Source organism: Poromitra crassiceps (genome assembly GCF_964638095.1).
Source record: "Poromitra crassiceps genome assembly, contig: HAP1_SCAFFOLD_293, whole genome shotgun sequence".
Lineage (NCBI taxonomy): Eukaryota > Metazoa > Chordata > Actinopteri > Beryciformes > Melamphaidae > Poromitra > Poromitra crassiceps.
Window position 1 is genome coordinate 92,501 of NW_028152107.1, and position 65,000 is coordinate 157,500.

At 41.9% G+C, this 65,000-nt stretch overlaps 1 protein-coding gene and 1 pseudogene across 2 annotated transcripts in view; one reads left to right on the top strand and one right to left on the bottom strand.

Annotated features, from left to right (window-relative positions):
- Positions 1–6,433, top strand: part of LOC310770996 (serine/threonine-protein kinase SBK1 pseudogene) — an 8,149-nt pseudogene extending 1,716 nt beyond the window's left edge. Inside the window, exons 2-4 of the transcript in view lie at positions 271–433; positions 4,881–5,083; positions 5,738–6,433. The product of the transcript in view is annotated as a serine/threonine-protein kinase SBK1 pseudogene (transcript). The remainder of the gene's footprint in view (positions 1–270; positions 434–4,880; positions 5,084–5,737) is intronic.
- Positions 6,434–13,024: 6,591 nt separating this feature from the next.
- On the bottom strand, positions 13,025–44,494 carry LOC310770997 (scavenger receptor cysteine-rich type 1 protein M130-like; the record flags this gene model as incomplete). The annotated part of the gene is made up of 20 exons (XM_083663685.1): positions 13,025–13,684; positions 14,962–15,130; positions 16,101–16,262; positions 16,744–16,839; positions 17,628–17,771; positions 18,010–18,172; positions 18,298–18,497; positions 19,368–19,637; positions 21,295–21,624; positions 22,204–22,512; positions 23,014–23,325; positions 23,930–24,241; positions 26,089–26,400; positions 26,675–26,837; positions 28,007–28,182; positions 28,528–28,737; positions 29,052–29,267; positions 29,565–29,672; positions 30,112–30,432; positions 44,437–44,494. The coding sequence occupies 20 exons, from the start codon at positions 44,492–44,494 to the stop codon at positions 13,666–13,668; spliced, it is 4,050 nt and encodes a 1,349-aa protein (XP_083519811.1). The 3' UTR covers positions 13,025–13,665.
- Between the last annotated feature and the right edge of the window lie 20,506 nt (positions 44,495–65,000).

Genomic DNA, 65,000 nt, shown 5'->3' on the forward strand with positions numbered 1-65,000 from the left:
CTCCAGTTAGACTAAATTTTGGCGAGGGAAAAATCTGAAATTTGTGTCGTGAATTAACATGTGGGTTGTGAGTATGACGTAAGGCTAGACCAGTTCAGAACCACTGGACTTGTAGATGACTGATCTATAGACAAATTTGTGATTTTTTTTTTATCACACCCAAATTTAACAAAATATTTCTAGTTTGTCCTATTAGAAATGATCAGGCAATGTCATTTTATTAACAGAATCTCTCTCTCTCTCTCCCTCCCTCTCTCTCTCCTGTTACAGATGATTGATTTAGACCTTGCCGACGGCAGCCTGATCGATGAGCTGATGGAGCTGACGGCTCAGAGCCTCAGTCACCTGGAGATCCAGGAGCACTTCAACGTCATCAAGGAGATCGGCCGGGGGAAGTATGGCAAGGTGCTGCTGGTCACACACCGCTGCAGGGGTATGACCGCACTTTCACTTGTTCTTCCATGGATTATATTTTCATTTTTCAAGTTATAATCTGCAGCATTTTCATATAAATAAATATCTGTTCGCCAGTTGATTGATGATACAGTACTACACAATAGTGAGTCAACTGATGTCCATCTATATGTCTTTTTTTTATGTCTCCTTTAATTAATGATTCAATATAGCATGTAGCCAGATACAGTATATTTGGTGCAGGAGCACTATAGGAACACTCATACTGTAGGTCCACTGTGTTTAATTTTCCATTTGGTCATAAGTCAAAATAAATGGTTAAGCACACCAATCTCCAAAACAAATGTGTGTCCAAAAAACAGTCCACAACTATACAATCAACAATGAAGCACTGTTGCTTTAAGAGACTGGAGGCACCTCTCTTGAGCGCTAAATCTGTGAGTTGTAAGTCTTAATTGACACCCAGAGCCTTGGCAGTCTGCTCAGCAGTTACACAATTTAATTATTTTATATAATTGTTACTGTATACAGCAACAATCAAGGCATTTTTATATGTAAAAAAATTGGTGGGGTGCGCAGTCTGCGCACACACACAGATAGCCTACATACCTGGAAAACTACAGCGGCCTACTCTACTATCATGTGTGTGTTTTTTTCATTAACACATCAACAAACAGCACTGGCCATTGTTCTGAAACAGCTAAGCAAAATAGTCACATAGGAAGAGAGAGAGATATTGTGTGTGTGTGTGTGTGTGTGTGTGTGTGTGTGTGTGTGTGTGTGTGTGTGTGTGTGTGTGTGTGTGTGTGTGTGTGGATGTGGATGTGTGTGTGAGAGAGAGAGAGAGAGAGAGAACAGAATGCAATATTTAAGCCGATGACACAACCAAGCTAGAACAAATGAGCGTACAGTAGTGATGCGCGGGTCAGCCAGAACCCGCTGGGTCCCGCGGGCTGGCCCGCCCCGCAGGCGGTCTGGGTTGGCAAATTATGAAAATATCGTGGGTGCGGGCGGGACAGAGTTATTAGCTACTTTGCACACCTTGGAAGCTCTGCTGTGCTCCTCCTGAGTCCGGAGACATATTACATTAAATTGGCCGTTGCGGGCTGCTGGGTTGGGCTGGGTTCGGAATTTTGGCTGGCTCCAATGACGGGTTGGGTTGGGGCGGGCCTTAAAAAACCCTGACCCGCGCATCACTAGCGTACAGGGCCGTACGCAAACAGCAAATATCTCAACACCACTGAAAGCCACAACCAGAGCACATAAAAACAACTTTTTAGGGATAGCCTGCAGATCCATCCATTCTATGACAACAGCAACATGATGTTTGTGTGTGTGTCAGAGAGAGAGAGAGACAGAGAGAGAGGGAGAGGGAGAGAGAGAGTGTGTGTGTGTGTGTGTGTGTGTGTGTGTGTGTGTGTGTGTGTGTGTGTGTGTGTGTGTGTGTGTGTGTGTGTGTGTGTGTGTGTGTGTGTGTGTGTGTCAGAGAGAGAGACAGAGAGGGAGAGAGGGAGAGAGAACAGAATGCAATATTGAAGCCGATGACAGAACCAAGCTAGAACAAATGAGCGTACAGGGCCGTACGCTAACAGCAAATAGCTCAACACCACTGAAAGCCACAAGTTACCAAAGAGCACAAACAACTTTTTAGGGATAGCCTGCAGATCCATCCATTCTATGATGACAACAACAACATGATGACAACGACCTTAATAGATAAAGCCTGGACACACTGACACTCGCCATCTACCATCAATCAATCCAGAACAACAATATGGCCAAAGCACAGAGCAGCAGCACCACAAAGGCAGAATGATTCAAATATGTTTTTTCACTCACCAAAGCTGAGGGGTCACTTGAAGAGGAAGGCGACACGGCGGTTCTTCCTCTGGGCAAACTTCTCCATGACTTTGGGGATGAAGTCCTGTAGCTGCTGGATCTGCTGGCTTTCCACGGCCAGCAATTTGAATGGCGGCTGTCAGTTGTTATCTTCTTCAAGGTGGAAAAGTTCCTCTCTGACTCAGATGTAACCAATCTGGATAGAATCATTAATAGGTCATTAAAGTTCACAAATCAGATTTGGCCTCCTAGTCTGAACATGGCCTTATAAGTGTTGTTCTCATGAATGGATGTTAACCGAGACAGGGCCGTCTTACCAGTATGAAGCTCAGTGGAGTGGTCAGCTCAGACTTCAACTTTTCTTCATTTCCTACAGGCCATGGTTTCCCAGCACAGGCAAGCTCAGCTGTAGGGAATGACAGGAGAAATTGTGGTAAGCGTGAGCTGTCAACCAGCTTTGCAGCGATCAGGTGGTCACTCTGGGAAAACCTCTGTTCCACCTGGCTGGGAGATCATGACTGTGTCACATGCCTCCTTCATCACCAGTGCTGTGTTGCTTACTCGTCGGCCTGGCGGCCAATCCATCAGTTTACTGCCGCATAGTCTGGACATAGTCTGGACATAGTCTGGATATAGTCTGGATATAGTCTGGACATAGTCTGGATATAGTCTGGACATTCTCCTTAACGAGTGAGTGCACTGCTAATCCCAGGTGCAGCGATGCTCCGTTTTTGCAGAGTGTTGTATTAAATATGAGCTTATGACATAAGCAAGGAAAAGAATTGCAGCAGCTGCATAAAGGCTCTGTCCCGGAGTTTCTTTGACAGGCCGTATGCCTCACTTATAGCTTTTAAAACCCCGGCAGATTTAATCAATGAAGAGTTCTGCTTTGGCAGGTAGCTTTGGAATGTCTCTGCGACACTTGACTTTTCTCAGCGCCTCACTTAACGTTTTGGGAAGGGACTGTGCAGGGAGAGTCTAGCAAGCGAGACTAACACCACACACACAAGTCCCGAAACGGGCTAGATGTATATCGCATTCGCAGCACAACCACCATTTGTGATTTACAAGAGACATCGGTTGTCTCGTCTGCCCGTACGGCGACAGATTTGGTCTCCACTTGCTTCGCCATCTCCTTCCTGTACACTTCGCACATACAGTCTTAACAGCTAATTTTTTACAGTGCTGGGTGTCCCTTTGAATACAGGTTGGGGGCGTCATAGTGCCTCTGAAGCCTTGAATCACCCTCACACATCGTCTTGAAAACACATCTGAATATTCCTGGATTCAGAGTCTGCCGACTCGTCATGGCCCCACAGTGCTGTCTCACATTTCCCACACAGTTTAATACAGGTTATGATCCAGCTGAGCACGTACCTGTTCTCCTCCACCTCTTTATTGTGTTGCTCCAGGGTGTAAGATCTACTCACCCTACGGGGTGTCATGTGATGAAGTTAAACTCTCACAACATTTATTTTCAAAAAGTAAAGCTCGTGTTTATGAGAAATGGACCTGTACACTTGAATTCTGATCATTGAATGTTTGTATGATTCATAATTTGTATGTATTGACATTCCCAAGTAAATGTCTGATAACATCAGTAGCTTAGCATGTTAGCTAATGTAAAGCTGTCGGACATTTTAGGCATGCTAATCCGAAGTACAGCCCATCACAATGCGTGCGCGAGCCGATCTTGTAGACGAGCAGATGTTACCGCCACACCGGGTATGCGCTCGCGCTGTCAATTTGAGCAGCTATGTTCACCCTGGTTAGTTCACCCTTCAAACTTCAAAGTAGTAATAAGCCCAATTTCACAGCATTATCCAGATGGCTCCCGCTGCTGTCATGCTTTGTAATGCTTCCAGAAAGATGTTTCAAATCCTTATAACCCTCCTCGACAAGTACCATCTCTCCACCACCAAACAGCAGGCATGGGAAACAATGCAGGCTACGCTAACTGTTAGCCATTTCTTCTTGAAAACCACTCCACATTAAACCCGCGGTTAGTTTTACCAGACCAAGGCGTTTCACTTACAACTTCTTCTCCAAAGTCAGGGTATCAAACCTGTGCTCCAGTAAATCCACTTCGTCCATCATTTTCTCCATCTTCCACTCTGAAGTTCGCTGGTGTAGGTAAACAGTAAACACAAACTCTCGCCGCCTTCTTCATGTCAATGTTGGTGCCGCGAGACAGTGACAGCCAATCAAATCTGATTAAATGAGATTTGACGTGAAATGACGGGGGGGGGGGGGCATGTACCCACGCACTATCAAAGCAAGAGTCGCCAGGCCCGCGATATTTCACCCGGCCACCGTAGGACTTCGGCAGCAGCTAAACTAAAGCTAAACTCCTAAAAACCAATGATATGCAATTTAGGAAGATGCTATATTCGTAGATAATAATAACTTATGGCCGATATTAATCTTTGAGAATTAATAATAACCTCATTTTGCACATTTATTTCTGGTGTGTCTGCAATTCCCTCTGCTGACAGCAGGTGGGGGCTAATGACCAGACGCCTATAATGTGTCATTATTCTTCATTCTTTCTTTCTTTCTTTCTGTGGATATGCATGCAAAAACTAGTGTGATAATAATAGGCTAAATTAAATATGACTGATACACAGGAACTCCCATGGCCTTGAAAGTGATGCCCAAAGCCTCAACTAAGCTGCAGGGCTTCTTGAGGGAATACTGCATCTCCTTACACCTGTCCTGCCACCCCTGCATCGTGGGCCTCTTTGGCATCGCCTTCCAGTCGAATGAGCACTATGGCTTTGCCCAGGAGCTCGTCATTGGGAGGGACCTGTTTGCTGTCATCCAGCCCAAGGTGAGTCTGTGTGAGTACTAATCATAATGACACACTTGTCTTTTACAGTAGTAGTTTATTTTTGTTGTTTGTAGTAGTGCAAATGCAAAATGAATAGGGCCGGGTATATATAGGAACTCAATACTCAATATAATAATTAATACAGCATCGACCGAAATAACCCAGTACCAACTAGTAGGCTATTGAAATTTCTCAAACGATACCGGCATTTGATCCTTTTTGTACACCGATGTAGGAAAAATGACTATTTGTATGGTTTTGCTCGCAGCCAATCACTGCAAGCATTCTTCGATTTAATGTGACGTGTGATTGGCCCACTACTACACCAGCTACAACCCATACAGTCTCTATCTTTTGGTGAAGTCGAGCACGGTGTACAGTATGTGACAGAGTTGACCGTTCAGATGCCACTAAAACATTCTTGAATTAGTAGTCTATTCTATTGGTATCGGTATCACTATAAGGGTACTGGTACTGGTACTGGTTCTGATATCGTCATTTTTTAAACGGTACCCAACCCTAATAACAAATCAAACTAGTTGATGATATGAAACCTTGTGATATAAGTGACCTATGACCTCAAGAGGGATGCACGTCGATATTCAAGCACCTTTAGTGTAATGAACCTATCCCTCCCTTGGCCTTTTCTTCCAGGTGGGAATCCCGGAGTCGTCGGTAAAACGTTGTGTCGTCCAGATTGCCAGCGCTTTGGAATTCATCCACAGCCGTGGCCTGGTCCACCGCGACATCAAGCCTGAGAACATCCTCCTGCTCGACAGCCACTGTTGCCGAGTCAAGCTGGCTGACTTCGGCCTGGCCCAGAAGAGAGGCACCCTGATCAGTTTCATCACGGGAACCCTGCCCTACATGGCCCCAGAACTTTGTGCTGTGGCCCTACTGGAGGGCCAGAAAGAAGTGACTGCCCCTCCCCTTAGCGTGGAGCCTAGCCTGGACACGTGGGCCTTCGGGGTGGTCATCTTCTGCATCCTCACGGGCTACTTCCCCTGGGAGCGCTGCATGGCCTCCGACGACTTCTACCAGGAGTTTGCCGACTGGTGCAAAATAGAGGAGCAGCCTAAGGCCGAGGAGGACGTTCCTCCCTTGTGGAGGAGGTTCACCCCAGACGCCATGGAGATGTTTCGGAAGCTCCTGCTTCTGGATGCAGGGACCAGGTACACGGTGGGGGAGGTGAGGGCGTACGTGGAGAAGGACTGGCTAAAGAAGGCCTATGCGAATGGACCGCAGCAGCCAGCGGAGAAAGGAAAAGTCAGCAGCGGCAACACCGCCAGCCCTGCTGCTGCCAGGATGCACCTTGGGCATGAGGAGGTGGAGAAACAGCCCAATATTTAATAACAGAGCTACATGCTGCAGTGTTCTATAATCTATTGTGTCGTAATGCCTTACAGTACTAGCATGCAAACATATACCTGTGTTGTTTACATCATGCAGAAGGGAGCCTGGATGGGGGTAACTCATTACAAAAGTAACATATTACATGTAATATATTACTTTTAGCAGTAACTCAGTAATATAACTTATTACTTATAGGATTCCAGTAATATTATACCAGTTACTTTGTCAAGTAGCCTAACTCAAGTTACAAATTGAGTTAAAAAATTTTTTTAATCAAAGCACTTATTTAAAAAACACAATCATTTCCTAATCAAACTGTGTGTTTTTATGCAAATAACCACTATAGATGACAATAACAAAGGAAAAGAATAACATTTAGAATTTTGGATTGTTCACACTGACTTCAAGGCGGTTGAAATTATTTTTCGGGATGGTTCCCGGGGCGGCCATGTCATTCTGCAGCTGCTGTTCTTTTGGTAAAAGTAATCAAAAAAAGTAGTGTAATAAGTAATGAGTTACTCTACACAGAGAGTAATATTGTAAAGTAACTTATTACTTTCAAATGAAAGTAATATGTAGTATATTACATTTTGAAAGTAACTTGCCCAACACTGCACCTCGCATGCTTGATTTCATAAATGTGTAGGTCTGACATGACTGAAGAGAAGATGATGCTGATGGACCCGACGTTTTCATCTATGCTTTGGTCTCATTTGAGTCCAAACGCAAGGTGTGTTTTCTCGTCGGGTTCTCCAGGGTAAACAGTGCTGCTCAAATATACACTGAGAGTTACATGCCACTGAATGTCAGTTTCAGCCCCTCTGAGGCTGTTCTGCCTACATACAAAAAATATGTGCTGTATTGAGCCTATACAACACAGTTCTTAAAGCTAATATAATATATTACAATAGCTAGCCTATTGGTGGGAGGATGAGGAGTGTTGCATTTTGCATTGTGAGATATTTGAAAGGGCTCTAATTCTTTTGAGGCTTTCCATTACATTGAGATATAGAATTGAAACTGTTCAGAATATAAGCTGCTGATTGTTTATTAATGTAATTATATATTACCTTTCATTAACTATTGAATATTATACTCAATGCCACTTCCAGGATATTATGATGGTAGATTACTATTATTATTATTGGGGGATGAAGCAGTCATGTTGTTTATTAATTTACTGTATTAAAAAAAAATGCTTAATACCATCTTGGCATTGGAATGCACGGCATGTTGTCAGTCAGTGTGAAATGGTGAGTCTATTCTTTATGAGTTTAGATGCTGTCAAGCTGGTGCATTTGAACTGCCTGTTGTTTAATTTAAATCAAACTGATATTCACAACAAGTTGTATTATTAATGTATGATAGTAATAATCCCAAAAAATGACACTTTTATTACTGCAAAAGTAAAATCTCAATGCATTTTATGATAATTTAAAGCGGTCATTTAATGTTACTAAGAGTGGAATACATTGAGGTTTAGTGATTGACTCAGTGCCACCACAGTCTTTGTAAAGCTTAGCAGCGAGAAGATGACCACAATGTTAACACAGACCTGTCCACTTCACTGAGTTAACACAGCAAATCAACACAGTCCTACTGTATGGCGGCTGTATATTGGTCATCTTTGCTTGCTCAGTGCTTCAAAACTCAGCTGGTCAGTGCTCTGAAGCAAAAACCTGGCCTCAACTGCAAAGCATCTGACATCTGATGGAGAAGCAGAATGACGTGAGATGTAAAGCTGGAGTTGTACACTTTTTTCTTTACTTGTAAAAGGAATAAATACAGTATTCATTAAAAGTTCCATAATAATTATTTTAATTAATTAAAAATCCAAATGCGGCAGCAGAATCAACATACTTTCCCTTGTCACCGAGGCAAACTCACTCCAGTCAGCATACCAATTTATCACCGATAAAACATTTGCATTCAATTCACAAAGTTGAAAATCATTGAAATCGAATTAAATACCATTGCTGCACACAGTCCGTGTGACGATTGGCTCGTCTCTGTAAACACTTGTGCTTACTCTATAGGCCACACAAAGTTGTGGTTGTATTTTAAATGTCGTCGTTCATCAAATTGTAAGTATGGTCAAGATGTTGGAGTGGAATAAACATCATGCGATGTTGGTTTTGGTTCATCCACTCTCTTGGACCGATGTCATCATGTCACATGACCCTCTTTGAAGCCACAGTCACAACCTAAGTTCTCCCTGTCTCTGCCTCACTCTCTGTTTATCCATCTTCTCCCCTACTTCATTGACCTCCTTCAACCTCTTTACATTGAATAATCTCTCGGCATCTGTTGCAGCTGGTCCACACTGACCGACGTCCAGCTTTTTTTGGGCTGGTCCAAACTGACTGATGTCCAGCTTTTGTTCTGCTAAGGGGTGGCTCTCAGAATGCTACATGCGGGCCTGTGCAGGGCACATCCACACTTGGCCCAGGGCCTGAGCTGGCCTGCCCCCTCATGCTTTGCAGCATATTTAGAGTATTACACTAACCAGGGTCATCTTTCACCTGACCCCCGGGGTCCAGCTAGGCCGGTCCAGGCCGGTCACACCTCCAAACACCCAGGCTAAACCCCACAGCAAGCCCCTTGTTTGCATTTGGCTCTCCAACTATCATGCTGAAGTTTTCACTCATAAATAATATGGAAACAGTTTGAGTGGTCGAATGGATTCATAGTTTGGATTAACGTGTCACCACACTATAGGCATGACACAACGTGTGCATCAATCTCAACAGAACCGAGGGTCAAATAAAACCATGTCGCATGTGAATACTTAACAAGTGAACATTTCAAGTTTTCCACCACATGATTATTTTTCACTTTACTGATATCTCTATGCTGTACTTTCTCGCTAAACTGTAAATAGCCCTTTGTGGTAAACAGTTATTTATGTCATTTCCAGGAAAGTTCATCTGAATCATACATCTTATCATCACAAGATCCAGTGATAAGATGCTCTGCGTGCTATAGATGCAACTGCCGTGAGAGACCGCACCACCGCCATGGACTTTCCCCTATCTGCATGGTTATATCATGTTTCTACCTGCAGTAACATAAACCACAGCGTTCATAAATCAACGTGCACAGTGATATAACGATACACTGCTTCTTGTTTGGCACTAACTGAGTTACAAGATCTCTCCAATGCTCAGTTCACATGTAGCTTTGCCATTCACATTTAGGTACAATATTGCCTCTTTTGTGTACAAGCTCTGTGCAATTAGACTGCAAGCACAAGGGGGGCTTTTTCACAGCAGCCGTTTTGCGTCCAAAAGGCAGGGTAAACACTTAGGTGCAACCCAAACATGAATGCACTCAGTGGAGTCGGAAACCCTCATTAATGTTTGGGTTGCACCTGTGTTTACCCTGCCTTTTAGACACAAAATGGCTGGTGTGGGGGAAAAGGTCAACGTGCATTCTACTTGCTTTGCAACATCTTTACTTATCTGCTTATCATTAATTTTATATATATATATATATATATATATATATATATATATATATATATATATATATATATATATATATATATATATACCGGTATATATATATATATATATATATATATATATATATATATATATATATAGGCTATATATATATATCTCCTTTCATGTTTGAAGGTAATGGGAGAGGTCCATCATATGATTTGTCACGGCCAAGTGTGCAGGCAGCATGTTATAAAAAACTAACCATACATTAGATGCCATATGTTTCCCATTGGAATTACATGACCCTGCCTGTGACCATCCCCCCCCCCCACACACACACACACACAAACACACTCTCTCACACACACACACACACACACACACACACCCACCCACACCCACACAAACACACACACACACACACACACACACACACACAGCCTTAGACAAGATAGCAGGGCTTTCTGGATGGCACCATTATACACATGGGAGCACTATTAATAAGACCGCTTGTCTGTTATGGAAAATCACCACAACTGGGCCTTTCTCACAGCCGGGGGCGTGTCTGCCTGTTACCTCCATAAAAAGCCAGCATGGGGCGACGAAATAAACCTTATCATTTTCAGACTTTCAGATCCACTAACTCACATGTTTTTTTTTGTTTTGTTTTTATATTTTATTTTCAATTTTTTTAATAGAACAATTAACGAACAAGACAAACAGGCTCAGACACAGGAAAATACAAAAAATAAAATACATACATCAATGACATTTGGCATCATTAACGTGGTGCTACCAGCTACAAAAGATGCCACTAACTCACGTGTTTGAAATTCTTTTGCCGATGAGCCACAGCAAATTGGTGTTCGCAGTGGAGTGAAGTCAGAGAGTGTTTAGAATGAATCTTTGAAACATGAGGTTATGAACATTTGGCCAAAGGGGTCGGAGTTTGGGCCCAATGCAAGACAAGCTGTTCCTCGTACTTCCCTCGAAAGTTCCATCATCCAAAAGATGTAACAGTGATGCTAAAACCAGGGAGCCTGTGGCCAGGAATGATGTAATGACTCAAAGTGAAATCCACATTAACATTATGTTATACGTATGTTTATTGTATTTCTCTTACAGTATCTTACTGTACTTTGCTTTTAACTGTTCGATTAACCAATTTTAGGAGTCTATTACTGTACATCGTTATGTTTATTGGATTTATTTTATTGTATCTTATTGGACTTTGCTTTAAACAGGTGCTTATAATAACATCTAGGGACGGGCATTACAAATTAGCCTTGGGCTGTAAATGCTGTGGTACAGGAGATGTTTTGGTAAACGTTATATGTACGTGTATTTGTCCCTACACAAACACGTCTCCTAGTACCGACTGTGTCTAGATTACGCACGTCACTTCCTCTCGTAACATAGCATCCTTTAAAAACTGACAGTAAATGCTTTGTCTTGCTTGTGCTCCATCCAGGAGTACACAATCTATATTTGACCGTATATCATCCGAGTTGCCTGTCACCTATTTAATCTGCTTAAGCTTCCTGGTTATGTATTCTCCCAAGTTTATTTATGTTTCCCTAGTTGCTATAGTGAATTGGAGACGCATTTACATTTGTTGTTAAAAGCGGTCAAATCCATCTCTGTCTGAGTGACCACCTCCGGATATCAAGATATATTCACTGCATCTTGGGTGATGTATGTACACAAGATTTTATGCATTTTTGCTCAATCCGATCACCCAGGATGCACACAAAATGCCAGGTGGAAAGAGAGTCACGGGTGCCACTGTGAAGATGAAGAGAGAAAGAGTGCTGCATTAGCCTCCGTTGCTAGGTCCCCATTAGCTACGTGTTGAAAAAGTGCTAATCAGTGTACTTATTAGTCTTGACACTTTCCCTCAAAACAAATAAAAACATTGGCTCCTCCCCCGCAATGCTGTCAACAACACAGATCACTTTAGATTATAATTCCAAATACATGATCTCGCTTTACAATTTGTGTTTCGAGGACTTTGATGTCCCTGTGGCCGTGCTGCTGCTGGCTGAGCCCCACTTGGTCTTGCTGTGGAGAAGTGGCCACTAAGATTAAAAGCCCCGAATGAAAATGTGACCACTTTGCCTCATGGCTGGCTCTGTCTACCCTGTGTCTATTTCAGCTTCACCCCCGCAGTGGACGTAATCCTACATCCTGATCCCTGAGCAAGGCCCCTGACAGCGAGGCTGGGTGTGATACATATCGCACAAGGAGCACAACCTACAAATTAGTCCCTTTGGGTATATCCATGGTTCTGCCATCGCACTGGCCTTTGGCAAAACATGTCCGTCTCGAGCATGTCTGTCAGTGCCTTACGGATGGCCTTACTCATGTTAACATTTGTAGAGCAGCTGCTCTCGCATGTCTTGACCATTGGGGTGGGGGAGAATGGTACAGTGATTATAAAGAACGTTGAAATGCATGAACATTTTGGACATGGGCAGATTTTGTGTTGCTTTTTCTTAGGCTGGGGTACTACTTGCCGTTGTGTGGCACAACAAAATCCCAATAGTCTAATCATAACCTAAGAGAGGAGACATTAAATTGCATGGTAGAATTTACAGGACGTAAGCTATACTGGTAGCAGACAGCTTCACTATGAATCAGATGAACGTTCAGTAACCTGATGTTGTGTATTCCTCTACAGACCGTCTTGTGTTGGAAATGGCTCATTGTGCTGTGTATCAAACTATAAATGGCAAAAAACATACAGTTTGATACTCAACATCAGAGCAACTTCCAAAGTCCAGGAGTCTCTGAGGAAGATGGGCTACCCAGCTTGGCCTTAGGCTACTATAGTATGGGAATGTTAACATACAGTAGACACAAATTCTGTGTGAAAGATCTTGTGTCCAAACACACTGCTATTAACAAATACATGGTTTGCACATCTTGAGAGTACTATGCGCTCATTTAAATGGTTGTTTTTCAAGAGGACAATATCGCTCACTCCCTAACACACTGACCGCTGCACAGTTTGATGTATATACAGTACAATTGTTTTTATAATTACCTACTATTACCTACTAATGGTGTGTACACCAACTGTATATATGAAGGGTAAAATGTGGAGGAAAACGTTGACAAATAAAACAAGCAGACATCTAAAGACTACTTTAATAATTTTCAATGTGTTACTGTACATAAAATATAAAAATGTCAACCCTATGGAGCCATTTTGTTATCAGTGTCTTCTAAAACACCACGAAAGGCTATTAAAGGTGACGTCATAATAAACATAATATTTCAAATAATGGCAAATTGGCAATAGAGATTAATAGCTAAGCTTATTCAACTCAAGTAAAACATAGAACATAAAATCAAAGCATGTGGTATTATGATATTGTTAGGTTATCCGCTGCTGTTCTAAACACCACAGACAGCAACTATGGAGGAAATAATACATCTTAATAAAATACTAACATAATACAATCTCAAATATATACATCCAATTTCTTATCAAGTTCTTGTAAAATGTAAAAATAATAATAATACTGAAATACAAAAATACTGCTGAATATAACAAAACTCATATCAATGTAATTGTACATGCGATTGCAGAATATAAGTGCTCATTTCCATAAGTCTCTGCACTAATCCCAATGAACATAAGCACATTTGAACATCTTATAAAAGCCATCAAATGAATATTGTATCAGGCAATAATAGCCATTGTAAATAAAAGAAGCATCCTCCTGTGTAAGAAACAAGGAAGTAGAACTTTGCGTGTTGATTGAAGTCCCACAGTTCTCACTCCCATTTTACACGCCTAAAGAGAAAGAACATGCATTTGATCAAGTGAACTGATGACAGGCCGACAACACTATAACACACATACAACACAGAATATGTCAAATAAGAGATAAAGCCAAATCAGCTTTAGTGGAAATGATACAAAGCAATAATCACTATGTTGTGCACAATCAGTTGCAACAAATACTATGATGTCCTTTTTCTCATTGATGAACTATAAAGAATTATCAATGTTTTTTTATTATGAATTGTTTTTATTACACATTTTATTATTATTAGTATTAGTATTAGTATTATTAGTATTAATAATTATTTTATCTATGGCTGTGTTCTGAAAATCATATCCTTTGCTGTTTGTCTCTTGATAACTGGGGCAGTACCTGCCCAATTAGAATTGAAACCAGAGTGGAAAATGAGTTGTGGTTTTGCCTTTGGAGTCATCCAATTGGTTCCACTGTGATAGATCAATTAATCCTAAACATGTGATTGGCCCTCATTTGGAACAGGTATTCAACCCAGGGGTGTGTTCAATCTGCGAAATGGTGTGCACCGTGTGCTACGTTTTCCGGGTTGAATGTCATGTTACCTCGAAACGGTTTGCAATGGTTAGTTGCACAACAGGCTTTGAGGTATGTTCGCCTTTTCTCAATGTTAAGGATCCTTCCTTGGCAGGATGGGTCTTCCTACAGAGGGCAGGCAAGAGTCCTTCCTCGCTGGCTTGGAAAAACCATGGAAGGACCCATCCTGCCGAGGAAGGAGCCTTAACATTGAGAAACGCTGCTTGTCTCCTGTTTCGTGGGTGTGTCAGATGTGTTACCCAATCAGCAGCCAGGTGTATATAAACCCCTCCATTTAAAGAGGTGGTGTGTGCACAGCTGTTTTTTCACATGTCTAAACAAATGATTGGCTCTCATTTCAAATACTGTAGGTATTCAGCCAGGTTTGTGATTGGCTCTAATTTCAAACAGGTGTTCAGCCCAGGGGTGTATTCAATGTTCTAAACGGTGTGCACCGTGTGATACGTTTTCCAGGTTGAACGTGATGTTTCCTTGAAACAGTGTGCAACAGGCTTTCAGGTATGTTGTCCCTTGTTTAGTGGGCATGTCAGAGGTGTTACCCAATCAGCAGCGATGTATATATAAATCCCGCCATTTAAAGAGGCAGTGTGCACAGTGGATCAAACAAATAGGTGCAACGCTTTCATCACACAGTGTTCAAAGCAACGCCGTTTCCATCTAAATAAACGGTTTGCTACGTGTTGTCAGGGCTGAACTCAACCCGGGTTTGACTCACATGTTTTGGTCAGGCTCCGGGTGGTCAGGCTCCAGGTAGTCATCCTCTGCGTCGTTTCCTGGTTGGGCTTCGGGGCTGCGGTGGACCTCAACTTCAGCCTCCAAGATCTCAGGGCTGGCATCAATGTCATCATAACCCTCCTGAGGGTCTTCCACCTCGTAGGTCACCTCTGTTCAGTAAAGACAAACAGAGACTATGGCTACATGTGATGACATATATGTAGATATTACATGGTGCTTTTGTAATCTTTCACATCATCATTTAAAGTGGTGATGATAGAGAGTGGCAAAATGGCTGAATATGAATTTAAAATATTGGTTGTATTAGTGTGGATGAAATAATGTGTGATACTGTAGTTAGTAATTCATAGCCAGTTTCTATTGTGTTATTACTGTCATCTTTTTTCACATTTCATATATTTAATTTGACTATTACTTGCAATTAAAGTTACTGTGAGAGTGAGAATTTAGGGAATTCTCAGTAGCTGTATATGAGTTATTTTTTTACTTGTGAGGAGTGCGACTCAGTGAGGAGTTTCTACTATGGCAATTGATGCTGTCACTCTGCGATGACTGCTTTTACGAAGGTTTTAACATGCTGCTGTGCATGTTAACCAGGGTAGGAAATTAGAACTGCCCTTGGAATTGGGGTGACAAGGTTTTTCAATTGCCCCCATAAAATAAAGAGTTTAACACTTTCTGTATTCTAACATTATTCTGTATTTGCAAAGCGTGACTCTAAAATGGCCAGCTAGGCATCCGTACAACCCCCGCCCCCCTCCCCCTACTAGCATTATTTACCTCAGTGATGGGCAGCACAAGCTAGCTGGTCAGCTAGTTCACTCATGTTTTTACCAAGTACATTAAAAACATGCCAGACAATCAACAGTGTTGTTGAGATAGGAAATGGGAATCTTTAACTGTGATTGTTTATCAACTTTTCGAAATAAAATACGGTTGGATAAGAGTCACTGATTGGTCTCTCATGCTACATAGGTCGAGCTACGGTGTTTCCCAACATTTGGTCAAATTGCCCTGGAAATGATCCAAAATGCCCCTGAAATATATTACACAGGGGCAAAAATAGCCCTTGTTAAAAAAAAGTTAATTTAACAGTTATTAAAGTAGTTCAAAACTTCCCTGTACTGTTGATGCCCTCGGCTCCTGAGTGATTGGTGCTGGCAGCCTGTCGACCGCTGGCCAGCAGCCCAGGTGCAGCCTTGTCCGCTACTTCAATATCATCATAAGAGGAAGTGCTCCTCGCATCGCTCTGTGTGAACACTGCACTCTCTGATCTGGACCCTGTGTGCCAAACAGCAACAGATCAGTGCAGTAGATACAATAGCATAGACTACCACAGCCAATTCTCACCAGTGTTGAGTTTGGCAAATACTTTCACATTGTCCTACATGTCATCATAGGGTCATTTTCAAGATTATATGAAAACAATAAATAAATAAATATAAAATATATAAAATATAGAATCAATCCTGTTACTAAAGACAGGTGTACACTTTATGATATATAGGAAACCAGTGCTTATGTTTTTTTTTTGTTTACATCAAGTTTGATATATCACAACTTGCATTGGATTTTCCTATGTACATTTGTGAATGAGAGTTAAGAATTGTAATTGATTTTAATTGGACGAGCATCAAAAACACTGCACCAGCACAATATATCATGTAGGGGTAGAGCATTACACACACCACTTGATTGTTTAAAATGTGTCGCTGCATAAAAAAGGCTTTCGTTACACAGTTAAGTTTATTTGGACACTTACCCCTGTCACTGAAGACTCTCATTTCATTTGCAGTGCTCGCAACATCTTCATAGTCGCCACTTTCAAACGCCACCTCTTTCCTGATTGAAAATCTCGCTAGATAGAGAATAGCATTAGAAATGTACTGATATACATCAGTAGAGCAAGCAACTGACCTATTGCAACTTGAGCAACGAGCACAACGAATACATGCAAAAAATCTATGTGCTCATAGTATCTGAAGTCAATTCACACACACACACACACACACACACACACACACACACACACACACAGACACACACACACTGGACACACACACACACACACTGGACTGACACTGGACTGTAACATCTTTGCAACTATTCAGCATCAGGTTCAGAGAAACATTGTCGCTTTAGTTTTTGTTGCCGATGAAAAGTTGAACAAATATAAATCCTGAAAACTTCATATGGACATGAACGTGACACCATCTCTGAAATGTTTACAGTGGTCAAGGTTTTGTCAGTGTGCAGAAAGACTGGCCTCTTGTGGCTAAATGGTGCCATTAACTCCCTTTACATCAGACTGTCAACATTAAGATGGCTTGTCTTCTAATTCACTTAATTGAAATGTTGAACTTGAGTTTAAAGAGTTAATGCGTTAGAAGTGATAAAATTGTCAGTTGACAACTTGACATAAAAACTACAAAGTAAAACTGAAACTGACATTCAATCACTTAAATCAGAGGCTTCACATTCAAACACGACAGAATGCTGCAATACACCAAGACAATTATTGGTAAATTATTGAGAACCCAACTGGGCCACTGAGCCAAACAGAATTTTCTATGTTGTTTTGCATCTTTGATTTGACACTGGTGAATCTCATATGATTACGAGACTGTAACAGATGAAGATACTCACATTTGGCGATCTTGAGGATGCGTCCTCGCAAAAAGAGGAAGAGCAAAATCACCAAAATCAGAGAGCCGCCTCCGAGGGAAAGACCCAATATCAATCTGTTGTCGGATTTCTTTGGGGGCTCAACATACTCAGGGATAACATAACCTGAAATCACACACGGTCACATTACTTTTGACATACTTTCAATCACTCAGGGTAGCGTGCCATTAAACCAATCAGAAATAGATTTTATGTTAGAAACAAGTTCAGTTTTATGTCATTTAATTATCAGCCAGATAAGATCACAAACTGATCTGTAAGCAAAACAATCATTGATTTGAATGGAATGAATAACTTGAGAATGATTCTGACAGATTTAGAAAATATGAGTCCTTTGCGTTACCGTCACAGTAGATCTCAGCTGGTATAATGTTATCACAAGGCTTTGGGCGATCTGTGCGTTTGTAGCCAACACAATGTTTTATGTCGTTGTGATCTGCAGTGCACTGCAATGTTGTTTCCAACTTTCTCTGCTTCACCGGCGTCCAATTTAAACTTTTCTTGTTCTTTTTAACACAGTCATACAACAGAATAGAAAGTTTTGTTTCACAAAAAAAGACAAATTAATTTATCCATTTAAAAATATATATAATATACAAATACATTGGTCAGGGATTCACCAAGAGTTTACCTCTTTTGCCGTGGTGATATTCACACCATCAAAATCCAAAACCTTTCCACAATTTCCTGGAATCTTTTCACACAGGCGCTCCTTATTATTGGCTGTGAGTGAGGTCGCAGTGGGGACACACACAGGTTCATACTTATCGTCTCCAACTCTGACTTGAATCTGTCCTCCACATGTTTCATTGGTTTTGAATTGGACACTGCCTGTAAAAAAAATGAAGACATCACAACTTCATGGTAAATGGACTGCATTTATATAGCGCTTTTATCCAAAGTGCTTTACAATGTGCCTACATTCACCCATTCACACACTGAAGGCGGCCAGCTGCCACGCAGGATGCTGGCACAGCCATCGGGAGCAATTTGGGGTTCAGTGTCTTGCCCAAGGACACTTCGACATGCGGACTGGAGGAGCCGGGGATCGAACCACCGACCTTCTAGTGGACAATGTGCTTTACCTCCTGAGCCACAGCCGCCCCATTTCTTGCAGCTTGGTAAACAGTGTCTACTTCAGATTAATTAATTTCATTTCGGACAGTATCCTACTACTGTAGAACAGTAATAACAATGTTACTTTGAAACATTTAACTGAAATTTGACTGAATGAGTAAATGAGTAATTTCTGTTGTCTTTTTTTAAAGAGCAACATTGAAAAGTACATTTTTACATCAAAAATGAAATTAGTATTTTGTATTCCCAAATAAATCAACCAATTACCCTTTTTGAAATGCTCCCTGCAAATGATACATTCATGGGTCATTTTAAGTCATAGGTCTTCAGAAGGCTTCCATTTTATGATAAATAAATAAATAAATAAATCAATCAATCAATCAATCTTACTAACATACAACCAGGAGTAATAAATACTTAAATACTATGTTAATACATTCTGTAGAAAGCAGCAGCAGGGGAACAATTAACACAAAGGTGTTGCGACACTAAAAAGTGTTTGCAGCTAAAATGTGTCTTCTTGAGTGCAATCATTTATTTTGCTTGATGACCCACCTTGCCTGTTTGATGCTTTAAAGGTGGATCTTATACCAAATAGCTTAGCTAATGGCTCTTCTCACTCACCTGTACAGGAAACAGACACCAATCCTCCTCTACACGTTCCTGTGGTTCTCATGCACTGCCCAAGTTTGCCCTCGTCGCCCTCACAGCTGACATAGACAGAGTCACGGCCCGTAGTGGTAGATTTCTTAAAACTGATGGCGTTGCTACACGTTGGCGTTTGCTCTTGACAAACTATTTTCGAATGTTTGTCATCCCAGTTACTACCGCACACCCCGACACCGTCAATCTGCACCTCACCATGACACGTGCCTGAAAGGCTGACCTTGGGTTCTAGGAAGGAAAACAATGAGAAAACAAGAAATTAAAATTCATCTACAATAAAGGAGCAAAGAATATGCTGTTTAATCCTTTGTGAGCCCAATCTGCTAAATGTGGGATAACTCTTATCTGGGTCACAAACTGTAGAACTGTGTTTATTCTCATCCAAATGAAGCTGAGGTGGTTTCTGATGTTTTACTGAGGCCACTAGATATGATCAAGTCTGCGTAGATGACACCACATTGAAGGAATGGTATATGGCTTTCAATTTGCACCACACTATCGAGAAGGGACAGGCAACCATGTGTCACGGTGCCATGGAGGGCTGAGTGTATGCAGGTTTTTATTCAACCAACACCATGAGCACACCTTCAACCAGGAGAACTAATCAATGAAATCAATAGTTTCTGATGAACACACCTTCAACGAGGAGAACGAATCAGTGAAATCAATAGTTTCTGATGAACACACCTTCAACCAGGAGAACGAATCAGTGAAATCAATAGTTTCTGGTTGGAAGCGACTGCGTTTCTAAATGTGTAATTTATTCATCATCTCAACAACAATCTGGGCAGCCAGAGTCCATCAGTCTGACGACGACTAATATGACAGACGGCTGGTATTTCAGGGTTTCCTGTGTAGGGCGGACGTCTGCACCAAGACTTCACATTCCAACACTGTTTACAACAAAGTCTCATGCAGTTCTCTGTTCATAGAGATGAACCATAATGTCATCATCTGGATCTGAAACACCTACAAAAAGTCTGTTCATAGAGATGAACCGTAATGTCATCATCTGGATCTAAAACACCTACAAAAAGTCTGTTCATAGAGATGAACCGTAATGTCATCTGGATCTAAAACACCTACAAAAAGTCTGTTCATAGAGATGAACTGTAATGTCATCATCTGGATCTAAAACACCTACAAAAAGTCTCCATTGATCAAATCCAACTCCATTCTGACGTCACTCAGACTGTAAACAATGACCGCGGTGCACGGAAGCGGAAGTCTTGGGGCAGATTTCCTCAGCCCGCTGTCTGTCCCAGAGTCTTAGTAGTTGTCAGACTGCGTTCCCAGATTGATCTCAACAGAATTAAATTCACGTGATCTCATTATTTTCAGTTTTTTGACTAGCGATCATTTTTGCCACTGATCCATCTGTTTCATTTTGTGTTTATAAAATGCCAGCTTCATAGCTACAGTGGCTATATTTAATTAACCATCACCATCTTGTAAACACATCTGATTGACACATCAGCTAATGTATATAGTATATATATACATACATACACAAAAACTATATACTATATAGTATCTGGTAGTTGTATCTAGCATCAGTTGCTTTGTTAATTAGCCTGCTGGCCTGTCAGCTATACCTGTCTTGGAGCTAGAGCTAAAGACAAGACACTTTACTGTGTCACAATAATCTATATTTGGAATCAAATCTACATTATCAGACTGTTCACTTTTACTTATGTTAATGTTAATGAATTTACCTACACCCACCACCATACAATCTTAGGTAGCCTATATTTCCTTCCATGCCTAGTTTTTATATATTTGAGTTGTAGCCTATTTGTGCACAGCTGGCGCCAGATGTGATTTGTGCAAAGCCTCTATATTAATTGGTCAGCATACTTTAGTTTGCAGTGATCATGTGTTTTACCTTGACAGGTGACATACAGCTGCTCGTTCAGTGAGGGTTTTCTGTCGCGTTCACAGTCCCAGATGTTTCCCGGACCATTCACCTGTTCACCTGGACCACCTACTTTTGTAACATTACTACAGTCAAAACTTTTGGGCCACATAGTGCCCTTCATCAGTGTTGTGGACTTCTTTGATCGAAATTTGCCACAGTTCAGATCCTGGCAAAGTCTCTCCCCCTCTTTATCTGTCCAGCCTTCACTGGAAACAGGAACGGTTCCTCCCTTGCTGGAAACATACACATCTCCCTCACAGCCCTTTCCAGCCAGGACCAGTTTCATCTTCTGCCAGCCTAAGACAAGAAGCAGCAGAGAAAGAAATATTCACAGAGTCTGAGGGAATAATACATCTCACAAAATGTTGTTAAGAATTCTGAAAGATTACATGTTGTGGACAATGTAAAGGTTATGTTGCTCCACCATGGAAGGATGATGTAACAATAGCACAAATTGGACTTGCCATTTCCACTGGTCTGTCATGTGAAAATACTAATGGTTAAGTTTAGGCAAGTAAAACAACTTCAATTAAAGGTTAGGGGTTAACGTTAGGTATGGTCAAGCTTTAATAAACACTTAAAACGAAAACTTCACTCCGAGAAAGAAAACGGTCACAAAAGTTGGAAATTGAACTGGAGTCGTCAAGTTGAAGTTGAAGGCAAATATCTGCAAATGTCAAATCACTTCCTGTTTCTAGTCGTGTTTCCTTCATGTAAACTTTTCATGGTGGAGAAACATATTTTTCTCTCACTATATTAGCAGATGGAGCATGTTCTCTGCTATTTATGACACCCTGCTCAGACCAGGCTGAGCACTATAGTGTTAATGAAGACATTTTGAGGGTGAGCAATATGGGACCATACCAAGGCACTTACCAGAGCACTGGAGACCACCAGCACCAGCAGCATCGCAAGAGGAGGACTGGGTAGCAGCACTACATGCTGCTAATGACAGGCTGTTGGCATCACATGTCAGGCCTGACACGTAAGGTTTGACTGGTGGAGGTCCAAAGAAATCGAGCACTTTGACAGCCTCTCCACAGTCCAGCTCTCTACAGATGGTGTTTTGGACATTGCCGTTTGCCAGAACTTTTTTACAGACTGGGAGCCACTTGCCTTGATTGTGCATCTCCAGATTTCCAGAACATTTACTTCTGGAAACCTGGAATCTGGCCTTGAGACTACCTGCATCAAAACAATGTTAATTACAGAGTTAAAACCATTCTGTGGAATCTACTCAGGCAGGCCCACACATACACCCACACAAAAACTAGATGTCACAATTGTGTGAGTGATTATATTAGTATTAATTTCCCTTGGTTTATATTGTATTATGTACTGTAATTTCAGCAATATCATTAGTATTCATATTATATTACAGTAGTATAACAATTTCATTAGTTTGGTTTCTTCTTCCACCCTACCAAAATGTAATTCTGGGGGGAAAACTGAGCTTGTAATTTAGTATTTTTTTGGGCATGAAAATTGTCAACTTGAAAGATAAACAGTGCCTATGTGTGAAATATAGATCTCAATATTGGCCTTCAAAAGCCCATTTTATTTGAATCCTACAATACACTGGTAGTAAGTGATAAATCAGTATAGGGAGCTACAGGGGGACCTGACATTTTGATTTTTTTTTTATATTTTGCTGTTATTAGTCATGTTTTTCAAAGTGTCAGTTACCTGAGCAAGCCACATAGACTGGGTTGTTAGTACAGTACTTATTGTCACGGTTTATGACAATGTTGCTCTCGTTCAGGTTGGTGGTCAGCCGCGTAGTGTGCAAACTACTGATGGTGACTGATGGTTTCGGTTTGTTCGCGTTCGATGGAAAAGATTGAATCTTGTTCCCACAGCCCAGGTTTTCACACAGCAACGTAGACTTGGCATCTGACTCTGTCCAGGTATCTGCACACACACCACCACACTGGCTTCCTTCCGGACACACTACCACGTTCCCCCAACAGTCGTGTTCCAGCTTCACTGTAATGTTCCCTGTTGAGTCAATCAAACACCAAATAGCAAAAAGGGTCTTCTGACTCAGCAGATTATTGGTTTCAGAATGAAGGCAAAGGAGAAACAAGGGAATTGTGTCATCCCCCATTAAAAGATAGAAGTTTGGTTACATTCAAAATAGTAATGGTGCCCCCATCAGGTCAATCAGTGTATTTGGGGTGGGTGGGGGGGGGGTCGTCTGAACTGTGTCCGGGGGCCCCCACCCAAACTGGGTTCCCACAGTAAGACCTGGTCATTTCCACCACTGTCACTGTCTAATCCCCCCCCGCCCACACACACACACCGTTTATACCCCCCATGTGAAGCATAAAATGTGAGGGGTATTTCCCCTCAAATTGCAAAATAAAATTTTAGCCCTGTGCTCTAGAAGCTTTTCGTTATATTTAAAATTTAAGACGTAAAATACATTCTTATAATTTTCTGAATTTGTGTGTAAATAGACACACGAGCTATTTACACCCGGGTACAAACAACCACACGGTCTATTTACACCCGGCTGTAAATAGTACCATTCGCTATTTACACGGGTGCAAATAGCTTCTGCCTAAAACAAAACAACATATTCAAAAATGTGTTACATTACCTGAACATTTCACAAAAGCAATGCTGTCATTGGATGCAGCTCCAGTGTATTTTGGGCAGTCAGTGAGAGATGTATCGTTGGATGAGCAGTTGTAAGAATCAGGGAAAACACTTAGAGCACTAGGAGAGATAGAGTTATAGTTTACAACATTCCCACAGTGCATCTGTTGACACACCACGTTGGCGGCCTCGTTGTTCCATGTCTCGCTGGACCCTGAGAGCCAGTAGGTCTTCTCCTCCTTCTTCCACTCTATCCCCACTTTGCCAGAACAGGACCGAACAGGATCATCCTTCAGAAACACCACCTTGTGCTCTGACCGAGGTGGGTGGGATAGCAGCAAAGAGAGACAGAAAAGAGGTGGTTAAAATAATTTTACTGGATGCATTTACAGATGAACAAGGATCAATCTTAAGCTTAAATTTACTGCTGCTTTTTCATGTTTCTAAGATGCAAATCATGGACCTCACTCACTCACTGTTGGCCTATCTGACCCCTAGTGGCCTTTAGGAGGCATGACAATGTCTACTGACAACACACTGAAGCAGGATCATTGGCTCCTCTCTGCAACACTGCTGGACGGTGTCAGCTGCTTCACATCTGTGACACTGTGTCCTTGTTTCACAGTGAAACAGTGATATCTTACTTTTATAGAGAAACAGTAACTCTGGAGTTCTTTCAATGACTTCTTTGCAAGAACCATGTCAAAATGTGTCATCTGTCGATTTTGGTGCTGTAATTCTAAAAGATTTTCTTTTGAGTGTAATAGTGTACCATACTTTTTTTTTAATTACTCTATTAATATCTCTGGTAAGTAATAGGGTACTGGAGTCTTACTTGAGTCAAATTATTTCAGTACTCTTGCAGCTGGCAATGAAATGAATATACAGTATCTGTTTTAATAGTTTGTATGGAATAGGTTGCCAAACTGCAAGGAATTAAGTGAATTTATTTTCCTTTTCTTACAGTTTACGTTAATAACTGTGCAATAAGCTTGTAATGATTGTTGTGCAACTACTGTACCAAAGCATTGCTTATTTAGATCTATAAACAACTGTGCAATATCTTACCTACAGTATATAGCCTGTTTACAATCCAGTGTTGTTTACATATACTTAGGTTATACATAGGTATTATTCTCCTATATACATGGTCACTTTACATCTTACTATTGTATTGTATATAATGTAATTAGCAGCCAGCTTATGCGCCTTTGACTGATGTGCTTTTCTTTTTTTCTTTTCCCCCTTGTAAGTACATTGAGAGCACCTTGTAAGTACATTGAGTGCACCTTGTAAGTACATTGAGAGCACCTTGTAAGTACATTGAGAGCACCTTGTAAGTACATTGAGAGCACCTTGTAAGTACATTGAGAGCACCTTGTAAGTACATTGAGAGCACCGTATCCACCTTATTTTTGAATGCCCCACTGTAAAAAAGAAGCGTGGGTACAAGGTCCGGTTTAACGTGACTCATTGTTGCCGCTTGCCATTTCCTTTGTTATACTCTGGCTGCAGACCCGAATTATAAACCGGAAGCTGGAGCACGTTATAAAAGTTATAAATATAGTCACGTTATAAACAACTAACCAACGCTGGAGGTCCGTATGGAAACTCGAAATGTGTGTTACTCGAAATGGTTAAAAGTTAAATCAATTTGGTGGCGTTTTACTGCCATGTAACATAGCTAGCTAGGCGCTAACATTAGCCACAGTTAGTAGCCGACTACCCACAATGCATTACGTTATCCCAGCACCCGAACGACACGGCTGTAGAGCAGAATGGCTCTGCTGTAAAAGGGTAAAATCCTCATAGACGCTTTTTTTGTCAGGGCTGGGGGGTTATCTAAATTGGTTACACCGGAAATAGAACCCATACTTAATGTAAGGCAAAATGGCCGCCAAAAATAAGGTGGATACCGGAGTCAAATTCCTTGTCTGTCTACATACTTGGCCAATAAAGCTGATTCTGATTCTGATTCAGTTTCCACTGAAACAACCTGAGAAATATGAAGGCCATTTTCAGGATCAGTTGAGTCACTTTTATCCTGCATCTCTAATCTAGCGTACACAGATAGCCTATAGATGGAAATGAAGATTGAGAGAAATCGTGAGACATTCAGGGAGACAGATGGCTAGACAGACAAACAGAGAAAATATTCACCTTCGCAGGTGATTTCCACTGTCTTCGTCTGAGAGGTGAGTGGAGACGTATTTGTGAAACAATCAGAAATATTAATGGCATTGGCTTGGCAAGTCAATCTTTTATCCAGAAATGGGACTGATCCTGAACCTTGGGAGAATTTGTCAGAAGAGTCTTTTGCATTCCCACATTTCCGGAAATTGCAGACCTTATTTGAATCAGTCCATCTGTCATTGCGAACCCTTTTCCACTGGCCTCTATGGTTTATCTCCACTCTCCCGGCACATTTTCCTAGACCGTCTGACAAACGCACTTCCTCGTTTGTCAGACTCGCTGTACAATGACAGAGAGAGATTTGATAACATAATGAGAAACAACGAACCATCAACTGCATGCATTTGGGCAGATACAACTACTTATAATTGTTATCACATAACCAGTTCTCATCTAACTCAACTTTCTAAGCAGTGCTTTAATTGTTGTTCTGGTTTGAACTTGCTGCTGCCATCTTAACCAGATCTCCGTTGTAAAATAGATTATACTTCTCAACAGGACAAGAAAGGACATACTGCAGCATAATGATGATGTGTTTAGGTCTCTATCTCACCTGCACAGACTACGTATGCGATGAATGGGCATGAGAACTCTTTGTTGTCATGGGTATGCTTGGCCTTACAGTGCCACAGTGAAGCCTCGTTGCCAGAGCACTTCACATGGTCCAGTATCCCTTTGCTGCCTCGTCCTTTGTCAGTGGTTGTAGCTTCAATCAACTATAGAGGAAAACATTGAAGTCTGAATACTCATACTATATTAACGCCGTGAGCTACTATTTTACTCATACTCAATATTCATGACAGAGGACATTTTGATGAAAATGTAAAACGTTAAGTATTTGACATTCTGAAAATGATGTTCTCAAGAAAGCTTTTGGATAATTGAAATGTCTAAATAACCAGCACTTGTTAAGCCCAGTTCACACCACTGATTCACAATGCAACAAAACTGTTCTAGAACAAAGTTGCAGTGGTCTGAACAGACCCATCTCACTTCGACTCCAGCCTATTACTATTAGTAGCCAGCGTTGCGTGGCAAGCAGTTGCACGTTTGTTGCATTTTAATTTCCTTGATTGCACTATTTTATACAAGATATTATTGTGTGTTGTTGTTTATTCTGTTTTATTATTTGTGCATTCTGTTTTTATTGTAAAGCACTTTGTAACTGTTTTGAAAAGTGCTATATAAATAAACTTGATGATGATGATTATTATCATCGTTATTAGTATTATTATTATTATTATTAATAATAATAATTATTATTATTATTAATAATAATAATAATTTAGGATTTCGAGTAAGGCCTCTTTCACCCCAGATCTTGAAACAGTATTTTCTGTTCAGGTCAGAACTAAAGTTGTAATGACACCAATGAACCCTGTTTACTTCAGACTATCTATCTAATGCAGGGGTGGGCAACTGGTGGCCCCTAAATGGGGACCCACGGGGGGGGGGGGGGTGGATTCTCTATCCTAGCTCATACAGAAGCCCTCCTCTCGCCTCAAGAGGAGCATCATATTACAATGGAGTCATACACCAAAGTACTTGCCATGCATGCCATTTGCTAAATAACGTATCTTGTTAAACCTCCCGACCGGTCTCTCATGATTGAAATATGGTTAGGGGACAAAATGGTCCAAAAAGCTAAAGGTGTACGATGAATTAAAGTGTTCCGGGGGTTAACAAAAAGAGCATAAGTAAATGTATTAAAAGAAAAACATCAGCATAAGGCTGCAGAAGCAACTTTTTTATTTTTGGGCCCCCCGATCCAGGGCCTGGGGACAACTGGGACAACCGCCCCCCGCCTCAAGTCGAGCAGTAATTTCTTCCATTTAAATGCCACACAAACTTGACATGGACATTCACAAGAAATAATGAAACTCACCTTCCCACAGCCGAGCTCACGGCAAACCATTTCTCCATTCTTTTGACTGATTCCATTCCCATTCCATTCATTTGAATTTGACACACACACAGGCGACAGGGTGCCAGAACGATTAACATGGACTTCACCATAACAGCTCCTGTTCTCATCATTGGTCAGAATTATACTGACTTTCTCTGTTGAAAGAAAGAATTGAAAGAACTGAACATGGTACTATAATAAATAGGTACTATAATAAATATATATATATATATATATAAAATATATAAACGTACTATAATAGTGTGTGTAGCAGGCTGCACTGAATTAAAAAAATAAATACCAATTCCAAACTCATTTAACATAATAATAAACAATGTCGGCTCTTTTGTGTAATTTTTCAGAACACAGAAATGAACGAATGAATGTAAGACCAGACCATAATCCTCAAGTTGTTTTTCATTTTGAAAAATAAATCAACCTAATAGTTGCTATAGGAGGGTGTGAAAATGATGCAGTTGGATATTAATAAGTTGCATTACCTGAGCAAGTCAGTGACACATTATTGTTACTGTCACAGGTGCGACTGCCTTTGGTACCACAGTGCATCTGTCTGCACCAGAGATCAGAGTCAGAGTCTGTTACGTTGCAGGGAAAAGGACTCCAAACGACATTGTTGTTCTCCTCTGTTGCCTTCTCCAAAGTCCCAGCACAGGCGTTGTCCCCATCTCGCAGCTGCAAGCGCTGATGCTCTGTTTAAAATAAACCATTTTATTAATTAACTGACATGTTGCTAGTTAGTTATTATACTCTGTGTGTGTGTGTGTGTGTGTGTGTGTGTGTGTGTGTGTGTGTGTGTGTGTGTGTGTGTGTGTGTGTGTGTGTGTGTGTGTGTGTGTGTGTGTGTGTGTGTGTGTGATCTGTTGTGTAGAGTATGTGCCTGAGTCAATGTGCAAGCATGTATACATTCCTGTGTTTATGCTGTACCACACCACTGTACATGTGGCAAGACCTAAACAGAACATATCAATGCAGTGAGAGAAAATAAATAAATGAAACAACTTACTGGAGCAGATGACAGAAGCAAACTGTTTGTTTTGGCAACCTGAACGTGAAGGTGAAGGTGCACAGTGCCAGAGATGCTCTTCATTAGCATCAGTACAGTGGACAGATAGGCGATTCTTGATGGGATTCATTGGAGTCATGATGTCAGCGTCAGGAATCTCCTTGGCGGTGCCACATTTGAGACTTTCGCACACAAAGTTGGCTGCACGCTGTTTTTCTTTATGCCAGAAAAAAAACATACATTACAGAGTAAATATGCATGTAAATAAATACATTTTGATGTTGTTACAACTAGAACTTCTAGTACGTATTTCTCAAGGATCTTATATCAGTGTGTTTGGTTTTCATGGATTCTTGTCAGATTTTGTCTGTGACTTCGGACCCCACCCTCCTGAGGCAAACCTCTGAAATCATAGGACTTTTCCTTCGAGCGCAGACATCTTCCACTTGCTGTACTACCATCAGAAAGACTATATACAACATACTGTGTATACAACATGGAGATAACGCTTACCCCAATTCTGTCTACATACGTAGCCTTCAGAAGTTGTCCCATCTATAGTCGTGGTGTACTGGACAGCTCCAGCACATGGAAATTCATCCAAATGAAAATCGATCTTACCTAGAAGAGCAAGAAAAGGTAAGAGCCAAATTACAGTAAAAATGTGCTGCTCTAAAACATCAAACAACCACAAAATAATGACTAATAATGATACTAAAACTAATAACACTAGTAATGGTGGCAACAACAACAACAACAACAACAACAACAACAACATAATAATAATAATGATAATAATAATGATAATAATGATAATAATAATAATGATAATAATAATAATGATAATAATAATAATAATAATAATAATGTCATATCAATCACACCTTTTTCATTACATTTTGATTCATCATTACAATTGCTTTTAGCACACACATTTTGAATTGGGTGAATTTTTGAAGGAATACTACAAAAATGCCTACAGTAGCAAATATGTCACAAATTATAAAGAAAATATATTTCTTCTTTAGCTCCAACAATAGAGATTAAAGTGCAGTCTTACCAGTACATGTAAATCTTTTCAAGCTGCCCATGTATTCACTGATGCCCCAGCCAGGACTGGGACAGTCCCACAGCTTCTTCTCAGTCCCAGTGCAGTTTAGCTCATTGAGCCAGGCCTTGGTAGCTATCTTATCTGGGGGTCGGGGGATGTTCCTGGTCATGGAGTTGTTAAACCTCCCACAGCCAATGTGCCGGCACACCACGTCAGAGTTCTTCTCGCTCCATCCGGTATCTCCCACAATGCGCCATTTGCTATCATGGAAGATTTCAATGTAGCCCTCACATGGGTTCCCATCACCTCCCTTAAGGATCAGCCTGTCACCTGGTTAGATTAAGTTGATTAAGTTGATCATTCTCAATATTTTTATTTTCACAATAACAAGGCAATACTGTACATGCACAGAACACACAAAGACACAAGACACGATATACCGAAAACCATAACACCACCAGAGCACATCACAGGTACAGGTATACATACACGCACACACACACACACACACACACACACACACACACACACACACACACACACACACACACACACACACACACACACACACACACACACACACACACACACACACACACACACACACACACACACACACACACAAATCAGCAAACCCAATTAGTCTATAAGGTGGTTTGTGCACACTAAATTTACATCCAGACTTATCACTTTTGCCCATTCATCTTTTAAGTATATTGCTATTGGGGACCAGTCCCTTACAAACTCCTTGCGAGTACCTCCCAATACATGTGATAGTCTCTCTAATAGCAAGATGGACATACGTTTTTCATACCATATTAAAATATCCGGGGACTCTTCGACCAGCCATTTTTGCAGTATTATAAGCCATGCAGCGTACAAAGCGATTCTAAGAATATATACCAGCGGTGGGCAACATTTTTTTCCAGAGGGCCATACTGACATACATCAAGTAAGCGAAGGGCTACACGTTGGACATCATACCTGCCAACACTCCTGGGGCCGGTTGCACCAACTGGTCTTAACTATGCCTAGTCGTAACTCCTACGTCGGTCTTAGTTAAGACCAGTCTTTAGAGTGGATTTATGCCTGTTGCACCAACACGGCTTACGTCTGGTCTTAACTACGCCGGTCGTAGCAATGCGCGTCCATGTGAATTGCCAGGGAATGCCCCCTGATTGGATGATGTTACAAAAATGTGCCTCGCGACCTGCTTGGAGCGTCACTGTGCCACTACGCTCTCTCAGCCACTACTGTAAGTGCATCACTACACCCTCCCTCCTCCCACCCTCCCTCGCTCCGGGGGGAAAATGGCGGCGATTGAGCCAGACAGACAGTCTGAATGAAATTGAATGTAACGTTCCCAATTCTATGTATAAAATTCTAAAAAATTAACGGCAACATTTGGGAAGGCTAAGCCCCACAACTAGTTCGTTATAATCTAACATGATGCTTCAAAGACGGAGAACTGGCTGTGTTACGACGATGACGGTAAGGACTCAAAAAGGTCTCCGCGGAGATCTCTGTTACAGGCAGGCACTACGCCTCCTCCTCACCAGTCGTAAGAGTTACGACTAGGCTTAGTGAAAATAAGGCTTAAGCCGTCTTGGGCGTAGCTGTTAGGTCGTAACTTAGCTTAAGACCAGTGTAAGACCAGTTGGTGCAACTGGCCCTTTACAGGAGTCTCCCTATTTTTAACCCTCTCTCCCGTTGTGATTGATAATTTCTTGTATAATAGTGATACAAATCCAATGGCTGTAGCAGATGAGATTTATTAACATAATTCTGCCTTCTATTGAGTTTTTGGTGGTTGTTTTGTTTTTCTTTGAGGACCTTGGGGGCCGGATAGAGATGGTCCAGGGGCCAGGTCCGGCCCTGGAGCCGCATTTTGCCCATGTGTGATATATACTGTGCCGGCCTTCATAATTAGAGTCTAATCCCAGTATCAAATTATATGTATTTATAGGTATTTCTATCCCAAATATTTTATTAATCTTGCTTTGGATTGCAAGAAATTTGCAATTTTTGGGCACAACCAATATACAGCAGCTATTTTTACATTTCAGACATAATGAAGAGCACATAGGATCATATTTACAACGATAGCTGGGGTTACATGTACGCCCCTATCGTTGCATCGGCGCAGTTTCTAGGCCGAGCGGCAGGCGCAGATCAAAGCAGTGGGCGTGGAAAGGCGCACTTGATATCGTCGTGCTGGCGCTAGATGCAGCCCAAAGCATTACAATCATGCCTTTTAGGCGTAAAATTATGCACCGTCATGCTCATTGGATAAGTGCAATAAACGAATCGCACGCTTGCCTTTTTAGCTCCAATTCCAGTGATCCCGCAAAACCAGACGAAAGCCAAACGCTCTGCCCCCCCCCCCCTCCCTTCATCCAGCCTGTCTGTCTGCATTATAGGCTATTATTCCATATTATTATGCTTCTCAAAGCAATCTAACTGCAGTTTCAATACTGCAAGCATGTAAATACGCTACACTATAGCAAGATCAAAGTGAAAATAATGTTCTATGCATCAGCTAGAAAAATATAGCCTATTAGATTGGTGAAAGTTTGTCCAGAAAGATATCATTTTCTCTCGCCTGCTGCAGGAAGGATGATGCACATAAATATACCCTACATTATGTCAAGTCATTGCATAAATGTGTTTTTATTGTAAAACTAAATGTGAAATAGGGCCAAGTTATTGGAGGGACATCAGAGTATAGCAGATGCCATTAGAAGCGCGTTCCGAAGCGCGTTCCGCTGTTACTTCTCTAAATCACGTTAACTCCACAAGGGGTATATATAGGCTCAAGAGGACATATATGTTTCACATAGGGTGGTGTTTTCATTTCGAAGTTTTATTTGGTCCAATATTGAAATGTTGACAATGGCAGGCTGTGTTACCATTACACATTAATTTAGAACTACCTTTTATATCTATTTTGGCTCATTTGGTGGCTATTTAGTAGCGAAATGAAGAAACACAATGCATGCTGGGAACTCAGAGAGAGAGAGAGAGAAGGGTGACAGAGAAGAAGCAGTGAAGGCAGAGAATAGGCCTGCTTTTCAAAAGCGCAAAGCGCTAAATGTAGGCCAGCTCCCAAGATATAACTAGGCTGGTATTTAGCGCCGACACGCCCACTTTGGGACTGCGCCACGCCCATTCGGCCTAAAGCGCATTTGGCAGCCTAAAGCCTATTGCTATCTTGCCGAAACAGGCGCAAGGCACGTTTTTTTGCGGTTAATAGCGCCGATGGCCTGTGGGAGAATAGAGCCCGTAGTCTACGAATAATCATATATTGGGTCTCATAGGATTTGTTAGAGCATTTAATTTTCTTTGCATCCATTAAAATGTTTCACCACATCGACATCAAGATGAAATCCAAAATCTGTGTCTCATGATATTTTAGTATAGGGATATTAACAAACATTTGAATATAAATAAATAACTTTCTTCCTTAAAGAAGAAGCTTTCAATAGTATATTTTCCAAATGATTCGTACACATACCACTCTTGTATATTATTGATACCTCCTAAATTGTAAATAACAAAAAAGAAACATCACGGGCCCTATTCTCCCACAAGCCTTCGGCGCTAAAACGGGCCTTAAACGCAAAAAAACGTGCCTTGCGCCTGTTTTGGGACGATATCAATATGGCTTTAGGCTGCCAAATGCGCTTTAGGCCGAATGGGCGTGGCGCAGCCCCAGAATGGGCCAAAGTGGGCGTGTCGGCCTTAAATCTCGGCGTACTGATATCTTGGCACCTGCCTTAAATTTAGCGCTTTGCGCCTTTGAAAACCAGGCCTATTCACTGCGCCAGTGCACTTGTGCCTCTCCCCTGTCACCCTTCTCTGTCTCTCTCTGAAACCAGGCGTATTCAGTGCGCCAGTGCTCTTCTGCCTCTGAGTCACCCTTCTCTCTCTCTCTCTGACTCCCTCGCTCAAACAGACACAACACATAGCAGCCACGCAGCACCCAGCTTCCCATAGGAAATAGCAGTTGTAAGTTTACTGCCTGTGAATGTCCACTCCCAGCATGCAATTGGGTCCTCCATTTCGCTACTAAATATAGCCGAAATAGATATAAAAGGTAGATCTAAAATAATGTGTAATGGTAAGACAACCTGCAATTGTCGAACATTTCAATATTGGACCAAATAAAACATGAAATGAAACACCACCCTATGTGAAACATATATGTCCTCTTGAGCCTATATATACCCTGTGTGGATTTAACGTGATTTAGGTAAGTGACAGCGGAACGCGCTTCGGAAGCTTCTACTGTCATCTGCTATACTGTGATGTGCGCTCCAATAACTTCGCCCTACTCCACATTTAGTTTTACAATAAAAACACATTTATGCAATGACTTTACATAATGTAGGGTATATTTATGTGCATCATTCTACCTGCAGCAGGGGAGAGAAAACGATATCTTTCTGGACAAACTTTCACCAATCTAATAGGCTATATTTTTCTAGCTGATGCGTTTAGTACATTATTTTCACTTTGATCTTGCTATAGTGTAGCGTATTTACATGCTTGCAGTATTGAAACTGCAGTTAGATTGGTTTGAGAAGCATAATAATATGGAATAATAGCCTATAATGCAGACAGACAGGCTGGATGAAGAGAGGGGGGGGGGGGGGGCAGAGCGTTTGGCTTTCGTCTGGTTTTGCGGGATCACTGGAATTGGAGCTAAAAAGGCAAGCGTGCGATTCGTTTATTGCACTTATCCAATGAGCATGACGGTGCATAATTTTACGCCTAAAAGGCGTGGTTGTAATGCTTTGGGCTGCATCTAGCGCCAGCACGACGATATCAAGTGCGCCTTTCCACGCCCACTGCTTTGATCTGCGCCTGCCGCTCGGCCTAGAAACTGCGCCGATGCAACGATAGGGGCCCACGTTTATATTTGTAAGTCAAAATGATACAGTTGATGTCATCATGGGATAAGCCCATTGTGTTTGACCTGGTAGTCTACAGTAATAGTATCACAGCACTTCTACTTATAAATGTACATCTGTAAACATTTTCACTTGCGGTCATAAACTTTGTGTAAGCATACGGATGCATAGATTTAATCAAGATGTAAATATCATCTCTAGGAAGCCGGTAGACATTGTTAGTTTAATGGGTCCGCAATTTCCTAATAATTTCCTAGAGAGAACCATGATATACTAATTACAGAGAAAATAGAGGAAGAGTTACATAGTGGAGTTGATGAGTAGCCTACGCTGTCATTTCTTTTAGTTGCGGGGGGTGGGGGGTAGAATTTTATACAGTGTAGTAGTTACATAAAAAATTTCAGTTATAATGAACAAGTTATTATTCATGTAATTGTTGATATACAATAATATTAAATTAAAGGAAGTTATATTGATATTTGTTGAATAATTTATCTTTTATAAGCTTACGAAAAGAAAAACTACTGCTGACAATTTAACGAAATTTATTTGATCCCCGGACAATAAAAAAGTTCTAACATTGTCTTGAGTTGAAGTCAAGTCAAGTTTATTTGTATAGCCCTAATTCATGTGTCAGATGGCTTTACAGAGAACATGTATATCTAGACTAAGCACTTGAAATGTCTATAATTGCAGTTTTATATTGTTATTTGATTTTTTATATTGTAATGTAATTGTAATATATTCTTTATATAACATTATGTTCTGACATAAAGAAAGAAAAACACAAAAACCACAAACATCTACAGAAAACATCATACATACACATATAGATTCATTCAGAACATATCCACCCTCCCCGCAGGACCACAAAGATCTCAGTTTTGCAGTAAGTTGTGTTTTCCAGCAAGTACAAAATTCAATCATCACAGAACTTATTTTGAACAGATCATATTGATGTCCCGACCACAAAGTAAAGAAGAGATAAATGCAACCTTGCTATCTTGGTGATTGTAATATATTCTTATTGGTTTACCAAAGCTCAGATATCAGTTTTGATGTATTGAAAACGCACAATATGTGTATGATGTATGATCATGTATCATCATGTTAATACAAATATTTACCAGAATATATTTCCACATCATTAAAACAAATATATTCAGGAGAGAAACATGAACTTTAGAGAACATGACGTGTTTTTGAACCTTTTTTTAAGTGATAGAGTTCCTAAAACTGGATCTCTAATGGAAGAGTTAAGGCAATTTACCATCAGTGAATAAATACTATACCAATATTCATGATTTATGACTAACCATGTGTTAACCAAACAAAAAACACTAATGAAAACCAGGATATATCAAGGTAAATTTGAATATAGTATCCTATAGCCGACTCCAGGCATGTCCAAAGTCCGGCCCTGGGGCCAATTGCAGCCCGGGGGCAGATTTTAAGTGGCCTCGGCTTGTCTCTCAATACTATATGTGGCCCTCCACACAGTATTCGGGTTTCCATCCACCTGTTTTGATGCGAAATTTCAATTTGCGCATAAAAAAATTGAGTGGAAACGCTGCCTAATTCGCAAAAACCTCCAAATATCGCAAAAAGGGAGGCGGAAAAGTCGGGTGTATTGATAAAAAGAAAATGCGAAACGTGCGGTGGAAACAGTTTAAGCGATATTCCGTTGTCTCTCCATTCAAAAACAACACAGTTTGCCTTGATCACTGCAAAACATGACATGCCGTGTGTAGCCTCCACACAATAGGGCTACACACGGTAAATAATGGTACGCGCAGCACAATACCCGCCGTGGTAAACAGAAGAAGACTGGGATATTAACTTTAAGGCGACTCACTTCTAGACTTGAATGAAATTGTATTCACTTACTATCTGCTCCGTGGATTACCATTTTACAATTTCGGAGCCGAAATTGTAACATAGCAACAATTTTTTGGGAGATCGGATTGGGATTATAACGTTAGTTTGCCGAGTCGCACATGGTAATCCAGAAATGGCGTTATGGTACCTTTGTCTACTTGTAGATCATCAAGAAACTTTAAATTAATAACGTTAGATGTGTTTAACAGAGCTGTATATCGGGTCTAGCAGCTGATGAGCAGCTCAGACAGCCTCAAACACGAGGTGATTGACAGCTCTATAATTCGCAAAATAGCAGTGGATGGAAACGCGTATTGTTTCGCATTTTATTTTGCCGACTTATCGAAAATAAATCGATTAAAAGTTGCGATACATTTGGATGGAAACCCAGCTAGTATTGGTTAATCAAGCAAGTTCAATTTGCATTTTTTCCCTTCACCTAAAGATGACGGCACTATCATACAGTTTGTACAAGCACCAGGTAGGAACAGCACATGCAGAACTAATCTTTTCAGATGGTAAACAAAATACTTAAGAGTACAATTGTATGTGATTTGTGATTTCTTTTTTTATAACGCATATGCGAGAAGCCCCCCGGCATTTTCACATTATCTAATCTGGCCCCCATTCAAAAAAAGTGGACACCCCTGGCCTACTCTAATGTCATAATACAATATATAGGCTACTGTAAGACAGGCTATTGCATATGTGCCGTTCACTCTTGGCCGTATGCCAAACTCAATTAAACAATGTTAATGTTGCCTCGTTATCTGCAAGCTGCTGGTAGCCGACTTTTCCTAAAAGTGTCTGTATTTTCATTCAAAAACTTTTATATAAAAAATGACACATAAGGCAAAGAAAATATTATCATTTTGACCTATAAGCGGTCATATTGACCGTATGGATAAACGTATACAGTAGGCTAATTTAACTCAGAAATTAACCACCGCACGCTGACTGGAATGACTTACTGTGATTTATGAGCAAGATAACTTTTTTGATAAAACCCAGCTCCCAATGTCTAAGATAGTGTCAATCACCACCGACGGTGCGCCTGCAATGGTGGGGTGCACAAATGGCTCCATTGCCAAATGCAAGGACGCCGGCAACGCATTCCACGACTTCCAACTAACAAGCATAAAACAGCCTGATATCTATTGAAATGTACAGGTATTGTCTTGTGGAGGGTCTGTGCAGTAATGTAAGGCACTTTTTCACTGTCCTGTGGTGATAGATCGTGTTGAGCTGGTCAATTTAAAAGTAGCTCGCAAGGCAAAGAATTGAGGGGTACCTCAAGTATCCTAACACAATACTGTAAATGCATGAATCTCTCAGTTGGGTGTTTATCACGTGAGATTACAGAGTTTGGTATCTAGCAGTCAAAGCAGGCAAGCACGCAAGACATGTTCTCCAAAACACTTGTTTCTCCATCAATAAAAAGCACCTGCCAAAAACAGATGTTAAGCACACATGAAATATGTTTTTTCTTCAACAGCTAAATCAGGGATACTCAACTTGCTTTGCCCGAGGGCCACTTTTGCAAAATTATAGGAGGCCATGGGGCCAGTTAATAAACAAACATTAATATAATTTTTTCTGTAGCAGATTGTAGGTGTTTGGGCTGTCAGTTTGAGTTTAGTCTCACAATGTTGTGCACACAGGATAGTTAGTTAGGTTAAGTTAGTTAAGTACATAATTGTAAGTGCCTGGGTAAGCAGATGGCCATATTTGACCACTTAGCTGGAGCTCAGTCAAACTTTATTTAACATTAGTTTTCATTGTGAATTAGAAAATGGTCGGGGGCCCACTCAGCACTCTATCGCGGGCCGCATCTGGCCCCCGGGCCGCAAGTTGAGTATCACTGAGCTAAAGTAATTAAATAACTGTCCAGCTGTCAGTAGTCAGAGATAGACCGTTAGATGTGGAGAGAAAAGTTGGAACTTGCCTTGTGAGGTCACCAGGTCAGGGGATGCTATGTAGAGGAGCAGCAGGAGCGACCACATGGTGCAGCAGCTCCTGCAGAGTGAAGCAGAGGGATGCTCGCACAGCTTTATAAGGTGGAGGATGTGCTTCAAGCTCAGCCAAAGAGCGTGGAAGGAAAGAGACGTCACTCTGGCCATTTTTGGAAACCGAATGCGCCTCGCAGTGGTCAGCTGCGGCAGCGCTGGCCCCTATAATCAGCCTCTCTAAACAGTAACTCAACGGGAGAACACTCTAAACTTCGGGGATTCACATCTTTTCTGGGCGTACTGCAAATCTTGATTGAAGTGGTGTAGTGCAGGGATGTAAAACAACAATCCAAAAATCAAAAATGGCGGAGGCTGCTGGGCGCCGATGTTGCAATGGGGCAATATGGAGCTGCCATTTCTTACCATTAAAAGTTCTTTGGCTCAGCTAAGCACTCCCACCAAATACCAATAGAGAGGCAAAGTGACCGCCTACTTCCTGCTTCAGCACTGTACCAGAGATTTTCATCCGCCATTCATTTTCCCATAGACATTTCGTAAAGTGCTTATAAACATACTAGTTTTACTTGTTCAAACCAAACGGTACAGATATATTTAGGAACAGGAGAGACCACATAACATTTCACTCGGACCAAAACGTAAAAAATTGCGGATTTAAAGAAAATGTTTTTTCTATGTTGTTGTTTTTTGTTTTGGTCCGAGTGAAATGTTCTATGGTCTCTCCCGATTATAGCGTTAGCTGAACTGTTTGATTTGATGAAGTAAAACCATTTTTTATAAGCATTTTACGAAATGTCTATGGGAGAATAAATGGCGGATGAAAATCTCTGGTACAGTGCTGAAGCAGGAAGTAGGCGGTCACTTTGCCTCTCTATAGAAGCTGTGAATGACGTGTCTGAATGTCACAAAGGCAGTGCTGGGAAGGTAGATAATTTCCCCGTGCATTTCCCGCCCAAATCTACTTGGACCAATGGGGATGCTGTGAATAATTTTTGCTAACAAGAGGATGGTGTCCTTCATGATCTGCTCTAAAATGCATAACCATATAAATGATGCAGTGATCAAAGGTTGCTACTGTATATCCTTATTAGGTGATGCTTTCTTTGGAGGGGTGTGCATAAGACTGACATGACGCTGTCATAACCATGACATGGCACGTGTCATGAACATGAAGGAGGCTTTATGCATGTTTATGACTGTTGTCATTACGTGTCAACGTCTTCGTTACGACAAGTTGACATTAACCAAGACAACATAACCTGTCATTTGATGGGGCGGCTTTAGCTCAGGAGGTAGAGCGGGTCGGCCAATGACGCAAGGGTTGGCGGTTCGATCCCCGCTCCCTCCCAGCTGCGTCGTTGTGTCCTTGGGCAAGACACTTAACCCTCCTTGCCTCGTATGATTGGTATGAATGTAGACATGAATGATGGTGGTCGGAGGGGCCGTTGAGCGCCGATGTGTGGCTGCCACGCTTTCGAACCACCGGTACGAATGGTGTGAACGAATAATGATTCTGTGAAGCGCTTTGAGTACTTGGAAAGGCGCTATATAAATCCAATCATTATTATTATTATTATTATAAACATGACATAGCAGGCATTAAGTAAGCTCAAGTTTGATCCCTTTTGCACTTTTATATTGTATGCTGTATTGCTGCGCGGCCTCGCCCGCCCTGCAGCTCGCCCAGCTGGCCCTGCAGCTCGGATACGCAGCTCGGCCGCTCCTTGATGGCATAATTCAGGGATGCTGGATCACGTGTCCTGGAGCTGGCAACATACAGCTGTCCATGGCTGAAGACGGGGGTCAGAAGCCAGACTCCCACTTCTTTTTTGTGACATCACTGATCACTGATCAGAATCAGATTCAGAATCAGAATCACTTTTATTGCCACAGTATGCAAGTTACAGACGAGGAATTTGTCTTAGTGTCTGTATGCAGCGTAGCGGTCACATCAATATACAGAGATAAGAAGTAGGAAGATAACTAAAGACAATCACAAAGTTGCAAGTGCAATCAAATCGAGTAAATACTGTATATACAATATGTACATGGTGAAGTGTTCTGTGGATGATAAATATGAATTTACGTTGGATTTACATGAGATTTACAGACTGAGTTAAATAGACGTTAAATAGGCAGTGGATTTACATGAATTTACAGTCGGAGTTAAATAAGAGTTTACATTGAATGTAAATGAAATTTACAGGCTAAGTGCTGATGATGTCACAGTGTGATTTATGACATCACTGATGATGTCACACATCACTGGGATTGATGGCATCACTGATGATGTCACAGTGGGATTGATGACATCACTGATAGGTAGGTAGGTAAGTACTTTATTAATCCGTGAGGAAATTCAGGTATCCAGTATAGCAGCTCGCAGGCCAAAGACAAAATGAGACAGGACATAGCACAAACCAACAAACATGACAATACAGGACAATGCAGACAGTACAAGACGGTAACATGACAGGCAGGTTTCTGGTTAAAGATTAAGAAGTAAGAGCTAATTAAAAGATTAAAAGGAAGATTTAAAAGTTACCAAAATACTAAGATACAACTGCACGGTTACTAAAATACTAAAAAATACTAAAACACTAGTTGTCAAAATTGCACAGTGCCCATATCTAGTCAAATTGCACAGTGCCCATATCTAGTCCACAGCAGCGTCTGTGTCTGATGATGTCAGTGGGATTGATGACATCACAGTGGGACACATCACAGTGGGACAGACACAGAGACAGAGAAACAGACCGAGCCCTAGCTTGTAAGTCCAAAGCGACTTACAATAACACATTTTTGTCAGCAATAGAGCAATCAACTATGCAACACAGTTTATGACAGCTACAACTTCTGAAGAAAAGTTAGGTTTAGTTCTTTTTTCTTGCCATGTCATGGTTATGACAGTGTCATGTCAGTCTTGCATACCTTCAAAGAAAGTGTTAACGTTTATTCCTTATTTATAATTTGATAGTACATATTATGACTGAAATGTCATCTGGTGAGATATTTTCTTATCTCAATCGATAGTGAGGTGATGGGTGGGATATTTTCTTATCTCACACAAGACAGATTTGATCTAAGGCGCCATCTCTTCACACAGTTACACAGTCACCTCTTGACGTGAAAAATAGTTTATATTTAGATATAACATTAACAATATTCATCTGTATCTGTAAGTCTATTAAATTGTCAGTGTTAATTGAACTTAAAATCAACACAAACATGTTTATATACAGTGGCCCCTATCGTTGCATCGGCGCAGTTTCTAGGCCGAGCGGCAGGCGCAGATCAAAGCAGTGGGCGTGGAAAGGCGCACTTGATATCGTCCTGCTGGCGCTAGATGCAGCCCAAAGCATTACAACCACGCCTTTTAGGCGTAAAATTATGCACCGTCATGCTCATTGGATAAGTGCAATAAACGAATCGCACGCTTGCCTTTTTAGCTCCAATTCCAGTGATCCCGCAAAACCAGACGAAAGCCAAACGCTCTGCCCCCCCCCCCTCTCTTCATCCAGCCTGTCTGTCTGCATTATAGGCTATTATTCCATATTATTATGCTTCTCAAACCAATCTAACTGCAGTTTCAATACTGCAAGCATGTAAATACGCTACACTATAGCAAGATCAAAGTGAAAATAATGTACTAAACGCATCAGCTAGAAAAATATAGCCTATTAGATTGGTGAAAGTTTGTCCAGAAAGATATCGTTTTCTCTCCCCTGCTGCAGGTAGAATGATGCACATAAATATACCCTACATTATGTAAAGTCATTGCATAAATGTGTTTTTATTGTAAAACTAAATGTGGAGTAGGGCGAAGTTATTGGAGCGCACATCACAGTATAGCAGATGACAGTAGAAGCTTCCGAAGCGCGTTCCGCTGTCACTTACCTAAATCACGTTAAATCCACACAGGGTATATATAGGCTCAAGAGGACATATATGTTTCACATAGGGTGGTGTTTCATTTCATGTTTTATTTGGTCCAATATTGAAATGTTCGACAATTGCAGGTTGTCTTACCATTACACATTATTTTAGATCTACCTTTTATATCTATTTCGGCTCTATTTAGTAGCGAAATGGAGGACCCAATTGCATGCTGGGAGTGGACATTCACAGGCAGTAAACTTACAACTGCTATTTCCTATGGGAAGCTGGGTGCTGCGTGGCTGCTATGTGTTGTGTCTGTTTGAGCGAGGGAGTCAGAGAGAGAGAGAGAAGGGTGACTCAGAGGCAGAAGAGCACTGGCGCACTGAATACGCCTGGTTTCAGAGAGAGACAGAGAAGGGTGACAGGGGAGAGGCACAAGTGCACTGGCGCAGTGAATAGGCCTGGTTTTCAAAGGCGCAAAGCGCTAAATTTAAGGCAGGTGCCAAGATATCAGTACGCCGAGATTTAAGGCCGACACGCCCACTTTGGCCCATTCTGGGGCTGCGCCACGCCCATTCGGCCTAAAGCGCATTTGGCAGCCTAAAGCCATATTGATATCGTCCCAAAACAGGCGCAAGGCACGTTTTTTTGCGTTTAAGGCCCGTTTTAGCGCCGAAGGCTTGTGGGAGAATAGGGCCCACAGTATGTCCAATCAACACAAAAGATATGCTGCATATCACTTTGTTCATTCTTATAAAATATAGAACTCAGGTTAAAATATAGACTTGTGTTTGCTTAATTCACTAAATCTGGAAACACTATTAACTTATATAGAAAGCAGCCATATTCACAGATACAATACACAATCTGGACTCTTATCACACAAATAATAATACCAATAGCCTACTATCAACAAACTGGCTGAAATAATGCTCTTTCAATTATACTGCCAATTATACTGTTGGTATAATGGTAAATATGTATTTTCTCTTAAAGCCCACGCTTAATTGTAAATGCATTTAAGGCAAATGTCCTTATGTGACAATATATTGACGTAGTTTTACTCCCCCACCCCCCATGAAACCAAATACTGTGGTGTGCACTTTGCGTCCGATCTGAGATGTGAGTGTCATCCAGGCTGTGGTTACAGGTTCCAACTGACGCGTCTCAGCGCAGTGCTGTCAGGCTGTGGCTTTGTGGTCGGAGCTCCTGAGAGCTGTTGCACATAATCTAGAGACGATCACTAAACTAAAATACGGGTGGGGGAGGAGAGCAGAACTCTTTCACAACTGCTCTCAGAGTGTCCTTGAGCAAGGCACTATGGGTGAATTTGAGGTGTGGCGTTGCGGAAATAGAGTAAGTGTTCGCAGTCTTACTTCTCTGGATAAACCAAATTTAGGAACTGATATCTTCATGAAAGGGAAAGGATAGGTGGCATGAGAAAATATAAATCAGCAAATAAGAAAGGCACGAGCATGTCATGTTTCTAAGATATATGTTTTTTTTTAATAGCTCAAGGTTCAATATTTTAGCCAGTAGATGTTTCTTTAACATGCTCACTGTCACAAACCGGACTAAATTAACAAGCATAACTAAAACTGCTGGCAAAATAATAAGTCTCCCCACTCCCAACCTGTCAGCTCACCTGTAAGGCCATCACACCCATAGCAAATACAATAGCACACGACACCGCTCACCCACGACCTCCCTCACCACACTGCCCTCTGGGCGCAGGTACAGGATACCTGCAGCCATACAGGTAGCAGCCCTAAACAAGGTGACTCGCTGAGTGAGTCTCTCTTCTCTGTCTGTCACTGTGCTATACCTCATGTGATGTATATACTGTCTGGTACTGTTATGTGTTTCTACTTGGGATGTACAGTATAGTTACTGTTTGTAAGTTCATTTCTCAGACATGCAGGTAATAAAAGTTTTAAAAATATTATTATATTTATTTTGAAAAACACTGGACTAAAAAATGGTAGAAATGTGTTTCGGTGTTCATCCAAACACCATCATCAGTTTTTACAACTGATGACGGTGTTTGGATGAACAAACGTCTTGTTTTCTACCGGTTTTTAGTCCAGTGTTTTCTGTCTTTTTTAAATATACTGTATATATATATATATTATAATAAATTATTTTTAAAATTATTGTGTTGTGAAAAAGAAATCCCTCGGGGACAATAAACTGCGGGCCATTTGAAAGAAATAGGGGTCTCGCGAGCTACGCGCGCTCGATTCCTAGGCTCGCCCACTACGCTGCCTCACCCGCCCTGCAGCTCGCCCAGCTGGCCCTGCAGCTCGCATACGCACAGCGGCCGAGCACTGGCTGCTCCTTAAACACAATTTCAGACGGACAAGCCGTCTTTTATTATCACACGAACACTTCAACACATGCATGCGGCCACAACACACACTCATGCTGACGGTGGCCGATGAAATTTGTCCTCTGCATTTGACCCATCCAGGCTTGTCCTTTTCCTCCAGGGGGCAGGCCAGGAGCAGTGGTCGCTTTTTCTTTCCAGCGCCCGGGGACCAACTTCAGATGTTGTCGTCACTGGTCGGATGACGATCTTCTGCATGTTTTTAGTGGGGGGTTATGTACGGAGGAACCCCCTGGGGAGTACGGGGAGAACATGCAAACTCCACACAGAAAGGCCCTTTCGACGAGATAGCCCACCTGGGCAGTAGGCACTGAAGATATGGGGGCGTCACAACTCCAGCGCCCAGGCGAGAATCGAACTCAGGACCATCTAGCTGTGAGGCGACAGCGCTACCGACTGCGCCACCATACCCCTTGATGGCATACTTCAGGGATGCTGGATCACATGTCCTGGAGCTGGCAACATTCAGCTGTCCATGGCTGAAGACGGGGGTCTGAAGGCAGACTCCCACTTCTTTTTTGTGACATCACTGATCACTGATGATGATCACAGTGGGATTTATGACATCACTGATGATGTCACACATCACTGGGATTTATGACATCACTGATGATGTCACAGTGGGATTTATCACATCACAGTGGGACAGAGAAACGAAACAGAGCCCCAGCTCCCATTCATATACTGATGATGATGATGATGAGCTAGTGGGTGTAGTTCGGTCTAAAGAAAATAGTTCCTACATGAAACTCCACACAACAAGGTTTGTGGATTATGTTGAATAACCGGGTCATGATAAGAGACATTGCTGTTGAGTTTATCAAATGTATGTTTTTGTCACTTCGACCATCACAAGCCCAGTGTCATCCAGTTTCATTGCATTTGAGAGAAGGCAGAAATCTAACTAACACAAAGCGATCTAGGTGGATAAATAGCACTACAGGAGAGGAAAAATATATATTTTGGATTTTAGGGTGAGCTGTTCCTTTAATGTTTTGTAAATGATTAGTTGTCTAAAGCAGTGGTTCCAAAGTGGGGGTTGGGACGCCCCAGGGGGGTCACGAGATGATTTCCAGAATGTGTCAAATTGGCCTAAAGAATATGTGAACTAGAAAATGTGTGAAATACAATTTTAAAACTATTAAAAAGAGCACATTTTAAGCATAAGTGTTTGTTTTGTTTACGAAAATGCACACCGTTTCTATATGCTTCTACGACCTCCGGGGATAGACCCATTTCACGGGGGCCATTTTGTGCCGAAAAGCCAGGGTAAACACAGGTGCAAGCAACACACTAATGAGGGTTTTCCAATTCCAATGGTGGAAGTTGGAAACCCTCATTAGTGTTTTGCTTGCACCTGTGTTTACCCTGGCTTTCCGACACAAAATGGCCCCCGTGAGAAGGGTCTATAGTGGGGCTCTGGCACCGTTATTTTGGGGCTCGGGGGCTGAAAAGTTTTGGAACCCTTGGTCTAAAGGGTTGTGGGTCTGGGGATGTAGGGATGATTGTTCTGTTTACCATAGTCTTTTTGTACTATTTTAACATGTAATTTTCTTATCTTAATTATCTTCTTACTACGTTTTAGATTATATTTACCTACTGTTTTAAGTTTGTAGTATTGTAGTAGGGCTACATAAAATGAGGTGCCGGTCGGATTTGACCTGATTTTGGCTTGAGTTTGACACATGTGACTTAAATGGAATTTGTGAATTGTTTATAGTGTATAAGATGTAGCTTCTGGTCTGTTGTTGTATTTATTGTTAAATTGATTCATACAGTGTGTGCTTCAATTGCCGGTCATGCGCCGGTCATGCGCTTGGACTAGAGGACCATAATAGAAACAAGTCTTGGCATTTCTTGTGTTTCATCATAGATTGTTTTTAACCAGGTGCATTACATTATATTGTATGAAACTTAAAAAAATTATCAAAATCAAATCAAAAAGTTAGGTATTGGCACAGTACTAACTAACTCTATACTGTAGCAAAGACAAGGCAACATGAAAACTACAGTATATTAAAAAAAATAGACTTAAAAATGGATACAGTCTGCTGAAACAAGAATTAATTATTTAATCCCATTTCAAATCTATAATGTGGGTTATTGGTTTATCCTCCAGCAGACGCCGGGTGGTAGTGCATGCAGAAACACTGCTTATAGGAGCGTTTGCGTTGGTTTGAAATATCGACAAACAAACTACTACAAAGTTGTTTGGATGGAGCTTTCAGGGGCATTGATATGATCAGACAACATCTGGGGCTCGAACCAGAGGAAGTTACAGAAGTGCAGTAGCAGGGTCCGGGGGCCTCCTCCGCACGAATACATTTGACATGAACGTGCATGGGTGTAAATGATGCAGTAAGTAAACACTTTGACCTGCAGTCTGTACCAAAGATATATGTTGTGTGATGTTTGCCTTATCTGGTGCCATCTTTCTCTACTCATCCACTTCTGAATTCTGTTATCTCTCGCCTCCTGTCCTCTTCTCCTCTTGGCAGTTCAGTTCAATTTGGGCTGTAGGCTACAAAAGATCAACAGACAAACGCACTCATTAATGACTATATAAATCTCTAAAGGCTAAAGTATATACGATGTGTCCATCACTCCAGTGGTTCTCAAACCTTTTCACGTCAAGCACCCCTAAACTGACCCAAATTAGACCACGGATCCCCATCTGATGAGATTTCTGCTTTTTTTTAGATATTTTATTACAGAAAGTGTATGAAACCCGTGACCAAAATAGTCATACATTCTGTCATTGTGTTACTTATGGATGGAACTATAGTGAAAATAAATTATTCACCCTTCTGCTGGGGACCCCCTGGAACCCCCTGGAACCCCCTCAAGGACCCCCGGGGGACCCAGACCCCACTTTGAGAACCACTGAGCTAGGCTATTTCTTAACTACAAACAATCAAATAAACAAACAATATATGTTATATATATATATATATATATATATATATATATATATATATATATATATATATATATATATATATATAACCTATCGGTGTTTAGGGAAGCAAATTATTTCACCTTTCACCTCTCAGCTTTTCTTACAAAGCTGACATTTGCCCATGCTATATCACAGCTGTAATATGCTACACTATGGCCTGGGTGTAAAGCTGAATGTAGGCTGAATGAGCCAGCATTAGTACATTGAAATATAGGAGGGGAATTCATATAGGCCTGATATCATCATCATAGAAACATCATCCATAAAGGCAGGACGCTCTGTCTGTCTGTCTGTCACATTATCTGTCACATTATCTCGAGAATTGTTCGTTCGTCCGATATTCATTCACTCATCAGCTACTAATTCCAGGTGATTTAGTGACCCAGTGAGTGCACTTAGTTTATCTGTTTATGGGAAATGCATGCCTCATATGTATTTTTGAGAAAATAGGCTAAAACAAAACAAAGTCATTCTTAAAGTAATCTATTTTTTAAAGAGAGCCACTGCATTCACAATACCACCAATTTAAACTGTGACTGTAACGGAATACAGTTATTCATATTTTGTTTTTTAAATACTGTATAAATAATGTATTCCGTTACTCCCCAAACCTCCGAAGCGTTGATCGCCGAGTTCGATATGCATCCTGGCATGTACCTGCATGTACAGGTCCCCTCCCCAACACACACACACACACACACGCACACACACACACGTACACACACACGCACACACATGCACGCAGTCGCACGCACACACACACACACACGCACACGTACACGTACACGTACACGCACACACACACACATGCACACACAAACACAAAGCAGCCTGCAGTAGGCTACAAATTATTACATAAAAGTACAGCTTAAAAATAGTGTGAAAAAGTGTGGGGTGGGGGTTTCTCATACAATACAATCTGAAATATTAGGCCTAATAAATTTCTGTGCATCCAAAGTTGAGAACAATTCATCAAAATCACTTTCATGCAAGTATCCATGGTAAACCAATTACCTAAGTATTTTTTAGCAGCTGGAAAGCTAGAAGGGGAAAAATTAGAAGAAGAAAAATAATGATAATAAATGTTTTTTCCCCCTATATATTTTTTCTCAAGTCTTTGGTATCATTAGGCAGACACTGCATTTTATTTTTTTGTTGTTTTTAATGTATTTACTGTATTTAATAAAGAAATGTTAAATAACATTTAAGGTGTGATTATTATTTTATTTTGGTGTGCATTTGTCCTATGCTGTTTCATTTGTCTTTTTTAATCGTTCACTTTAAAATGGTATTCATTTTATTATTATTACTATTATTATTAATTTTACGTTACTTTTTTAATTCATGTAAAGTACTTTGGAGCATTTTGTTAAGTAAAGTGCTCTTTAATAGTTATTATAATACTATCACTATTACTAGTATTATAATTGTTGCTCAGATTTGTACTTATCTAGCACTTTTGAAAAGTGTTATATACTGTAAGTACAGATTATATTATTTATGCATGTATTTATTTATTTAATAATGTACCGTATTTATTTATTTACTAAGCAATCAGAAGCAAAGGCACAGCCTTGCATGTACATTTAGGTTAGGTTTAGTACAACATTGCTACTGATTGTAATGATTAACATTATTATTCTGTTGGGGGGGGGGGGGGACGTGGAATTGAATACAGTAGAAGCCTCGGCCGTGCTAATGCTAATACGTAGCCTGCCTGGGGATGAGTGAATGTGGGGGCTGAGGGCATGGGTGCTGTTGTACTGTTAGTTTGATCTGTTTTTCATTCCTGTCAGGTGCCCCATTGGTCATTTTGGCCCCTGAGTGATTTTTCTCTGCAACTTTGAGCCCAGCTGTCTAAGTGTATCTAATAAATAATAGTCAACTTTTATTTGAATGATATCAAAGTGAATAATTAGCATTCAACTTCAGGCCCTGTAGTCTAATTATTAAGCAAGATCCAAATAGCTTTTGGATTGGCGTGAAATGTGCTCAATTTTCTCACTCTGAACAACAGAAATATTCGAATGAGTGTTTTACGTGAAGGTGGTGCGTCATTCAAGGCGTGAGCGGCTGCTTTGACAAACTATTTTGGGTTTATCAGTGAAGTGATCAGAGATTAAGTGCAACTGAAATCAGCCACGCGTTTACTGGAAGTGCCAGTTAAGCAGAAATTAAGCCACAACCCTTTGGGCGATGTCTCACAAACCAAATGTTCCATCTAGAACAGGAAACTGTGATCTCACGCTCGCTGCGCCTCCCATTCTAAATAAATGGTCAGGAAACGTGAAATCATCAGTTTCACAGTGTCTAAAAACTATCTGCGCCCATAGAGTGAGTGAGTTTCAGTTACTGTATTTCCAATGTCATGTTCATGAATCCATTAAAAGTCATTTATTATTAATCATTTTTATCAAACTGAATATAGATGTAAAGGGCACTCTCACCGGCAGCTGCTCCTGTGTCCAGGGTCTCAAATGTGACAATGTGACTGGAATACACTCACCCAGCACTTTATTAACACCTGTACACCTGCTTATTCATGCAATTATCCATTCAGAGAAGCATGTGGTAGGCAGCAGTGCGAGGCATAAGATGCTCCAGATCCAGAACATCCAGGGCAGCAGCTTCAGTTAACATTCACAAATCCAGCATCAAAGACATGCATGTTAGGGTTAATACTCCTGTCAGTGCCCCGGACCAAGGCACTGACAATCAAACTGGAGTTGGTCCCCGGGCGCTGCACTGTGTGGCTGCCCACTGCTCCTAGTTATAGGAAGGTTCCTAGTAGAGGATGGGTCAAATGCAGAGGATGAATTTCCCCATAGGGACAATAAAGAATAGCTTAACTTAACTTAGAATGAGGGGGGGGGGGTGATCCCAGTGACTTAGTGACCATTATATGGTTGGTTGTTGGTGCCAGGTTTGAGTATTTCTGAAATTGTTGATCTCCTGGGATTTTTTGCGGACAACAGTCTCTTTATTTTTTTAAGTTTATTTTCACTATAATTCCAGACATAAAATAACACAAGGACAAATTTGACTATGTTGGCCATGGGTTTCATACACTTTCTGTAAACATCTAAAAGCAAAAATCTGATCAGATGGGGGGACAAAATCTGATCAGATGGGGGACCAAAACTTAGCAAATCGGGGTCCATGGTCCAATTTGTGTCAGTTTAGGGGTCCCCGACATGAAAAACATTTGAGAACCACTGCTCTCGAGGTTATTACAGAATGGTGTGGAAAAACAAACGGCATCCAGTGAGTGGTATAGATCTGCAGACAGAAATGCCTTGTTGATGAGAGGGGTCAGAGGTCAGAGGAGAATGGGCAGAGCTGACAGAAAGGAAACAGTTATTCAGATAACCTCTTTACAACTGTGGACAGCAGAAAAGCATCTGAGAAAGACAACACATGGATCCTGGAGGCGGATGGCAGTTTGGAAGCCGGTGGACACTGAGCTGAAAGCTGATACCTACCTACCCAGTATTAGTAGGTGTTCCTAGTAAAGTGCTCGGTGAGCATATATAACCCTCAGTGGCCCCACACGCAGTCCCGCAAGACAGTGACATTAAACGTCACTGCATTCTAGTGTTATATTGCAGAACACATCATAGGAGGACAAACTGGCCTCATGGATTCCCCCAGAAAGTTGTTAGGCCTGGTGGTTTTTAGTCACATTTTTTGGGGGGGGTTTCTACCATTTTTCTCCCAACTGTACTTAGCCAATTCCCCTCTGCAGTCCCCAGTCTTTGCTTCAGCCCCTCTGCCGATCTGGGGAGAGCCATAGAATAGCACATGCTTCCTCCGATACACGTGCAGTCGCCAGCTGCTTCTTTTCACCTGACAGCGAGGTGTTTCACCGGCCAGGAGGTAACGCATGGGAGGATCACGCTATTCGGCCCCAGTTCCCCTCCCCCCGAAGGGAACTGGGGGTGGTAGAAATGTGATCAAACTGATTATTACTGCATCATTAAATACTGCAGAATTGATTCTATACAGCCGATTATGAGACTGAAAATGGACATTTAAAGCTGATACCACAAGCATTATTGTACTGAAGCAGCCAATAGCAGGTATTTTGTGTCAATATACAAATATCTTCAAATGTGATGATTTCCTTGGCCAGGATTCAGTGTTTCCCCAAGACCCCCCCCCCCCCTTTACCCAGATTTATTAAATTATTTGGGGTTAGGAAGAGGCAGGTGTCATTCCCTGTTTTACAGACTGTTGAGTAAAATCTCCCAAACCACATTCGATTTTCCTCAGCCATCTAATCAACAATACTATCAATACCATTAGTATTCTGTCTGTGTGGAGTTTGCATGTTCTCCCCGTGCTCCCCCAGGGGGGTTCCTCCGTATATAACCCCCCCCGTTAAAAACATGCAGAAGATCAGATCGTCATCGTCATCCGACCAGTGACGACAACATCCGAAGTCGGCCCCCGGGCGCTGTACGAGAAAGCGACCACTGCTCCTGGCCTGCCCCCCGGAGGAAAGGACAAAGCCAGGATGGGTTAAATGCAGATGACAAATTTCACCGGCCACCGTCAGCATGTGTGTGTTGTGGCCGTCCGTGCATGTGTTGATGTGTAACCGTGTGACAATAAAGACGGGCTTGTCCGTCTAAAATCGTGTTTATTTTTATTTTTATCGTATTATCATCATCATCATCATCATCATCATCATCATCATCATCATCATCATAATCATCCATTATTATTAGTAATAGTATCATGATGATGATTATAGCTGCAAAGTGAATCATGACTGCAGCAATGGGTATTTAAATTAGGGTATAGTATTGTTATAATGCCACCTACTGGTGAAAGCCTACCACAAGATTTTGCATGTTACTTCAGAGTCACATATGTGCTGTGCACCAAATTTGCGTATGATAGCACAATGCGTCCATGAGTTACAGCGGGGTTGGTAAAATGTACATTCTGTGAATTGAACAAAGAATTTGGGGTCACAGTTTTTATGGATAGTCCAATGTTGACTTTCAAATGACTACTGTATCACTGAGGTTCAAGTGATGCTCAGTTAGACTAGGGTCAGTAAGTACAGTAGGTTGAGAATCAGCATTGTTCCATCCATATAAAGTTTTACTCAATGTTGTTTCTATAACTTGTAGTTCAACAGTTATAATCAAAATGGTTGTTTGAATAGCGCCCCCCCCCCCCCCCCCCCACATGCGCGCGTGTGCGCATGCATGCACACACACACACACACACACACACACACACACACACACACACACACACACACACACACACACACACACACACACACACACACACACACACACAGTGAAGTTGATGTTGTTCAGAGCCTTGCAGAGGTAGGTTTACACCAGTAGGTGGCAGAAACACACAATTTGTTTCAGTAATATCAATTCAGCTGGAAAAGGAGCTGCATCCTAGATGTCATTACTGTATTTTGAAAATGATTATCATTAAAATCTGTGATAAATGATTAATGTAGGAGTGAAGATACTTTTGTTAAAGTGCTCCAGATTTCCATTTTGTAAAAGCTTGTTTCAACTTCACTCCTGCATTGCTGAATTTGTGTGGTTACATACATGGCAAATAGGAATGTAACAATACATCGGAAGACCGTTAAAAAAATATTCTAATTCAAAGATTCAAATCAAAATAAAGTTTTTGTCTAAGAAATAATTAAAGGAACATTTGTCTGCAATCTCATTTTGTAAAAAAAACAACAACGTGAGAAAATCATATCGTAAACTCATTATCGTGAATCGTATCGAATTGTGAGTTGACTGTATCGTTACATCCCTACTGGTAAAGACGCTGCCATTCTAAATAGTTGTGTTTGTTTGTAACACCTGTCTTGAGCCACTGACTTCCCTGTGGCCATCAGTGACGTGATGACCTTCCATTTCCCCTCGAAGGCTGGAGTGAAGTCAAGGTGGAAAACTCACAGACAGAGAGATAAAGCAATGAAGCAGGAGATACTGGGAGTCGGTGTGGTTCCGACTGACCCATACTCTCTATATAGAGGCTGAGTCGCCCGGGCAGACGAGCATCATGTGCCGGCCGGTTCTATAAGTGAACAGCCGGGCTTGACGGGGCTCCTCCTCTATTCATTTTCTCATCCTTGTGTTGCCAGCGACGGTTTAAAACAGACAGTACCACTCGCATCCAGAACTCTGACACCTCGGTGAGAGAGGGGGGCATCATCATCAGAGTTGTGAATCACACAATGACAATTGGTTGTGAAGGAAACCCCTGGCTACAGCACAGACGTGTGCTTCAGTGAACTGAAGTCTTACAATCCTTACAGTATCAATACTGAAAGAATATTACAATACAATACTGAAAATGTAAAGGCTTCCATCAATATAGGCTCAATCGTGTGATTGTGTTGTTAAAACAGTTGGTGATAGTGACTTAACACATTTATTTACATAGTTAAATATCTTTGAGATTATAAATGTAAGTGCAGTCTCCTTTTCTATACCTCACCTCTTTGCTACTGCCTAGGTCCTGCCTGCCTGCCCCCCTGACCTCCTCCTGCCTGCTGGCTGTCATTTCTGACCTCCCACCTCCCTCTGCAGAACAGAACAGCACAGTGTCAAACTCACAACCACAGACTGCAATGTCATCTCTCTAATACAAGTTTCAACTTACCGGTACTCTTTTTTAGCACCAAAAAGTGCCGGATATCTCCTCTCCTCTTGCTCATGTCGACCCTGCGCATAGAATTATTCGGGGTTCAATAAATATTGGGCAAGAAACAGGCGCACTGCAGGCGCAGCTAGCTAACACATTATTAGTGTTAGCTAGCTAACGCAAACGCAAGCTAACTAGAAACTGCTCGTTCAGCCGTAGTCTAGACACGTAACAACTTAAATCGGAAACTCTGAAGGTAAGACAGTAAACCTAACGTTACATTAACCTCCGTCCATCTCTACAGCTCAGGGACTCCTAAAACACGGTATTCTATAAAAACTTACGTCCTGTCTTGACTCTTGTGTGTGTGAAATGGCTGTTTTCAGGGTGAGTTCCCAACAGCTCGCGTGCGCGACACACGCGATCGACTGAAGCCTCCAGGCAGATGTTCAACCAACGCTACTTTTAAAGAATCTAAAATATATTTTATAATATAAATTCCATTGCATATAATTCAATTTGTGTATTACATTTGATGGCTGCTGATGTCTTTACTATTCCTACCATATTCTAAAATGTGGAAAATAGTAAATAATAATAGTAAAATGTATAACAACAATAATAATAAAATAATCATAATAATCATCATCATAATAATAATAATAATACAAATAAAAATGTGGTTTGTCCAAACTGTCACTAAGTTCTGCATTTCTGTATGCACCTGCACATATCACACCTCAATGTATAGGCTACAGTCAGTATGTGCCTGCATATTTCCGTGTGCAAAATCTTGCAAAAATAATCTGTCTAGTTAGAACTCATCAGTGTGTATTATGCTGATTCCTGCTTGTGTATATAGCAGAGCAAACACAAGGTATATTGATTCTTTGTTCCACAGAGATGCACCATAGCTTCACGATGTTGTGGGGCTGCAGCAGGAACAGAATAACACATGTGTCTCAGTTGAAGGAGTGTCACACCCTGCCAGCATCATGTGCACCATCAGACCCCGAGTCATCATTTCCTGCTGTGGATCTATTTCTTCTCCACCTGGGCGCAACAGTCAAATGACATCTGTGATCAGAGAGGCAGTGCCAAATGCCTGGCAGCTATCAAAGTCAGTCCTGTGAACTTGTGAAGAAGGGCCCTCTGTTGTATTCCTTTAACTTGTAACCCATCATTCCCCCAAAGCCTACATTAAACCCCCTCTTCAGTTCCAGACTCTTATTTGAGATCCCAGCAGCAGCATCAACAAAATGCTTTGTCTTCAGTCCAAGCAGTACACCCCATTACATAGTTAGGATATGGTAATTATAAATATGTCAGAGCAGACACCAGACTTCCAACTGTGCATGCGGCTCTGGGCCTAACGCCACTCCTAAACACTTTTCCTCGCCATGCCAACAGAAGCCCAGAATGGCGTTCATCAGCTTAATTGCTTTGCCGCCCTTAAAATCAATTAGGTCTGACAATGGTTCAGTGGTTCTTCCTCGCCTCCTCTCTCTCTCTGGTGTCACTGTCACCCCGCTCTGTCTGCCCAGTAATCAGGCTGGCTGGGGAAGAGAGAATTGCACTGTATGACGTGTTTTATACAGGAGACGTTGGTTAATGAGGCTAATGTTGTTGTTGTTTTTTGCTGTCTCGCTTGTGCCGAAAAGGTTTTGACTCCTACTTCCTGGTGGGCGCATAGATTCTGCGCAGTAGTGTTTTTCTTGGCCCCGCCTACGCCTACATGAAGTCTAGCAGCCAGCGCCACAGAGAGAGGGGGAGCTCCAGAAAACGTCTCTTGATGGCTTCTAAAGAAAAACGCAATAATTTAAAACTTGATTATTCAAAGAGTCGTTTTTGACTTTGAGTGACAGCCAGAAATGTGTCCCCCGAGTTTTACAGCTGCTTCTTTCCCCATGTATGTCTATGGGAAAAAGGCGTCACGTGACTTGCAATACCAAGTTTGGCGCCAAAATAGCTTCACAGCCCACGGCATTCCTGGAGGCTTGGTGTTGTCCCTTTTCTTCCCATCAGCCTCCCACATCTTTGGGTTTATAACTTCAGTCTAAATGGCCCACCGTACTGTGTTTCATTGTGTGTGTAAAGCAGCAAGGTAGCCTAATGCACAAGCACAGGGGCGTTCCTGGTGAATATTCATCAGAGGTCAAAGTTCACCCGCAACCCAATTACATGCTTGTTTAACGTGCTGGATCACCGCCGGCTTTGTGATCGCAACGCATGGAGAAACACTGTAAAAAAAGCGTCTGATCTCCCAGCATGCACAGGGGTGTGATGGTGGCCGGTGTTTCCTGCAGGCAGGACTCCTCCCGTGACGCTTATTGCATCTGGCGTGTCGTTTTGTTGGAGAGGAGCGAGGAGGAGCGAGGAGGCTCATTTGAAGAAGCAGGCCAACCGGAGCCATACACATCCAGTCATTACCACTGCCAACAGGAAATGCTCATGCTCATATCATTTTTTCCTCTCTCTGCAGGAGCGCTCCAGCTGCACACGTTTGAAGTGGGTTTTGATGTTGGCTTCATCTATAATGGATCGGGTGACCCCCCCCCCCCCCCCCGTGACAGCCCCCCATAGAGAGGCAAAGTGACAGCCCTACTTCCTGCTTCAGCACTGTACCGGAGATTTTCATCCGCCATTTATTTTCCCATTTTTGTAAAATGCGTATAAAAATTGTTTTCTTTCGTCAAGCCAAACAGTTCAGCTCTATTTAGAATCGGGAGATACCATAGAACCATATTTTACGTTTTGGTCCGAGTGCTCTCTCCTGTTTCTAAATATATCTGAAGCGTTTGGTTTGACCAAGTAAAACTATTTTTATAAGCAATTTATGAAATGTCTATGGGAAAATAAATGGCGGATGAAAATCTCGGGTACAGTGCTGAAACAGGAAGTGACGTTTCACTTTGGCTCTCTATACACCTCCGCGGAGAGAGGGAGATAGACACTCCCCCGTCATCATCTCCTCCCCTCTGCTGTCTCCTCCTCTCTCTCTTTCTCACCTCCCTCCCCTCGCTCTCCCCCCTCCCTCCATCAGGAAGAGGAAGAGAGGGGGGTCGGCAGTCAGGACAAAAACAAACACACACAGGATATATGGAACCAGACAGCAAGTCAAAATAGTTTATTATAGAATAGAGTTCATAGTCGAGGCACTACCTCACATTTAGTATAGGCACTGAACTACTGCACTGGAGTCACAGCCACCACTCTGTCTGTCTCTGGAAACCAAAGCCTGGAAGACACACTGTCATTTACACAGAATATGTTATAAATAAAGTGATGATGTACATGATGTACTGTATGGCAAAAATGGGAGCGGATTGGGATGGGAGTCATTCTACTGGGATTTGGAGTGTTTTGTGGGAGTGGGATCCGACAGGAGTGAAAAACCACTCCCGTCTCACCCTCTATTTCCAACCAAAGAAAGTACTGGGCCGAAGCTTTTACATGGCTATTAACCGCTAATATTCTCCTGTTGAGCGGATTACCAAAGGTTAATAGCCTAACTGCCCCTTTCATACGCAGTAACATCTCATTCTGAACGGGCTGGTCTATTCCATGTGAGGTGGTTGCATAGGTCATTATTATTCTGATTAGGCTATTATTCAGATTATGTCTGCAATATCCTCCATGTAAATGTATCCGATTTATGTCCACAAGTATAGCTGTTTGACCACTGCTCTAAATGAAACAATCTCTGCTCTCAGCTGCTCAGTCAGAACAGTCTCACCCACGACCCACTGAACTCCATTTAGAAAATCGCTTCTTTAACGGCACCCTTCGGTGTAAACAATGTGACTTGCAGGCTTTGGTTGAAGTGAGGCAGCCGTTCCTGTGTACGTCACTTCCTGTGTACATCACCCTACAAACATCATGTTCTTCTACCACAGAACGTCTTCAACAGGCCACTTTAAATGGCCTCTGGCGCCCCCTTGGACTCATTAAAACACACTGCAGCTCTTGTTGTGTGGGGGAACCACCAGAGATAGTCCCCACTAAAACACTGCTGAACCGACATGAACCAATGACAGCGAAGACAATCGTTCAGTAAACGCCGACATAATATGCCCTCTACTGTTTGTCGAGCTGCAGAGGAGAAACGGTTCTCGCTGTGATAGCATACAGTAGCCTTATCTTGTTTGTTCTTATAGGGATTACCATATAGCAAAGAATATGTTATTATCATTTTGTGCAGAATATGCACCTGGCATGTCAGTGAATGTGCTGGTTCTTGTGAGTAGGTTGTTTGAAGTGACACTGCGCTGCATGGGAATGAATAAATGTATAAATGTGTCTGTGTGTTTTGCGTGAGCGTCCATGACTGAACGCCGTCGTCTATGTGCTTCTAATTATAAAAAATAAAACGACATAGGTGTTTTACCGGATTCAATATTTAAATAACAATATAATTTGACACTTTACTGCTTCACACTCATGTGTTTCTGTACATCTCTCCCCTGCTTTACATTTACTTGTCTACATTTCCGCCGTGGATTTGAACACATTTTACCAAGTTCAGCGATGGCATTTGTACACACAGGGCAGTGCCCAACCATTGAGACCACAAAGCGGTTGACCAGGTTTTCACCATGTTAATCACTGAAGGGAAACAGCACAGTACAGCGAGAGAGAGAGAGAGACCAGACCAGACCAGGAGAGCGATACCCAAAATGTCTGTAACAGCACAGAAACCCTTCTAGGATTCAGGGGTCAAAGACCACAGAGACCAGCGGCTCTCAATCTGGGTGAGTTGTGAGATGATTTTACGGCAGTGGTTCTCAACATTTCTTCACATGAGGGACCCCCCTAAACTGACAAAGATTAGACCACGGACCCCCATTTGATAGGATTTTGTCCCACGCTCCCCCATATGATAATAAGATGGATGCTTTTAGATGTTTTATTACAGAAAGTGTATAAAACCCATGACCAAAATAGTCATTGTGTTACTTATGAATGGAATTATAGTGAAAATAAAGTACCGCCGTTTCGGCTGGGGATCCCCTGGAACCCGCTGAAGGACCCCTGGGGGTCCCCGGACCCGCATTTGAGAACCACTGATTTACGGAAGGTGGACAAAGTACTTTTCTCATGATCGTTGCTAACGAAAGCATTGTTTTTTTCCTAGCAAAAATGGTTTAAAGCTGCTAGGTTTATTCAAATGATTGCAAAATATGGTATCAAATTCACCCTCTTCCACACCCTTGTAAAAGAGGGTTGCTGTTTGTCATTTGGAAGGGTTGAGAAGCACTAGTGTAGGTGAAGTCATGTAGCCTACAGTATACCAAGTATATGAAGTACAGGTACTACTGTAGCTGTACTGCTACTTTCTTCTTCTGAGTATATCAACCTGTGATGCATACTGCTTAAGGACAATACGGGGTATCTACGGTACTGTATACCCCCACCTCCTCAATTACTGTACTTCATTACAGCACCAAAATACCTGTTGGTGCAAGCATACCCCTGATAATTGATAACTGATTTGGACCAATTAGTGTGCGCTTCCACTTTTTAATACGTTTTTGTCTGTGCAGATTTTAGAATGCACCACAAACTTATAATTGAGCCAATTGAGAGTTTTGTGACTGCAAGGAATACAAAATAAAATATGGAGGCCCGAGGCAAAGCTCTGCGAGAGGAATTACTGGGATACATAAGTGGTGACAAACACTTTGGGGAACGCATGTCTGGATCTGGACGACACCACGACAAACCTGTTAACCTCACAACCTGAACCACAACACAAAGAATCAGAGGGTCAAGTAACAAACGAACATGAACGGTCAACCCACTAAATAAATCACTCGCTAAATCTAATCTAAGAATAATCAAGGCTGATGTGAGCAAAGGGGATACTACTACAGCATTTAGGCCGAAAGAAAACAAAAACAAGACATGGCTATGCTAATGTAAAGAGGAACACAGCTATGCTACCTGCAGGTATTCAAATTTGGCCCGCATCGAAAATGAAAAAATAAAACCTGCAACAGACCGAGAGGCTTTTCATGGTCAAAAATTAAGACACAGTTCTGCATTGATCTTTGAGTAGTAAAACCGTAGTAGCTACTGGCAGGCGCACACACCAGATCGTTAATACGTCATTTTGTAGGCGGCTGCTGGTGGCACATGTTCCCGCCCCCTTTTAGGGGGGAAACACAAGCTCCTCCCCGTTGACTTTCAATGTAAAATAGCACTACCCAAAAAATATATAGAAACATAACAGAATCAATCTCGTTTATTAATGACCCCAAAACACCATGACATGACAATATATTACAACTCGGCCGGCCAAGATACACCGGAAATATGACTTTGACCCATCTAAAATCATGTAACTCATGACCCGTCTCTGATCTAGTTCCGGTGTCCGCCTGTTGCTACTTTAGTCTTCCGACATTAAATGCTGTTGTAGTGGAGCCCAGCGTCGTTGTAGGCTACTTGGCTCGGGGCTGTAATGTAAATATGTGACATGAGTCACATGATTTTAGATGGGTCAAAGTCATATTTCTGTTATTTTTCTATATTTTTTTGGTAGTGCTATTTCACATTGAAGTCAACGGGGAGAGGCTTGTGTTTCCCCCCTAAAAGGGGGCGGGGCCTAATTGCCCATCTGATGTATGGTGCGGTGTAAATTCAGCGTCTTTGCACTGTTGTGAATGTGGCCCTCCGTTGTTTGGTCAGAACCTGAGTCTGTTTAGTATGTTTTTGGGGGTCAAAGGGCACGTGTCTACAAACGTCTGAGAGGTAATGACACACAACACATGGCACATTTTGGGGGGGCCATGCCAATCACGTCCGTTTGCTCCGGACATTTCAAATGTGGCTAAAAGTCCATGTAGGACTCGTGCATCTGTTGCCAGTCACCATTACGCCCTATAGGGTCTTACTGTAAAAAAAACAATGTAATTGTTATGGCATATTTGCCCTATGCCTCGCATCAGCTTTTTAAACTTCTTCAACCCAAGACACGCTATGAAAGACTCACACTCTGCTCATCAATCCATATTGTTACTCCATATTGGCTCCCGATACATTTACACATTTATTTGAGTATCCTCCGCACATCAAGCGCCAAAGTTGCTTTTAACTGTACTGAAGCATCCTGCTGTTTTGCTCGAACCTGTTGTCAGGGGCAGGTTGAGGAGTTCAGGCCCCTGAGTAAACTGTTGCTGTCAGGACTGTTGACACGTACGTCAGGTCAGGAGCCAGAAAAATAAAGCGGTTTAAAACTCTTTCTGAGGTCAAAAGGGTCAGAGGATGAGGGAGGGAGAGAGATGGTAAACAAAAAGAAACTAGAGAGAGAGAGAGAGAGAGAGAGAGAGAGAGAGAGAGCGAGAGAGAGAGAGAGAGAGAGAGAGAGAGAGCTCTGGAGTGTGGCATATAAACTGTGTTGTAGAGCCGGAGAAACTTAAGGCCCCCGCAGAGCACACCTTGGGCATCCTGCAGACAGCTCGCAGAAGTGGAGAGGGTGTGTCAACACACACACACACACACACACACACACACACACACCCACACACACACACACACACACACACACACACACACACACACACACACACACACACACACACACCCACATACACAAACACACACACACACACACACACACACACACACACACACCATCCTGATCACATGACGTTGATCAAGTTATCAGTCTGGACTTCCAGTCGTCCGCATCGATTTCCTGAAGTAACAATGTAACTGGCCAATCAGGTAAGTGCGTTTCCCGAAGCAATGAGTGGTAACATTAACATTAGCGGAGTGAACACAGCCATAAGTGCAGCTATTGCAGAAACAGACTCGATAACAACAATTAAACAAGAACAAGAGGACGCACCAGCCGAGTTTCTCAGCGGAAAAGACGTTTTGGCGGCTGCACATTCTGGGGGCAGACATAGCTTTCTCTTTCTGTTCTTTATTACTTTTCTTACTCCGTCTTATCTCTGTCTCCCCATCTCTCTAATCTATACTATCTCTCTCTCTCTCTCTCTCTCTCTCTCTCACTCTCTCTCTCTTTCTCTCTCTCTCTCTCTCATCTGACAGTCGAGCGTCCCACAAGCATGATAATTAGTAGACAGTAACCTTATGTGCTAAGAAAAAAAAAAAAAATCTCGTTAGTGGAAAGTTGCAGGAATGCTGGGCTAGACTCAACACCCACTCATACAAATGCCAGAAGCACTAATGAGTGAGTCAACTACCCTAGCTGTCATGTAAAGAAAAAAAAACGACTACAATACGTATATTATCGATTGAATCTAATCTGAAGTTTTACATCTCGTTTTCTCAGTAAATGGTTTATAATTCCATTGATTCAGTGCTGCACCGCCATCTGGGAGCAAAGCAGCAGCGCCAGGATGGACTCTTGTGTTACAGCACATTACCTCTGCTGGGAGGAGCTGACTCACAGGGGGAGGAGCTGACTCACAGGGGGAGGAGCTGACTCACAGGGGGAGGAGCTGACTCACAGGGGGAGGAGCTGACTCACAGGCTCTATGCTCTTGAAAGGCATACCAAAAAATATGGCTGATGAGGCAGAAACGGGCCACAGCAGAATGACTGCAAGAATGTGACAATATGACAACTCCAGGCTGCACAATAGGAATGATCAGAGGCTGCAGGCCCCCCTGTGCCGGACCACCCTCCGTGCCCACCCTATGCCGGACCAGAGCCATGTATATAGTAGCGCGATACCCCGTCCTGGCTGCTCATTGGCTAATGAGTGACGCATTTTGGTCCTCCACTGACGCCACTCTCTCTCTAAATTGCTCTGTGCCGGACCACCCTCCGTGCCCACCCTATGCCGGACCACCCTCCGTGCCCACCCTGTGCTGGGTCACCCCCACCTTCCCTCACCTCACTTGCACGGGTCACAGAACATTCTGCTCTTACTTCCTCCATCATCTTCTCTCTCTAGCGCTGGCCCACAAAGCCTCAACCCAACAGCCTGAACATTTCCCCACAAGAACCTTGTCAGAATATTTCCTGATTACTCCATAACTAACATCACCAAGTAACATGGGGGTGAATGTGGATTGGTTCCATTTTGGAACCAGCCTCAAGTGGCCATTCGAGGAACTGCACTTTTTGGCACTTGCGCAAAAGGCTCCATGTGTCCAGGCCTGAGGTTGCCACTTCGATTAGACTTGTGCTGTTGCACATATTGACATAGTAGACTGAATCCTTGCATTTGTTTTGAACTTCTGGCATAACGATGGTCAAATTTAAAGAACGTCTCCAATGATGAACCACTTTAATCCAAGTATATTGTCTCCTATTGGCCTTCGTAAACCCATATCGGTCAAACCGTAATCCACACATAACGTAATCTCCTTCCTTGCTATTCACGAGTTTCCTGGTGAAACCGTGTGTGCTTCCATGACACCCTCCCTCCCTGTTTCCAGCTGCCGGTTGCCTGTTTCCGCCCAGGACCGTTCATAGTGAAAGAGACTGAAAATAATCGTAATCATTGTTGTGACTTTGTACCTACCTATGTCTTGTAATGTTGCCCCCCAGCACAATAATTTCACACGTGCATAATTGTACAACGGAGTGACAATACCTTGAATCTTGAAAGAGAGAGACCGCTAAAGCTACGTTCAATGACCAAATAATAAGAGTTCCGGTTTCGACGTTTAGCCTCCAAAACAAAAGCGGCCGCTATGCAACCACATACTATTTTTAGCCATTTCGGCTAAAATAAGCCCATACAGTACCAGTGAATTGACATTCACCTCATTTTTGTAAAATATCGGCGCTATGCAACCACACAACGTTACTATTTTTAGCCATTTCGGGTAAAATAAGCAAAACCCTTTGACAGCTCGCTCCTTGCTAGTGAAAAAAATGTAAACAGGAAGTCGACAACCGGCAACTGCTGAGAATCATGGGAAACGTAAGTCCAGGAATAAGGTGAATACTGAGGCAACACTGTCCCAGCATCCTCCAGATACAACTCCGTCACTTTTTTATCCATCACCTGGCTGACAGCAGGCTGAGGTAAAGAATGAATTTCCTGAATACAATGTAACAGGAAAAGATATGAATTTGAGGATGCTTCAGTGCAGCGAGAGAGTAACTCTGCCCTCCCCCGACGAGCAACTACATCCCTGTGCTACAGTCTGAGGACCATTTAAGCTTGGTGATAGTGGTGTAGTGCCAATGCTGTTGCGGCGGTAGGCCGACGCATAGCAACGCTAATTATGTAATACAGATGGGCGACCACAGGCAGCTTTTCCGCACTGAGAAACGAAGGAAACGAG